At 40.4% G+C, this 60,948-nt stretch overlaps 1 protein-coding gene across 2 annotated transcripts; it reads right to left on the reverse strand.

The window, feature by feature from the left end:
- Positions 1 to 21,421: 21,421 nt before the first annotated feature.
- On the reverse strand, positions 21,422 to 58,402 carry usp25 (ubiquitin specific peptidase 25). 2 transcript variants are annotated; one of them, XM_066699556.1, is made up of 25 exons: positions 58,178 to 58,402; positions 54,171 to 54,248; positions 53,616 to 53,760; positions 52,446 to 52,569; positions 51,869 to 52,031; positions 50,127 to 50,213; positions 48,985 to 49,122; positions 47,869 to 47,945; positions 46,855 to 46,928; positions 45,780 to 45,928; positions 43,544 to 43,671; positions 43,216 to 43,311; positions 42,636 to 42,797; positions 42,135 to 42,346; positions 41,831 to 41,901; positions 41,358 to 41,586; positions 39,750 to 40,001; positions 39,154 to 39,293; positions 34,014 to 34,109; positions 32,041 to 32,219; positions 30,002 to 30,080; positions 29,226 to 29,305; positions 26,986 to 27,109; positions 23,549 to 23,744; positions 21,422 to 23,093 (listed from the first exon to the last, which is right to left on the reverse strand). In XM_066699556.1, the coding sequence occupies exons 1-25, from the start codon at positions 58,217 to 58,219 to the stop codon at positions 22,921 to 22,923; spliced, it is 3,294 nt and encodes a 1,097-aa protein (XP_066555653.1). In that variant the 5' UTR covers positions 58,220 to 58,402; the 3' UTR covers positions 21,422 to 22,920. The 2 variants fall into 2 exon arrangements, with proteins under 2 accessions (XP_066555653.1, XP_066555654.1); XM_066699557.1 differs by lacking the exon at positions 34,014 to 34,109 and having other exon boundaries at positions 58,178 to 58,400.
- Positions 58,403 to 60,948: the final 2,546 nt, after the last annotated feature.

Here is a 60,948-nt window from a genome sequence, read left to right on the forward strand (position 1 = left end):
CTCATCCTGACAACCACCAGCAGCGAAAATAACATCCTGCAGAGAGATCCAGTCTTCTCTGTCGGTATATTCCAACCCATACAATGACCCAGATTGCCCCATGCCGAACGCTCTTTGAAAAGGAGGTAAGAAGTCATGATGGAGATGATTCTCCTTTAAAACAGATTCTGGTTTTGTCGGTGAGGAGGACTGGCAGTTTACAGTGTTCTGTGTGACATGATCTATGATCCTTAGCCATTTTCAAACACGCTGGTGATTCTTCCCAGAGGTGCATAAAACAAAGCTCCTTTTGGACCTTGTACCAGCCTGTGAAGCCATGTGTGATCAATCTGCATAGTATCCGGTTACATTTTTAAAGGTCATTTATCATCTGGGTTGTGTTCGCAGTTTAAGTAAGATCATCTTCCAGGGACTGTGACTATTTCCCGCCCCCCCGCCAATAAAGCTACAGCAGTAATGAAAAACTAAAGGACTTACAGTGAACCTTGGATTTTATACAGCTTCTGTATTTATTAAACGACAGTGAAAGGAAATGCATAATAAAATCATGTTGCCTTTAAATACATTATAAAGAGATCTAAAGAAACTAAGCTACATCAATTAAGTTAGTATTATCTGTTAATTCAATGCCTCGGTTTAATAAAAAGACTGACCTATATAAGTATTTTTTTTTGCAAGCACTGTCTAAAGAGGCAATCATACAATCTGTAATATAATTAATAAACAATCGTACTAATGTTTCAAACAGTTTTGGGTGACACTAACTGTGTCACAAAAAATGTAATGTGCCAGTTCCACATAACAGTTATATTAATAAGGAACAAAAAATAATCATGCAAGACCTGTGACATTTTAAATACTCACAAATCTCACAGATTATCAGTTCTCATAAATTCATAATGAACAATGCTTGCCAAAATATTGTGTGTGGTGGGGGGTGAGCCTCGATGAAACTCTCCAGTCAGAAGCTTAATTGTCAAAAACAGAGGGGGAACACGGTCGTAGTTTGACAAACGGTCACAGAGCTGCCAAAATATTTTAATGGAAAAGCTTTTTAATGGGAGCTTTGATCGGGGTCAGGTGGCTGCTAATTCCACCAGAAATCAAACCATTTTTTGTTCAGATACTAATGATTACTGCAAGATGTTCAAGAAGGAATAGTAGTTTAATTTAAAGATCTTGACATCAGGATAAGCCTGATTAAAGCTACTGAGAAAATTGATGACTAGCAATCACAGCACATTGGTGGTTGAGAAAACCAGCACCTATTATACAGCATTGGTTTAATTGAAAGTGCTTTAGTTGGAGACAGGCAACTGTCATCATTCAAAGAGGCCCCTATGTGGAAAAAACACCCTCCAAAATCAGCCTTAAAGTCATTCACATTGCGCTATCACCATTATTTTAAAGGTTTCTTAAGGACAAGCTCATAAATACCTTCTATTCAAGCTATTTCCTCATACTGCCAAATTGCTCACAGGTTAGACATAAAATTGGATATGCCAAGAGTCTTGGCAAGGAAAACAATGCCTCTCAGTAATTTTACTACAATATGGGGGGAAGGGAAAAATCAAAATATAGCATGAGAGTCCATACAGGCAGTGGGGTTAGAAATGAATTACCATGTGGTTTTCAAATGACTATTGGAACTGCCTTTTGTAATGATTCCCACAACAAACAGTTTATATTGCAACCTAGGCTGCATCTGCATTGCATGTTTATATAGCTAATAGCATGTACTCTTGAGTTTTAGAAATGAATCCATTCCTTAGCCTGGCAGAAGTATCCCTCAGTAACAGTTCTCTCACTGGCTCACCAGTGACCAATCAAGTGCCTGGGAGTAGAATTTACAAGATGAGAGAAACTTCTTCTTCACTCTAGACTCATTAGGAGGACAGGCCCCCCCATGCACAATCACATGCATACACACACAAAAAAACGCACACTGACTCCAATGAAAGATATCCCTGGGACTCAGCTTTGTGCAATCCTCTGAAATATATTTTCTAAGCCCTGTCCAATCGTAGAACCATAGAAAGCCGAGCAGAAACAAAAGGCCATTGATGCCTTCTACAGTGAAAGTACGAGACAGAATGCGATATGAAAGTGATAATGCGGTGCATACAGGACAGCAAAGTGCTGCTTGGGAGAGTGAATATATTTTGTTATATGTATCACACAGAGTTACTTAGAAAATTAGATTGCAACAAATTGAACAAACCAGGTTACAGGAGACATTCAGTACAAATCATGACACGACCCCCATTTCAGGTTAAGGCATTTCAGTTCCCCACCACATGATGCATTATACATAATAACATTAATTACTTATTGGGTGATTGGCGTAGAAGAAGTAAACAATTCTGAAAGCACAGTGATAGCAGTATTTACACTGTAAAGTAATACAGTTTAAGATTAAGCACGAAACAGATATTAGTCCCCTGGCAATCATACAAGGAACTTTATGAGTTGATTCAGAACAATGAAAAAATATTTGGATATTAAAATACATATTTAACATATCACTAGAGTTCAAATAACACAAATGCTCTCACGGTCTTAATGAAGACACTCCCATTTTCTCCCTTTTACAATGCAATTATTGAGACAACAACGTAATGTTACAATGGTGGTAAGAATGTTTAACAATTTGCCTTCAGTAATTCTGAACCTAGCGAATGACATTTCATGGTAAGATGAATAAGACATTCTCATTCTCAGTTCCTGAGAAGAAACTGGAAGAAAAATGGCTGAGGACACAGATGACGAGATTTAAGCCAATTCTGTGGACACGCGCACAAAAAAACGATCCTTTTCAATGTGCATTTACAGTGAAAATGTACATTGCCAGAAAAGCAATTATTTGAGTGCATTTCAAACCTTTTCTCAGAAATTATGGGCTCCTTTATGACACACAGACATGCCATTCTAGAGTAAATTTGAACGTTACGTAGATTTCCAAAAAACTTAAAAAAGAGAAATGTTCAAACCATTAACTTCTCCTGAATTCGAAATCATCCTACATTTGTTCATGGTCTTGAAATCGATCTGATACAATCAAAGGAATACAATGAATACAAAGTGTGACACATGGAATACATTCTTCCTTGGCCATTTCACAGAAACACAAGAGTCTTGACTTGTTTCCTTGGGCGATTAATCTTCAACAAAGCCTTCTAAATTCTATGAAAAAAAAAACACGTCTCAAATGATAAAGTGGCATAAAACCATATGGCAAAACAACCAGGACATCTAACATTTGCCAGTATTACTGATTTTCATTTGAACATAATGGAGATTATAAAAATACACCAACTGTTAAAAAAACTTTTTTTTATAAGGCTTAGAAAATTCAGGTATGCACACCTTGGAATTATGACAGTGTACCCCACAATTCTGGCAGATGGAAGCCTTAGAAATCATTCAATATTGTCTTTACTTCCATTGGTTTCTAATCATATTACCAAAATCTCTTGGGGATCCTAGTAAATCTGGACAAAGAAAGTTATGGGCTTGTTTCTAGAAAGCCTGTTCATGCCCAAATGAGATCACTCCATGCGGCCAAATAGGCTGAATGAAAAGACAGATTTCTTCAAGTTCAAATATCGCCAGCTTATTAGGATTCAGGAAAACACTAATTAAATAAAAGGGGTGTCTGAGGATGATGCTTCTACAGACTGCCATAAAATGTCTATGGTTAATCAATAACACCAGCAGCCTCCAGAAAAGGTGCTGACTACAATGAAATACCTATGGGGTGACTGTCTTCACACATCACTGTTTCCAACATCTGAAAATTCAAAGTTGTTAAAGTGACTTCTGCCTCAACACAGCTGACAGTGTCAAGCAAATTAGTAACAAAAAAAACATTCATAAATTAAAATGACAAATACACAAGTGCATTTGCAGTACAGTGATGAACACATGGGTCTGCCCATTATTCCTCAGAAAGAATCAAATTGACTGGAGTTATTCATTAAAGATCTGACCCCGGAAGGCACTGCAAGCAGAGATAAAACAACAGGAAAGAAAGTCCTGGAACAGCCCTACGAGACTAGAAGATAACAGCACTATGAATACATGGCAACTAGAAGATGGTTATATTTAATTTGGTGACACTCAAATATTACGATCTATAATTGATTCTTAGACATTTCAAGTTTTCAGATATACTGATACATTGATCATGCCGTACAACTGCTATTTTAACCATTATTTATTTTCTACTGCTGAACTATTTTAAATACTCAAGCGAAAGGTAATGGAACAAAAGAGACCACAAGAGATTCATTTTCTCCTACATGCCATCCATAGGAGTATTTTTGTTTTTCTCTCCTCCGTGCCTAAAAGGTTTATTTATGTAAATGTTCACTTACTTTATTTTAGATCATGTAAACTGTTTACAGGTCTATATTTATTTTACTTTATTGTATTTATGTATTTTATTTTGCGGTACGTTTGCTGTATGTTTACCAGTCTGTAAAGCGCTCTGTGGCTACCCTGCGAAGGGCGCTATACAAATAAAAATTGATTGAGTGATTGATTGATTGAAACAGCATTGTTGTGAAAGTGAAACACGGACAATTTAGATCGATTAGAGCTGATCATTTCATAGCACAAAACCTCCTTCTGCCCAGATGTTTACATATAAAGAGACCTTGATTCTTGCATTAAGCCTCAGCTGCATGGAAATAAACAATCTAAAAGAGAATGTATCACAGCTTTTAAGATTCAGTTTATACTGTCCCACCTCAATTAAGACAACTGTCATCGCTTAAATACTAAATAGGTATCTTTCATCCTTCATTCCCACATCATAGGTCATTACCAATAGGTCATCCTCATCATCACATTCGCATTCACTGACATCAGTCTTTGGGAAGATCTAAACGAAAAAGGTGAATGATTGAGACTTTATTTTTTAAATGAATACCATCACATTTTCAAAGCACTTCAAAGTTTACAACTAATTGGAAAAGAAGCCAGTACATTTTTAGGCCATTCATAATCAACTTCAATAGCTTTACAGGCATCCAGAGAGACACAAAAAAGTTCTCTGTATGAGAGCAGTTCATTTTGGTGTCGTTTTTCCCCGGATCGGAGGCATATTCTAAGAATCGTGGTAGTACGCCAAAAGCACAAAATACCCTAAAATGGTTTGAGCGGGTTCCATTTTCAAGTTCAGCATTATTTTCAAGATTAGCGAATTCTCAGAAATCTTAATTTATGAGTTGGGGGAAGGGTCGACATCTTTGGCACACTCTGGCCTCGCAGATGTTATTCCTAAAAGGAGACTAGCCAATTTGCTTGTGTGAATAATAGCTAAATGTAGGCACCAAGCCAACAGCTCCTTTGGAGCAGAATGTATAGACCCACTCTAACACTGCAAGAGTGCCCCTGAAGGGTAATATATTATTACGCATGATTCAAATTACAGGATCTGCAGCAAGCAAACTCAACACTAAATCAGGACGGCCTCACACAGAATACTGATGAGCTGGTGATGGAATGTGACGTACGTTTCTTTATTTTCCCCCTTTCATATTAAAAGGGAAAAAACCCTACCTTCTCCTTTTCGTAAATGAAACAGCTAGCCGCTTGACTGCATCATTTGCACATCTGCAGTTTTTGGTTATAATTATAATATATGAATTGAAATAAATGTTTTTTTTTTCTACACATGAAACAACTACAAGGATAGTGTAAAAGGGACAGCAACAACAATAAAATGACTGCAGCCATCTCAGAATGAAACAGACAGACGTGCCCATAAGGAGGTAGTCATTAAACATAAAGAGTTAGTCCTAACATTAAATGACAGACATTAATTTTGCATCAAACATATCTCGATGCGGTTTTGTCCTCCATTTATTCACAGTAACTGAGAAGCTGCATCACTATCGCATCTCTTCAGACAAGTTCCCAAACTCTGCCATCCCAGCAAATTAATGCAAATCAGATATATTGTGTGGGGATGGAGGGAGGGAGCGTGAAGGAGGGAGGGTCGGGGTGGGGGGTTCTCAGCCAAGGTTAGAAATGACCTCACTGCTATTCATTAAAAAAATGACATCTTAGCTGAAATAGAAGAATAAAATATCAAACAGTCCTCCCTCGCCAGGCTGTGACAGACGTGCGCTAAAACAGCCGTGAGAAAACGATGAAACCAAACATTAACTCGGAGAGTGAATTTCAGCTTCGACAACGACGACAAAAAAAAAAAAAGGCGAGAGAAAGACAAAGCCCTGCTGTGGGATGTGAGCTGATGCAAAAGCAGCCGATTGACCATGGCTGGTGCCACCTTCACATTAATGCAACAGCAGAGACGATATCACAAAAACGAGACAGAGAGAGCGAGAGAGAGAGAGAGAGACGGAGAGGTGCATACAGAAAGCAAAGGGAAGAATCCGCAAAAAGGGATTCAAAATAATGAATTCATGTGAAAGTGAAAAGCCAGTGAAAAGCATTTATATTGTTCTGTAGCAATGCTTTGGTAAATCCAAATGGGAACGCATTCAAAGACTGGCAGCTACAGACTGTACAAACTAAAGAAACAGAGAGAGTGAGAGACAGAGTAGGAGAGAGAGAGGGAGAGACTGGGCTAAGAACAGTTTGCATAGCCATTTCGATTATGCTGGCAGAATAATTAATGGATGTAGCTAATCTCTGGGAAAAAAAAGCGATATGTTAAACAAAGTTCATTACCGCATGATGTAAATGAGTTTCTCACCAATGAAGTCACTGATTGGCTGGGAAGTGGAGCTGCTTTTTCGAACAGAGCACCCAGGCACGATTGGCTGCTAGTTCTCCTGGTAACTGGCTGCCCGGGCAGCCGCAGAATCAGACACCAGCTTGCCTCTTGTTGTCGTTTGAAGTGAATCTTGTTCAGCCCAGCTGCGTCTCCATAGCAGTGGCACCCTGAGAGAGGCTCCCTCCGGCTTCCCACCGCTCTTGTGTGCGAGGCAGCTGCTGCTGTGAAATACCAGCCCCTGGCATGGAGCCCAGACAACGTTCTTTTTCTGCACAACTTTCATCCATCTATAAAACAAAACAAAAAAAAGTAAAAAAAAAAAAAAAAAAAAAAAAAAAGGCAGTCTTTTTCATTAAATCGCCTGTTAAAAAGCATCATTAAGCGCTGGGTGAACTGCCACCAATTTGCGCATTAATTCTCCACCCCCCCCACCACCCATTTTTCAAGCACCAATCTACTTAGAAGGAAATTTTAAAAAAATCTAAAAAGACCAGTTTGTTGGCTGGTCAAAAAAGGCAGTCAGTCAAAAAGCTCTTCTTTGTACAGCTTTGGAGAAAGAAAGAAAAAAATCTTCCATTGTTTTTTTTTTTGGTGCTCTCTGAGGATCGCTAATGGGTGTGAACCGAGAATTTGCAAACTAATCGCCGATGTCTTAATTGCATCCGAGCCATTATTATTAGTAGTATTACTTTTTCTGTTCCAGACAAGGGGTCTTAATTAGCATTCTTGTTAACTTTGCGCAATGAGATGGGGCGTGATACGTGAGAAAAAAATCATCTGTATATCTTTTACAGTTCAGTAGTCTGACCCCCTCTTGGAATGAAAAGCAGTCATATCAACTTTACCAGACAATGGAGTACCTACAGGCTTTCCCCAGCTAACTCCTTTATAACCAGGCTGTATTATGTGCTGCACACAGTGGCCAATCGCTATGCAGCTCTCTGCAGCAATGACACAATAGGTGCATCGGCCATACTGTCTTGCCAGACCCTCGCAGTGGTTCAAGCTCATTTACTGTTCATTGCAATTCGCATATGCATTTAATAATCACTGTGAAATCACTGTCTGAGGTCCCGTTTACTTCAATTACATCAGCTTAATTGCTCTCGTGCTCCGGAAACCTACTGTACCAGGAAGTGCCTCTTTCCTTGCGCACGTCGCATAAATATGCATTAGCACGCCTGCTGATTTAAATATTAAAATGAGCCGTGCATTGCGAAACAGCTGCAAATTGCTTAAAAAATGTGCAGGATTCTAATGAGGGCTGTTCATTTTATCCTAAGTGCACTGATAGATGGGCATTTAAACACACACATGCACACACACAAATACACTGAAATGGAGAGGCAAATAAGACCCAGGGCGATATTTATTTTTCTCCCCCACCCCTGTCAGGAAGTATCAAATAATGAGAACATGTAAATTAATTTGCATGTGACCTCTCAGGAGGTTTGCCTTAGACTAACTAATTAAAAGCATGCAGCCCAGCAAATCAAAATAATGTCATACCAGCCGAGCTTCAACGTCGCACAATCGCATTGTCACTCTGGCTCTATCTAAAACTATACACTAAGCACTTCACATTATCCGTAATGATGCACTCGGCAAACACTGGGAATATCGTCTACAGCAGAACACCTCCATGCTAATTTGTGCGATTTTATGCGCATGGGATTTGCATCCTCAGCAGCAGAAACAATCACTGCTACCTCTGTTGCAGGGGGAGAACAGACAAGGTTGCTTAACTGAATATGCTTTGTGGGGAACAACAGGGAATGGGATTGTATAAAAAAGAAATCTAACAGTTGATTTCTTCATGAGAGCTGAACTATTTTCATCTTTAGATTCGTCGAGGGCTGCTTGGTGTTCTTAAAGGAACAGGATGTGTTTATTAAAGGTTACCTTGAGAGAACAACAGTGTTTTAATACCAGTTCCTGCTGCTTTCATTTGCCGATGAGAAACAATGACCCACTTATACCGTATACCTTGTCACCACGATACCAGGGAATCTTTATTGTAATTGTCACAGAAGCTAAACAGTCGGCTCAGAGTGCACGTCCACCACGCTGGCTGCACAAGCTTTGCCCTCATTAGAAAGCCTTCCACTAGACTGCTGTTGGAGCCACAGTGCTCCCCAGTACATTAAACTCCATTAAAATACAACAGTACACATCTCATTTTAATGCGCCCAGTCTGGCTCCCATGGATGTGGCTGGTGAATAAAAAGCAGGGTATTAATCACATTACACAAAAGATTCCTCTGTTCAATATCCCTGTAAATGTATCACAGCACTATTGAGACCAGATGCTCAGTTCTCCCTAACATGATTGGCCTTTTGCAGGGGGGCACACCAAGGACTAATGAGGTAGGCTGCAGCTTGATGCCATTTTTTTGCAATATCTTACACCGTCTGGGAACCTAATTTGTAACTCATATTCTTTCTATAGAAGAGATAATCATTGTGTTTGTTCTCAGTCTGACCCAGAGGGTACCTGAGATCCACACATCTGCAAGCACATCTGCACAGAGGATAGGTGACACAGCCCTTTGCCTCTGCACAGCAGGTAGGCTTCAATGCTTTCTATGGCAGCATAGGAAGATTTCTGAACACATACTACTGATACAATTCAATCTGCCTGCACTGGTAGGTCAAGTTTAATTTAAAATCTTGCAATAGAGCAATTTATTTCTTTTGTTTAATGTCACTCCTAATCTGGTACAACTGGATACATAATATTTTGTAAAATGTGTTTATAAATGAGTTTTATTTTAAGTCACAGATATGAATTTAAGGGCAGCCCACATGCATGCATTCGTCTGAGACTGTGTGGCTCTTGATAATACCAGACAGTAAAATATACAGATCCACAAATGTGAATACTTAAACAAAGTAATACATTGATACGTTATATGCTAAATACCATTAAGATGCAAATACAAACTGTTTAATATTTTAAAACACTATGAGACAACAACTAATATACACTCACCTAAAGGATTATTAGGAACACCATACTAATACTGTGTTTGACCCCCTTTCGCCTTCAGAACTGCCTTAATTCTACGTGGCATTGATTCAACAAGGTGCTGAAAGCATTCTTTAGAAATGTTGGCCCATATTGATAGGATAGCATCTTGCAGTTGATGGAGATTTGTGGGATGCACATCCAGGGCACGAAGCTCCCGTTCCACCACATCCCAAAGATGCTCTATTGGGTTGAGATCTGGTGACTGTGGGGGCCAGTTTAGTACAGTGAACTCATTGTCATGTTCAAGAAACCAATTTGAAATGATTCGACCTTTGTGACATGGTGCATTATCCTGCTGGAAGTAGCCATCAGAGGATGGGTACATGGTGGTCATAAAGGGATGGACATGGTCAGAAACAATGCTCAGGTAGGCCGTGGCATTTAAACGATGCCCAATTGGCACTAAGGGGCCTAAAGTGTGCCAAGAAAACATCCCCCACACCATTACACCACCACCACCAGCCTGCACAGTGGTAACAAGGCATGATGGATCCATGTTCTCATTCTGTTTACGCCAAATTCTGACTCTACCATCTGAATGTCTCAACAGAAATCGAGACTCATCAGACCAGGCAACATTTTTCCAGTCTTCAACTGTCCAATTTTGGTGAGCTTGTGCAAATTGTAGCCTCTTTTTCCTATTTGTAGTGGAGATGAGTGGTACCCGGTGGGGTCTTCTGCTGTTGTAGCCCATCCGCCTCAAGGTTGTACGTGTTGTGGCTTCACAAATGCTTTGCTGCATACCTCGGTTGTAACGAGTGGTTATTTCAGTCAAAGTTGCTCTTCTATCAGCTTGAATCAGTCGGCCCATTCTCCTCTGACCTCTAGCATCAACAAGGCATTTTCGCCCACAGGACTGCCGCATACTGGATGTTTTTCCCTTTTCACACCATTCTTTGTAAACCCTAGAAATGGTTGTGCGTGAAAATCCCAGTAACTGAGCAGATTGTGAAATACTCAGACCGGCCCGTCTGGCACCAACAACCATGCCACGCTCAAAATTGCTTAAGTCACCTTTCTTTCCCATTCAGACATTCAGTTTGGAGTTCAGGAGATTGTCTTGACCAGGACCACACCCCTAAATGCATTGAAGCAACTGCCATGTGATTGGTTGGTTAGATAATTGCATTAATGAGAAATTGAACAGGTGTTCCTAATAATCCTTTAGGTGAGTGTATTTCACTAGTACCTACATGTTCCAACACAAGAATACTATTAATAATGAACAATCTGTGTTTAACTATTATACTGCTAAACTCATTTCAGATGCAAAAACAGGGAACATTTACAGTCAGCTCAATCCCATAATCAATATTGTACAACTTTGCACATTGCAAAGCTGTTGAGTACGATACTTACAGTACATACTGTAAATGAATATCGGTGAATTACATTATCTGAACATACAATATGAAATGTTGACACTTTTTATGTGATAAACATTTACCATGCAACTCTAAGTAGAAGCAGAAAGCAAAGCACACATATCAAATTATCACACCCATATTAATATAATTGTAGATTTCCAAACGCGCCTGCTTTATCACTTCCTATTCTGTAGCAATACTCCTGCCTTAATTGTGAGTTAGATAACTGAATTTAATCTGAAGTTATTCTCAACAGATTTGCAGAATCTGATGTTGGGTGTTATCTGATGTCCAACCTGGCTATGACAGATCATGACAGATTGCTTTACAAGTGTCTGGGTGTATTTACTGGAGTGTAGCAGGTGATGGCTGGAAGCAGCCATGTTTAAAAGCTACAATCAGTCTCCTTTTTTGCTGCTGACCAATAAACAAAGCAAACAACAGAACACAATGAATGGCAATGCTTCAAAGGAACTTAACAATACTGAGAAATACTTATGGAAAGAAAAAGATAAAACAAGACTTGCACAAATTCATCTTCTCTGAATAAGGGGTTAGCAACTCAGGCTGCGGAGAGTCATACAGTCTTTTGTTCCCCTGCTTTCGAGGCACAGGGCTGGCTGGTGTCTTCTTCACGTGTGTGTGTTCTACACATTTCCCAGGTCCTGTCACAAGTGTGCTCTGGGCCTGTCTGGTGATGTCTGTGCTCAATGTCACTCTTTCAATTCTGAGAATGTGTTCTAATGCTGGCTGAAAGGATGTTTTGATATACTTGGTGGTGTGCAAAAGGATTCTTAAGAGGACTTTTAACACTGGGCTATACCAAATCAAAACTTTGACCCAGCCACGAACTCCAAAGTACAAATCTGTTCTCTTTTGTGGCTTAATTTTTTGTTAGAATCCTTTATTTATAAATCAAGAAGTGAAAGGGTACTACTTTGTAATTTTCATTTGGTTTAGCCCTTAGTGTAACATTATTTTCTTTCCCTGAAGACTTCCTTGGCCTTACATTTTGAAGCTGACATTTTTCACAATTTGCAAAAAAGAAATCTGATACAATAAATATGTATCACTCATAAAGAATGTCACTGCATATGTGAAAAGTGCAATGTAAAATATCAAGAAGTGGTACAGGATACAAATGTCAGCTTCAATTGCTACACAGGTGTTGCGTCATTCAATCAACAAGATGTGCGAGCAATTAATACAGAACGGCATGTTTAATCTAACATACTTAAAAAATATTTCAACACAATTTAATTAAAAATTGAAACTGTCCATGTTAATAAACTTAAATGAAGAAGTATTTTCTACGGTGCTCGGTAAAGAAAGTCCTTTCGATTTAGTCTTCAAAGGAAATTTATTTTCCTCCCTTGACCAGAAAAATTAACACAATGCACAGTGGAGATAGAATGGCTCTTCAAATGAAGCATTGAGCCACTTGTACACAGGTCAGCTTCTGAGAGGTATTTGAAGTCAATAACAATTGGTCCTTTTCTCATGTTTCAATTTCTTACGAGTTTAGTCGTGGCTTCGAATTCTTTCAATAAAAGCGACATATCTGGGGGTCAGGCTGCTTCATTCTCGATACAAGGACATTTTGAATAGGTACATCAAATGAACTGACTGAAGTGCGAGCTGCTATAGGAAGGTTACATATCTTTAATCAGGAAAAGTGACGAAAAAAATTGTAGGCTACACCATTTCAATATAAAACTCATCTTTGTGTTAGTTTACATGATAGATGACTTTGCTCTGTATAAAAAGAGTGTCTGTTTTAAATGTGAAGTTTAATCTGCCCTATGCAATGCTGGATTTGCATTAGAACGCCTTAAACAGAACAGTAAACCCTGTCTGTGACCATTCAGCACTTCAGAGTTGAACACTGCCCGTCCGTACTTGGATGCCCTGATTTCCTTACTCACACCAGACCGCAGGAGTCCTCAGCAAGATGAAGTAGGCACAAAGGGAGGTCTTCAAAGAGGCTCGGGCTCCCACGAGAACCAAACTGTAGGGAGAGGAAATATATGTCAGATGTGACACTGCAGAGAATAAACCCAACTAAAACAAGACAACTGTGTGAAAATGCATACAATGCACCTCTGTACTAAGGCTAATGAGCTCCAATCTTGTGCATTACTCTTTGGTACAAGGATATCTGCTGCTAGTGCCTTTCCTGAGAACAGAGAATATATATTTTGCATAAAATGTGTGTTTACAAAAATTGGACTGTAACAATAATGCATTGGATAAACAGATGGTTTTAATACATGACGCAATGGAACAGATATATAAATCTTCCTCAATTAAGGGTATTTCTGAATCCAGATTAATAGTACACTGCTTATATAACTGGCCATGTTCTGCAGATAAAACTTGATTACCCCATATTGTCAGGCAATTCATAGACTTGGCTGTTTGTCCAGTGCCTTAAACTCTGGACACCCATTATTCATAAGATAAAATAAAAATCACACCATATCTGTCTTCTCTCTTGAAGTACTTCTCTCTTAATCTCTGCTATTAAAATAAACAAATATAAATTCAAAATACTTTGATGATCTTCACTGACAACCAAAAGAACAACATGCTACAGTAATTCATACAATATGTCGCAACAGTATTATGTGCATGGTGGAGATAGTGAATTATGGAGAGGATATATGTATCCCAGCATATACTATGTGACTCTCAACGTATGATTTGAGTAGTTCACCAGTTATGTAGTAGTAGATTTCAACAAAAAGACTTAAGTCTGCTCTGCTCTCCGTGGTTTGAAAGCTGTGTCAAACAGCGATCCATAACACAGTGCGATAATCGGTCAGGCAGGGTCACAGGCCAATGAGATTGCCCACGCATGTCGTTTGTGATGGGTTTTACTAGGACAGTGATATTACCAGGCCTTTGCTAACTTACAGTAAATGGTAAAGGAATAGCCTTGGGGTTTTCATGATTGCTACTGAGCTTTATAAAGCACAGGCCTTGCTTGGGCTTGAAAAAACCCTGCACATTACCTGCACAAGTAGAAGGAGATGCTGACACGGTTTCACATGTCATTCTTGCAATTTGTGACACTGTTTGAGGAGGGAGACCTGGCTTCTTTACAGAGGGGTTAACCTCCAGCATTTTTCCAATTCAGTGTTGTTTTAAACTGTGCTATCAATGGTACCTGTTGTACCTGATCATATGCAGTGAATATACAGATAAAGGATATCCCCCCCAGTGTCCAGTATAGGAAATAATTACTACACTAGGTGGATTTTTAATGTAAGTGGACAAATCAGAAACAAACTAAAACATTAGGGGCTATTGAGCAATCACACTTATAGCCACTGCAAACAATAACACTGAACAGTAGGAAGAAAACGATCCATACAGAATTAGTGATCAGACTGACATAGTAGACTGTGGCACATAAGCTGGAATTGACCATTCCTGATTGGACACCTTCAAATATAGTAATCAAGGCTGAAGCACCTATGGGAATTAATTAGACAAAGGAATTCATTTTAAAATGGGCTGTTGCATCCAGAAAACACAGTGAATGCAAGCTACATGTCACCTGGAAGAGATTCCTCATCCCCCTGCCCGCCTCAGCCCACAGCTGTGCTACAGAAGCTGACCTAAGCGACAGGATTTCTGCCAAACGCACAGCAAGACAAAAGTCTCATTATTGGGAGTCCTTGTTCTTTCACTGCCATTGTATAAGTGTAGGTTGTGGGCCATATGAGCATAGGAGATGAAACAATTGTGTGGTTTGGCAATTACAGCATGGCAGTTCATGCCATACGCAGACCACACTTCAGAAAGTCAAAGCAGCAGAGGGCCCGGCTGCAACAGCATGTTGAAATCAAGAGGAGCAAACATCATTACTTAATCATATGCCCTACACAGAATTAATCATCCCCCCAAAGAAAAGAAAACATACTTCCTGATAAACAAATGTATAATACATGCATCTCTATAGTTCAATGCTATTCACAAGCATTTATAATACAGCATGTATTTCACCTCAAATGTTTTCCAGTTTCCATGAAGGTGACACTCAACAAAAAACAAACAAACAGAAGCTACATATGTGTAGACATTGAGTGTTTTCTGCAGAGACAGACTGCTTGGCTGCTCAACCAAGGGCTAAGAAAACCCCTCAGTCAGACACATGATGTCAGCTGGCATTTGCAAAGCCATTTACTGCAAAACTTCATCGTGTCTCAACAGACACAAACAAAACAGGTCAGTTACCTCTAACACTTCTTGCTTTCTGAGAAACTGGGAGTTTTTAACTGGGAAAGGACTCAATGCTAAATAATGGTACAATCAATGTGATTTCTGCCTGTATATGTACAAGATGTACATATATTCTTATTTCTTAATCTCTGCTTAAGTAAATAAGAATAATACCACAAAGTAGTCATACAGATGACTTTTAGTTACAATTATTTTGGCGTGTGTCCACATTAAGTGGACATCAGAATTAAGTAGAATCACATTTTCCTATACAAAGAAACTTCAAGCCATGTGATGGATTTGTTTTTCCAGCAGGATTCTGGTTTGACATCTTGTCATGTTTTGATACTCACTGTATTAATGTGACAAAAAGAAAATGTCACAACATCCATCACTACAGTGTACCTTCTCTTGGAAATCCTTATACTGCCTCCCATGGGCTTGTGCCCCCAAGATTCAGACCGATCAGGTACTGTCTGTTCAATCACTCTGTACCTCAACTTTCAAGTCCCAGAATCAATTAGTCTTTTTTGGTCATAGTGGCCACAAATATATGTACATGTTAAATACAACCTAATAAATGCTGAATAATGCTACAGATAATTAATTAATTAGTTAATTAAGATAGTCATACACAGCACTGCTGTCACAATCTCAAAAATACATTAGAGGGATCATAAAAAATACATCAAAAATTAAATGTGTATTTGTGGGGCCAATTTACAAGACTCAGGTATACTTTCATCAGAAATCTGGTGACATCAAACCTTAATATCATGTAAACTTATCTTTATAAGAAGAAATGCTGCTTTAAAGAGCATTGGGCTAAGATTATTAGATCAGAATGAGCTACTGTATACAATTAATTATTTAAAAATAAATGAAACTATTGATTCACTATACAAGGTAATGCTACTCTTAGTACACTATACATAATGGGTACTTATTTCAATCTATTTGATTTAAGCTCCATGACACTGAAAACTGTTTGCAATGTATTATAAACTGGATGAACGGGTTTGATTCATCTTTATTTTTTATTTGATCAGTTAGAGCCTTGAAGGTAAGTAATTAATAAATGCATGAATACACATACATAAGCATGCAGTGATGGAGAATGTACACTCCTAGTGTATTTGCAATGTGTTTTCGTTGCAGTGCTGCAGGAACAGTGTCAGCCAAGATCCTGAATTCTGACACCATCACAGATCTCTCCGCATTACCTATTCAACTCACACGAGCAGAGAGTCTGCAATCAATATTTTTTAATAGAGTTCAGAGACCTCTTCAGGGCTCCTATGAAGACCACTTACTAAATTTGCCTTAAAGAAATTATATTCACCCAAAGAAATATTAACTGAATTTCGCACAGGAAAAACAATCCCCAACCCCCACTGCACCATCCATAAGAAACGAATACTGCAAAATAATTATTTTCTAGATATCATTTTCGATATAGACAAAAACATACCCTCAAATGTCACATAAAAAAAAACAAGGAGACTTCCATTCTGTTAATTAGTTTTCACTAGATTGTGCCACATATAGCGACTTCACTCCTTACATACAGACGAGTGCGGCGATCCTGCCCACCTACTCACATTTATCCTCTGGCTTCAGACATTATAGGTATCAGTGAAGTAATGTACACTAGTTACAAGAATGGGGATGGCAAAACCAGTTCATTGATCAATACAAAGGAAACTTCAGGGACTATTGTTTGCCATAAAAAGTACTCAATCTGCCCTGTCTCAAAATGTGTGAAATCAAAAACTGAAACCATCTCAAATACATATCACCATCACAATCAGCCCATATCCACCCACTGCTGGATGAAGGCTCCCCAAGATGTTTCCTCTTGCTTCAATCTACAGCTTCTCTTTTCCATGTCACGCCTGCAAAGTTTCATCTCCCATCTTTTATGTGGTTGTCTTTTTGGTCTTTTTCCATCTCTTGGGATGCATTTAATAAGCTCCTTTACTCTTTGATCTGTGTTTCTTGCAGTGTGTCCAGCCCATTGCCATTTTGCACATTTGAACTCTGTCAATGATGTCCCAGTTTGGTTTGGTTTTGGATCCATTCATTTCTTTTTCTCTCTCTTGTTTGTGTTTTCTTCTGAAAATGATTAGTCTATGCCGGTAACCTAAACCTTTTAAGCTGAAAATCAAGGACAATTGATGTATAAGCTCCACCAGGGTAACACAAGTTAAGATGAAGACACATGTGAGGACAGTGTAACCAGGAAACCATGCAATATCTGTATAGCTGTCCCAGAGTTCAGTTTTATCAGTACAAAATAAACAAGATTATTTCTCCTACTTCACTGTATGCACTCGGAGGACACTTTTCCTCAATGCCATTACTAGATTAGGCATATTTTTCCTGTCATCCAGCCCACAACAGAAGTATCTGACACTGTTTTCCTGTGTCACACAGCAGGTATTGTTACCAATTCCCTTGGCAGAGACACCCAGCTCAATATCTCTAGCAGACATATCGTCCTAGCTAGGCATTAAATCAGTATAACATATGCAGCACACTGTACCTATAACGAAGAACATGAATTCATATTTAAAAGACAACCAAAATGTCAGGGAAGCAGGTCACCATGATGTTAAGTATGGGAAGAACATCTTTAACAAAAAAAAGTGTGCAATGTATTTAACTGCCCACCTCCAGTCTTTAGACATTATTCAGGCTGTTTAGATATGCAAGGGCTTGTGTGTACTATACTAATGCCAACTACACGAACTTGTGAAATGCACGATCCCGTTAAAGTTTTTTATTGTGCAAAAATCAGCCGTGGATATGCAATGCACTGATCAATACCTGCATCCATCGCCACCACCTGCTGCCCTGCCGGGGTACTGCTGCGCATGCGTCAACACCGACGAGCGACAATGTGTTTTGGTTGTTGTTGAAAGTATAATTATATATATATATATATATATATATATATATATATATATATATATATATATATATATATATATATATAATGCAGAAAACGATTATGCAATCTTTTGTTGCGCTGCAAAAACCAGAACAATCAAATCAAACTGCGTCTTCAAAGCACCAGGACTTCTATGTAGCGTGTGTGTTTTATTAATTGCAATACACAGAAGACTTGAATGTGTCACTAACAACTGAGCAAATGTGACAGATAAACTTGTGTTCAAACAAATTTGGACATTTTTTTACTCACCGTTATTTGTTGTTGCTGCGTCAACTTGCTCGTTGCCACTTTTCCGGTGTATTGCGCATGCGCAGTTTCAAACTACTGTGAACAATAATTGAAATAATCGTTTAATCATTGTCTTCGTTATGTACGACTGACTTGCAATTTGGCTTCATAAAACAGTCTGCAATGAAAAAAATTCACTTGAAAATACATTTCAATTAATATCACAATGTACGTAGCTCTATTTTCAATTGGCAAAATGTGCATGATGTAAATGTAAGTAGATGCAAATAATGTACCTTTTAATGTAATAAAGCAAGCATAGCGAAAAGTCACGAATGAGCCATTTTCCTTCTACTGCGCTTGCGCAATCCATCCGGCGATGCAGGATTCCAGGGGATGCCAAATATTTCATAACATCCCGGGATGCGGCATTGTGCAACGTCACGTCGGTTCATTATCTTCAATAATAATCGTAATATTAATAATAATCATTTATTCGAATATCGCCTGCTTTCAGAAATCGATAACACTGACCCGAAGAAGATTAAAACCATAAGGTTAACATGGCAGCGACCTGCATCCCCAGCACCTCCGCCACCAAATACCAACCCTGTGACGTCATTTAAATAAGGTAGACCCATGTTTGCATATAATTACAGTATGTTTGTTTTCCAGGTGACTTACAATATACCTGAACATATTCCTCTATTTTCACAGACATATTTTTGAGATCTTTCTCCAAACTACTTAATTCCTGCTTTATTTATAAGAGAAGATAGTGCAAATTTGTTTTTATTTTTTCATCTTGTAATTCCCAGACTAGCTCCCCCCCCCCCACACACACACAGTCTCAGCCACTGTAAAATTACTGTTTGTTAATGGATAATTTATCATCTATCTGTAACCTTCTTTTCAAGACTGTGCCAACAAAAGCAACGGGAGATTCACGCTTCAGTTCAGCTCCTGGGCATTGTTAAAAAATCATATCAACAGAAAAACCTACCACACAATAAAAAGCTAATATAAAAGAGGATCCTGAGGTACTTTGAACAGAATAACTTAAAATCGACAATGACAATGACCCTGGGCAATGACAGTGAGAAACCACACCACACCTTTATTCCTCCTTTGGAAAGAAAATTAAATTAAACAATAGATTTTTGTTTTAGGTTTTAGTTTCTTAGGCCACACATTCTGTCCTGACCTAATTTGGCCTGTGATGAATGTCAGTGGTTCTCAGGCTGTTGCTCGAGCAGGTTCACGCAAGAGGCTGACATAACCGTGGTTGATCTGGCAGATTCAACACTCGTAAAACAGGGCATTTGTGCTTTGATGAACAATTACATCTGACCCCAAATAAACACACTGTACTGAGGCCGGAGACATGAGAGCAAACACTCGGTGACATATTCATGAATGTCACTGTCACGCCAGGTTAACACCGTTATTTTTCTCCTTTTTTTCCTAACGAGGAAACCAAATGCAAAGAAGTGGGGCCAGGTCATTGTAGAGTGCTAATGTAAGTTCACAAAAGTCAATTAGATGCTTAATTGTACTCTTGGGTACCATTGGTTTCTTTTTTAGGCATATTAAGCATATTTAATTATCATAAACAAACCAATATCAGCTCCAGAAGCATTATGTCATGAACTGCAAACGGTTCAATTAATGGGGAATTGTGGGCTGTGCTGAATTTAGGCTTGAGGTTGAGACTAGACTCATACTACGGTGATGGTCGATAGCCATATACTACTACTTGGCTATGTTTTGCACCATAATGAAGACCATAATGGCCTTCAGTGTGTAAGTGTTCTTATGATCATATACTAAGTTGAAAAGCAAGATCCCACCCCCTGCGCAGTGGTCCAGGACATCACACCAGCCCAGGACACTTTACTCACTTTTCTATCCACATTTAAACTTAAGCCATCAACAATTACAGAAAAAATAATTATGGGAAAGGTCATGGCATTAGTTAGCTACAATGAAGGGCTGCATTCAAAAGACAGTCCATCTTTTCGATTTGGCCCCCAGTTTGGAATAAGCCATTTAAAAGTCAGAAGCTTATCTTTGTTTTGAAACGGACCTGTGCTTTCCTGAAGTCTTTAGACGTTCTTCATGCGTATTGAGTAGATTGCGAAGAGAGTTCCGAGGTTAAAGTTAAGGAGCTTGGCTCCTGCCTGGTTTAGCTACACAGAAACACCACACAGGCAGGTCTGAGTGAAAGAATACTTACATGCACCTTTAATTGGCTCCAGTTTTCTTTTAAACAGTTTCAGTGTTCCTAGAAATGCGATGCACTGGGGGGTAACTCCAGTTGAGGAGACCGATTACATCAATGACTTCAGAGAATTCAAAATGTTTTCGTTGGACCGAATTTGAGGCAGGCTCAAAAGACGTTTTAGCCTGGGTCATTCCCAACAAAGAACAAGAGTATCAAAAATGACTCTCTCCACACGTTGTGAACTCTTTTGTCAGGGGAACATGAATTACCCCCAAACTGTATCAGTTTCTACGGTTACATATAAGTAGTGCATGATTAATACCACATGTTCTGGTATAGACCCGGTTCTGGTTTAAGAACAAATTTAAATGGGCGTTTGCATATCTGTGTATTCTACAAGCAGTTTAAATGGCAAATATTTAACTGTTCAATTATTAAACAGTAATTTGCTCCCCCCTACCCCACATATTACAGTATACTGGGCTTAGGAAACAAAACACTGGGTGCAAACATTTTTTTTTTTTTGATTTTCAGCAGGGAAAAATGACTTCAGTGTTCACAGTGACAATTATAATAATAAAAGTTCTTTGTCAGCTACAGAATGGATAAACACAGAAAGGGCTTCTGATTGACACAGCCAGACATTTTACATTCCTTTATTGAAGCGACAAAAGGGTTTATAGATATTACCTGATATTGAGCTGTTCTTTCTCCACCACATATCTCCTGCTAATAAACACCAAGTGGCTCAAGAGAACAAACATTGTAATTCTCTTAATTATCCTACAAAGCTTTTCTCAACCAGGAGCCAATCTTTTGGTTTGCTTCCCTCTCCACTAATATCCTTTTAATTAAAACCAAGAGGTTTGCTGGACAGGGATTGAGCGGCTGCTTTCTTGGCAGTAAGGGAGGAACAATCGATACAAAGCTACACTTGAACGCTGGGATGGATAATAAATATATAAATTAAAGGAATGGAGAAAGAAACAAGCTCAATAAAGCAGGGAACTTTGTGACAAAGGAGCAAAGGGCAAAAGTGTTCTAGGGTTTTTAAAGAGAAAAAAATGTTGTTCAACTGAAGTCTAATCAATGACAAATCTAAATTGTGAACTGAAAATTCTTGCTTTTCAAAAAGGTGAGAACACGTGTTGCAGTCTCTGAAGGAATTAAAGCATTTTCAAAAGGACAAAAACCATCTTGAGGTTCACATTTTCCTTCTTAACCTTGGCTTCGTTCTGAAGGATGTCTCAGCATTTCCCCTCATTAGTGATTGTCTCCACAGCCCAATATTTTCAGTCAGATGAACAACATAAAAAGAAAAAATATGAATTCACCATGACATGAACCTTAAAGGAATCTGAATATGTACAATAGCCAATGCTAGACCAGAAAAACACTGATCATTATTTCAATCTCTAGATTTCTGAAGATTCTAATCCTAAATTAAGAAAACCTGGGCTTTTTCCAATTGCAAATGCAGAAATAATTTCACCAGCTGTCCGAGTGATGGGTATGTTTCAGAAGTGAAAGAAAGATTAAAAAATAAAAATAAATAAATATAAACAAATTACTATAGTGGCCAAAAGAGCCATAAATAAAACTTTATTCTTTCAGTTCATTCACAAGCCAAAGAATGCTATGGCTAACCACCACTTAACACTTTTCATTCAGATGTAGTCATCAGGTCAGGAAGGACCAATCTAGATATAAAGCCATTGATAAACCGTGTGTTTTTTGCATTTTAAATAAAAACATGATAATACTGTAACAGATGAGTGGCAGAGCAACAGCCTCTTCCTTTCTCGGTTGTGCAGAAAGAAAGGACAAAAATAAAAACCCAAACAAAACCAAAAAAACCCTTCAACCCATTTAAACAAAGCAGGAGCAGCATGCGCTGGACTTCGATCATTGCCGTCTCGTCATAATCTTGTTCAGTCCTGTCCCTCCGTTGCAGTTGCTTTTAAAAACAATACCTGTAGTAATAATATATATATTTTTATAATAATAAACCTATAGCAGCAAAAAAAACAAATTAAAACAGGAAAAAAAAAAAAAACTGAAAAGCAACTCCTGGTTAAAGGAAGGCGTGGGTTAAAAGAGGTCCGTGGAGAAGTGTACAGGGCAGGCGGGCAGGATTGCTCATCTCCCGTCGGCAGGTATCCGGCTCAGGGAGGCCATGGCGCGGCTGAAGCGCTCGCACAGTTCGAGGGTGGAGTAGGAGGGCAGCTTCGGGGGCTCCCGGAAGCTCCTGATCTCGGTGGAGCAGTCCAGCAGCTTGGGGAGGAAGTCGGTGAGCTTCTCCTGTAGACGGGCTGGAGAGGACAGGAGAGGCTCACTGTGCCGCCAGGAAACCAACAACACTTCCACACTAATTTACTCTTTATTTCCAAACTTTTTTGAAGGGTTTTTGGTTTTCTGGTCTTGGCAAAGTGGAAAGGCATGAGGGGATAAGGACTTTATTTTTTTTAATTCAAAGGCTGACCTACGACCTGCAGTTGAAAGCATAATCTTTTGACAGCATTGGACACATACATTACTGTGTGTATATAGATGATGGATGCAAACACGCACGCGCACACACACGCACGCACCTCTAGCCAGACAGAACGTGATACAATATAATGCAAATTTGAATATAACACGGTAAAGCAAAAATGGAAAGCGGAAACAAAGCAGAGAGCATTTACAGCATTTTCAAACGTACCCTCCAATCTCCATTAGATAGAAACAGTCTTGTCTGCAAGTTTTCAAGTTGATTTTAACTTACACTCCATCTCCTGGCCCAGGTAGGAGCACCAACGGTTCCTCATGTCTTCCACGGCCACCATGTCCTTCTCCTCCATCTCGTCCACCAGCAGCAGTGGGATGCAGGGCACCACCAGCTCGTTCATGATGCTCAGGCCGCTGATCACCTCCTGGTCGTCCCCGGACTCGAACAGCGCAGCCGCGTGCTCGTTCAGCTTCTGCAAGGCCGGACACAGGAGCTCTGAAACAACTAATGCTGCACAGCTAAAGTAAGGCAGCAGCTACACGGATGTCATGTGAGTTACATGCTAAACTGCTGCTCAGGGTCAGGGCCGTATCTTTTAAAAGCTCATGTAACCCCCCTTTAAAACAAATAAAATGAAATCATATAAATAAAATCCCACTACAGATTCAATAACTATTATTTATAGATTATAGAATTTCTTCCCCATTTTCTTTACTACTACATATTGCTTTATGAGACATGAAATGCTGGTATAAAGTGACAACTACTTCTCAAACAAGAAAGTATTGGTGCTTCTTATAAATTCCTTCTCTCAACAGACCATAAATGCTATGGGCCATACACACCCGGTATAGTACTGTGCACTAAATGTTAGCATTAATCTTGCACCACAAATCAAGTATAAATAGAGCAGGTTGTGGTTTACACCAAAAATTTCATTTTCTGTAATTATTTCTGAGATGGAACATTGATTAATAAAACATGTAAATCACTTTGCTGGCATTTTTGTTTTCATATAAACATCTCAATTCAATAACAACTGTCATGACAAAATCGTCATTCACACGAATCAGCAAAAGCCTTAATCCATCTCACTATGTTTTCAGACACCATCCTGGCTTTTGGGAATTTGGAAGCCAAGCTTGTAAAACACGCTATACATAAACGTTGTGCTTATCATGAATGTTATCTGGACAAGTATAAATTAGAATAAGAATGTGTTCTAAATAGACTAGAGCGTGTATACACGCCGAGATACATTTTCAGTAAAATAAACCAGTGACCAAAAACTCCCTTATTTGTAGAATCCAAACTGCAACTTAAAAAGCAGGAGCAAGAGAGACAGTATTGGATGCACAGACACACACAGTATATGATATGAGTGAGAGAGTGTGTAGATAAACAACATGGGGTATATATACAGTTAGATCCATAAATATTTGTACAGTGAAACAATTGGCTCTGTACGCCACCTCAATGGATTTGAAAGGAAACAATCAAGATGTGCTTTAAGTGTAGACTTTCATCTTTAATTTGAGGGCAGTTACATCCAAATTGGGTGAGTGGTGTAGGAATTACACCCATTTTTATGTTTGGTCCCCCCAATTTTAGGGGCTCAAATGTATTTGGACAAACTAACAATCATGTAGTTCCTGCTTGTTCTTGTGGCGTTTTGCCTTCAGCAAGTGAAATGCTGCTCAGTTGGATTCAGGTCAGGTGAGTCACTTGGCCATTGCAGAAACTCCACTTCTTCGACTTAAAAAAGTCTTGGGTTGCTTTCACAGTGTGCTTCGGGTCATTGTCCATCTGCACTTTGAAGCGCCATTCAATGAGTTTTGAAACATTTGGCTGAATCGAGCAGATAATATAGCCCTACACACTTCAGAATTCATCCTGCTGCTTTTGTCAGCAGTCACATCATCAGTAAATACAAGCAACCAGTTCCCTTGTCAGCCATACATTTCCATGCCATAACATGCTTCACAGATGAGGTGGGATGCTTCAGATCATGAGCAGTTCCTTCCCTTCTCCATATTCTTCTCTTCCCATCATTCTGGTACAAGTTGATCTTTGTCTCATCTGTCCATAGGATGTTGTTCCAGAACTGTACAGGGTTCTTTAGATGTTTTTTGGCAAACTCTAATCTGGTCTTCCTGTTTCCTGTTCACATCTTGTGGTAAACCCTGTGTCTTTACTCTGGTGAAGTCTTTCTTCTCTTGATTGTTGATTTTGACACAGATACACCTACCTCCTGGAGGATGTTCTTGATCTGGCCAACTGTTGGGAAGGGATTTTTCTTCACCAGGGAAAGAATTCTACTGTCATACACCACAGTTGTTTTCTGTGGTCTTTTCATGTTCCTGAGCTCACCAGTGCGTTCTTTCTTTTCAAGAATGTACCAAAATAGTTGATTTGGCCACACCTAATGTTTTTGCTATCGCTCTGATTGGTTTGTTTTGATTTCCAAGGCAAAACTGAATGCAAAACACCCAAGAACAAGCAGGAACTAAAGACAGCTGCAGTGCAGGCTGGCAGAGCATCACCAGGGATGAAACCCAGCATCTGCTGATGTCTAAGGGTTCCAGACTTCAGGCAGTCATTGACTGCAAAGGATTTGCAACCAAGTATTGAAACTCACAATTTAATTCATGATTATGCTAGTTTGTCCAAATACTTTTGAGCCCCTAAAATTGTGGGGACCACATATAAAAATGGGTGTAATTCCTACACCGTTCACCCAATTTGGATGTAACTACCCTGAAATTAAAGATGAAAGTCTACACTTAAAGCACATATTGATTGTTTCCTTTCAATTGTGGTGGCGTACAGAGCCAAAATGATGAAAATTGTGTCCTTGTCCAAATATTTATGGACCACACTGTATATAAAATGACTACGCTGACCAAATTCTGGGTAACATCACACAGTTGTGGGACAGTCAATGGCAATAAAAAAAAATGCATGAAAAAAGACTGGGATGGTTCCCCCTGGTCTTAGTGGTGCCATTTTTGTTCAGAGGCCAGGGATAAGTGGGTAAATTGAACAGGGAGTCAATTTACCACATACATTTGACTTTGTCACCAGAAAAAAAATGCAATGCAATGGCCTTCACTTATCCTGCCACTGGCATCAGTCCAAAGCACAAAAAGTAGCACAACCACACTGAAGGGAAGCACAGGACTAAATGGCAATGATGTGAGCCAGGACTGGGGTCTACTTAGTAAAAGACCTCTGACAACATGCCTCCAGGTGCCAGCTGACACCGCCTCTCTCGCCCTCCTGGAGCTCTTGATTTTAAGAGCACTCTGCTGTCAGGTTTGTTCATCGTTCATATGCACTTGATTCACAAGCAGAAGGCAGTTAATGAACTGTGACCTGCGAGTCCCCTTACCTTCCAGCACAGCTCAGCCCAGGAGCACTCTGCCCAGTCTCGGTCACCTCACCTTCAATGCGATTGTAAGTACTTCCTCCAGCCCAAGCTAATGTCATTGTCCCTCACCGGTTATTAGCGTTCAATTCAGAAGTGCTATATCCCACTATATTCTATGTTGTGTAGTTCACAGTTCACACAAGAAGCACCAAAACATAACCGCAGCTCTTCGGATGCTAAATCCGGGACGGGTCAGAACCCTACTGCCCGTATAAAATAGATGGTCCCAGGCTGGCACTCTTACAGTTATCACTTTCATGTACCTCCCAGAGGCCTCACTCACCAGAAGACACTCTCTCCTGTAGTGTGCGATCAGCTCATCGTCATGCCCGCGGTAGGGACCTTTGGATAACAGCTCCTTGTTGTACTGATAGGAGTAGATCAGGTACATCAAGGCTTCCACATAGCTAGAAAGAGGATAAAAAACAGGTCTTGCATGTTATACAGTTGTTTGAATTTTATAGTATAAAAAGTAGTTTTGTTTAGTGATCTATTTTATTTTGAATGCACACTTGTTTTCATAAAATTTGCCCCCATTTGGGGATATGCTGTTAAAATGGTAAATTGTGCAAAGCCCTTTTTCTTTTTCCATAACATCCCCTCCGCACATTAAACCGAGCGAAACGAGCTCTCGCCACCTACTTGTCAACTCGACTAATGAAAAGCTGAAGTAGCGTGTCTGGCACTAGATACCCGAGTGACCACAGGTGGAGGAATAAAATGAAAAACAAAACTGCAAGAAGAATCAACACTTGTGAAACCATAGCAATATCACACAGAAAGGATAACTTCAGACCTCTGGGTATCCAACGGTAACACTGATGGCTAATGGAAATCAAATGAAATCTTGGATTGGCCTCAGGTAACTATAGCGGGTGGAAATGTGCACTAAGGACCAGTAACACTTGGCAAGCAGCACTTGGCACAAGGAACATCCTGGGGCAGATTATCAAGGCCTCTCCTCCACAGGGCTCACACCGGCTCCTGCTGCGAAAGGGAAATCTAATTTGTAATATTACAGAACAGATAACAGCCAACTTGGAGAGTGAGTCTGAAGGGAGACAAGGGGGCCTGAGGTGACGGCTATTGATCTGCAGCACTGAGTGATTTGATTTTTATTGCATAAAAAGTGTGCAAACTAGACAGTGGAGCCCAGTCCTTGGTGACACTGTCCTTCAGGAGGAGCAGCATGAGGGCATGTTCATGGAGAGAAGCGGGATCAGCACAGCCTGCATGTGACAGACAAGCGATGCTTCTCCGTAGCCCGTTCTTACTAGCTGGCACACCCTTTGCAATGTATGCACACACACCAGTCAGTCTGCTTCCATTTGCATAACAGAAATCAAGCTTATTATTTGCCTAGATGATATTAAAAAAATAATATAAACAGTTTACACCCAAGAAGGCAGAGCGCAGGGATGTTATGTATGCATGCATAGACACAGATACACACACACACACACACACACACACACCTAGATCTATGCACAGCATTTCTAAACTGTTTAGACACAAAGGCACAACATCACCTTGAGTGTTTCACATATAACGGTTTAAAAAGCTCTTCTGGGAAGCGGGAATCAATTCCAAGTCCCACTGAACCTCACAGGAAGGAAGTTTGCACTCCTGTTTAGACAGAGACAAACCCTGCTACCCACGAGTGGAGAGTATTATTACAATGTGATAACGGGGCCTGCTGTGCAGATAATTTGGATTTCCTCTGGGTAGGAAGGCTGCTAACACCTATAAATGATTGCCAATTCATGTATAATTCCATACGTGAATTAAAACAATTGACCACATGGAATACTGTCAGTCCCTAAATGCAGATACAGCCCTTTTCCTAAACACCCTCTCTATCACTATGTGCGGGTCGAGGAAGCCGATGGGATTTCCTCAGCTCTAACAATAGAATCAAATTTATTAGTAATGTTGATTTTAAAATAAAACAAAAATACAGCATTTCCAAAAGCATTAAACAATGGAACATTTCATTAAAAACAGCTTCCACAGATCATCCAGTTAAATCTGTTTAGAAAACAGTCCTTTTCCTTCAGGGCAGGATCTCACAAGGTTTCGGTTTAGAAACTACTGGAGTTCAATATGTTCACAAAAGATCTCAAAGATAATGCTGCCATCTGCAGGTCATTGGGGGAATGACAGCTGAAACTCTGCTTAGCATCCAAGTTCACATACCTTTCCACCAGACTTAGGACAGTGAATTTAAAGTGTACTGTAGTTTATTAATACAAAAAATACCTACATAATCTCCATATCAGAGGTCTCTAATCAGATACTTCTAATCTTTAATAAGGAACAATCTGGTATCAATTCAGATATTGCTTGATTTAATGAACTACCAAATACAGAATAACTAAAGCAAACAGATGATAGTGCAACTAGTAAAGGATTTGTTTCAGTGAGCTACATAAGCAATACATCTATTCCCTTAGCAACGTATAGCACTCAAATAAAACTGAACAAAAGCCAGTGTTTATTCTCATCTCAACTTTATCAGCTCACCTCCTCTTCTGAAACAGCTCCAGGCCAATCATGAGATAAATAGTCGTTTCCCGAAAGTTGCGGTAGTCTTGGTGCCACATCTGCAAAGACACGACATCCTAGTTACAAGCCAACCTGAAATCCCTCTCCTCACAGCCAACGGAGGCTGCTGTAGAAACAGCAACACTGACAACTAATACAGACAACTCGCAGCGCTGTTTCTATTGATTGATGAGCTTAAAGTTAAGACACTATCATAAGAACTTTGGTCTTCGTAGGCAGAGGAAGCAACCCAGCATTTTTCAAACAAAGGCAACACCACTTGCAGCTTGGCCTTTGGTACCCTCCTATAGTAATCTGTAGTGAGACCAAGTCATCGTTTTAGAAAGTGAATTGTTACGCAAAAAATGCTGGTTAATAAATGGCTGCAGATTAATTTCTTGTACCTAAAATGGCAGGTCATATTACCAGCTAATGAGAGCTAGGTTAAAGTAAATGCCCAATAGCATTAATGAATAAGAAAAATAAGATCTACAAATGGTGAGCATCAATACTCCACATGAATGCATGACGTTTATGCAATACTGCAATAAACCCATAATGCCATAAGAGACAATACAAAGCAATACATGCACAGGTTTATATATGTTTTTAAGGCTTTTAAGATCAGATAGTAATTGTGGCTGTGTGTGTTCTCCCATTCTTTTGTGAGGTAGGCAGGGAAACTTAATAGTCTTTTAAGGTGTTTACAGCAAAACATTGTGTGCCTACTTTAATAAGACTGAAAAAATGCTGACCTCATATTCTTCCATATTTACTTCATCAGGCTTTATAAGCTCTAGTTTTGCACGTGCAACTTTCATGATGTTTTTACATCTGCAAGAGAAAAGAAATAAACATGAGAACTGGAGCATTGAAAATATGAACAAATGCTTAAGGTTGAAGCACAGCCCTTAAGCTTTATTTTGGGAATATGAATCATACACTGCTACAGAAAACACAATTAAGCAGGTTGCCTGGAGGTCCTCGGTTTGGAAAAACACCCAAATCGGTGACACTATAAAGTCCTTAAAATAGCAGAATGAACATTTTATTTACATAAATAAATGTGGATAAAGTTAAAGAGCGATTGATCAGAGAGAATTAAAAACAGATCATTCATAATCAATTCCAGCCCTGGTGTTCTTTCTAAGGAAGATGTGTTCACAAAGCCAATCACTGCCAAACAGCTGATATTTGATAATTCTCTTTGGAGGTTCAAAAGTTGTGGTGTGAAGTTTTAAAACAATCCTCTCAGAAAAGTTATAATTTCCTAGTTTCTCCACCCTTCAGGGTCTCTCCAAATCTAGTTTAGTAGGTGATAGTTATTTTATTGCCCCCATTGAAGTAAACTTGTTATTGTATTTTGAAAAGTTTAGTATGCATGTTGTACAACAGTAGCAATTTCAATTGAATATCATCAGCATAACATAGGGGAATGCATTCAAGTATTTCAGTTGCTGTGTTGTTGTGCTTCCGACTCAGAAATGACAACTGACAATGGTACTGATTGTTGAGCTCAATAAATCAGGTAACTTCTGACCTTCACCAAACTGCATGCTGTGGAAGGAACACTAATCAGTCTGGTAGACTAATGGTATGCGACAGGTAGCCAGCACAAGCAAAATAATAGGTCACTAATGCTTACAGGAACAGAAATTAAAGTAACTATATACATCCCAGGGGGTTACTTTAATTGTCCTAAATTGTGCTTTGTATTCCTTATATTGAGATAATTTTCCAGTACAACTGGTCTACACAGGATTATAAATGTGATAAAAGTGCACCCAGGAGTGCAATACAGTGGAAATGACGGAGTTCAGCCCCTGAGCTGGCCTGATGATGAATCGACAGACAGGCAAACGCGTCAGGACCTGGGCATACATTTCCTTTGGGCAGACAATTTGCTCCACAAATCTTACAACATGCCTCTGAATCAACCAGCAATTTGAACTTCCTCTTAACTCGTGTAAGCCATCTCTAGACACGTCCACTCGTACAAAATATGGCAGGTGCTCCTGGTTAACATGTTAACAGGCAGTGAAACACCATTAAGTATGGATTATGAAACCAGAAAACAGTATCGCACAACCTGCCAATGAAAACATGTAAAAATTTAGATTTCCTGAAAATGTGGGTGAAGGAAAAAAGGTTGCGTTATAAAACCTGAAAAAATACAAACGTTGCCAAACCGATAAACAAGCAAATTAAGTGGTGAAATAGGACAGTGCTTCACAACCTTTTCAAGCCTAAGACGCACATACTTTATATAATATGTTTTATGCAAACTCTCCAGCATGTGCAGCCCATTACAAACTTTAACATGGAATTTGCTGTCAGGGAGAAACCTGAGCTTGTCCTAATGTACAGGGTTGAGTAATTCAGGTAGGAATACTTAATTTTCTCAAGCTCATTTTCCACAATTCAGTGGCACACAGGAAAACTTGATAATGGTATTTTTTTATGAGGGGGCTGTAACCCATTGATTAAATATAGCGGTGTTAGCAGAAGGCTTTTTCATTCTAACACTAATGCCGATATTGTTTCAGTTAGGTAGTTCATGTATTGCTGTAAAACAATTGTGCACAGATCCTTAACTTCAAATATCTTGCAGCAAAGCAAGCTTTGTTTAATTGTAAAGAACTCAGTTAAGTAGAGGCCTGCTCATTTTAATTGATGATATTAACGTGCACCATTTCTGTGGTATGCCCGTCTATGTTGAATGGCACACTGGTGTGCCACAGTACGCTGGTTGAGAACTCTCCTGGAGGAATGGACTAGTTCCAAATGGTCATACCGCTCATCGAAGCCCAAGTTGCGGTCTGCAAACTGCTTGAGCAGGGTGCGCTCCATGATCTTCTTGGGGGCCTGGTTCTGGATGAAGTACACGATGATATGCTGCAGCCGGTAGTCATTCTCGGGGGCCGTGTCCTCCTGAGCGAACCGCAACAGCCGCGCATACTCCAGCTTGATAGCCTGCAGAGCAGAAAACAGCCTCAACATCCTGGCTCTCTCACTGCCACGGCAGGGTTAGAAACAGCTGTGTGGCTGTGGCCAGTCCTGCCTTGTTAAAACACTCCTGTTGATCTCTGATAGCAGAGAAGCCATGTATGTTACAATGTGTCCACGGGTGAACTTTTGTCGTCTCAATCTCATCCTACAATTACATGAATGGGCATTTTAGCAAAGCATTTGAGTTTAATTTCAGAAGCAGTTAGAACTGCTTCTGCACCTTTCAATCTGTACATAAATAGGAGGCTATGGAATCCTGATCATAATTCTTGAAAATGTTCATGCATGTTACTTGTATGCATTTCTGCATTTTATTTAATAATTTAAATTGTCCAACTTTAGGCACTGCACAGTGACAGTGAAGTCCCATGTCTGTGACACATGTAACTCTTTCACTGCTGCTATACAGATTGTTAAACAAATGGTTCACAGAGCATGAGCACCAGGCAGCAGTGGACAGATGTGCTACATATGGTGGGTAATTATGAACACAGAGTGCTGTCACACATCTGGGACATTCAGTCAGTACAGGCTCCTACACACAGGAGCCCGTTGGAACATTAAACTAGAAGCAACCAAGTGGCCTGTATAGCTCTCGTAACAGCAAATCTTCTCAATGTTAACTGGACAGATGTATAAACGCTTTCATGATGTATTAAAAAAAAAAAAAAAAAGCAGTCACTCGTGCATTTCTCCATGCGATGCACAAAATAAAACATAACAATAATAATTTACCAGTCAGTCAAGAGGTTCTGGACAATCCCACCTGATCTTGATCTTAATGATCCAGTCACAATAAAGGAGGATCAATCCTATACAAGCTTACTACCAGTAAGTATCCGACCAGTATAGCAAACTCACTGCACCCACCTGCCCAGAGGTACAACCAAGGGCTTTCAGTAGAGAGCCTGCCACGGTCATTAAGACCTTGTTGGAGTACAGCACAGGACAAAATGTCAATTAAAAAAATAAATTCTGCTGGAGTAAAGCCTTGAGAAATACATATCCCATACACTAATGTATTGTAGAATTTCCAGCAATTATGAGCACCATTGAGATTCCCTAAGCTTCATTGTTGTTTTCCTAAGTGACAGCTCTATTAATGAACTCAGCAAACGATAAAGCAAGCTTAACAAAAGTCACCAAAAATTGAATATAAATCTATACCAAAACATATGTATAAGATGTACCTTTCATACGCATTACAAATTCTTACAACATGCAACTCCAGTTCTACAGATTGTCCATAATTTCACACAATCAGTAATTAATAGGAAGCAGATGGTGCACAGACCAAAAACTGTCAAGGTGCGATGAAGTAAAATACAAATGCAACAAGCAGAACAGACTCCAGCACACTTCCATAGCAGGCGTGGGTTGCTTTGCACGCATTTTGTGGTGGTTGTTGTCTTGGATGGATTGACTGATTGACAGACATTTGAGTCTTCAAATGCTCGAGCATAAAATCATCATGAACACTCAAAGGGAACAGACAAAGGTAATCAGCTTTTCCATATCCGTCTTCATCAGATGTCAGACGGGGTTTTGTTGTTTTTTAAAATGAAGATTTTTTTTTTTTTTTTTTTTTATTCCATACACAAGAATTATTAAAAGAGAAAAGGAAGCATAAAAATTTAACAGAAAAAAGAGAAAGAAAAATTATAAATGAGCACATGCCAAAGCAAGCAGACAGACATCGTAAGCATGCGAAAGAATACAGAGACATGGCAAGAAAATGAAAGAGGTAATGAGATGTACCTTGAAGAAGGCAGCTTCAGGACCACACCTGTCATACACACTCCTGGCTTTGCCAATGGCCATTATGATACCCTGCATGGTTGGGGTGAGCATTGCCTGACCAAGGAGGGAAGTGTGTTACAACATCACCGTGGTTACACTTCTTCTCATTCATCAGATACTGAATTGACCATGCTGTTCCTGGTCCTCAGAAAGCACACACAGCTCAACACACAGCTCCCCAGTGTAGCCCGCAGCTCACAGGAGCTCGGACAGGTGCACTGCGTTGAGCGCCAGGGAGGAGGGGAGGCTAAACAAGCGCAAAAGCCAGTCTGCTGTGTGCACAGGGAGCGTCAGATCTATGACTGCTTTTTGTTCCCCTACTCTTAAAACTGTTTAAATTCTATTAATTCTATCTAGGAGTAAACTCTTCCAATACCTTACTACACAATTGTAAAACTCATTTAACCCAGCCACCCCTGAATACAATAAGTAGGCACTCTGGGTTTCAGGTTTAATAAGGATAGATATGATCAATCTGTGGAAAGAATGTTCTGTCTGACTCTCAGCTCAGCTGTTTAGATTGTATAAGGATGTACAGCAGCCTCTGGTGGTGCATCAGAGAATTAAAAAGTTGGCATGCCAGTGCCCCAAAATACCAAGAGCACCAAGAGCATGTGGAATTAATTTCCTGACCTATAATGTTGTTCAAAATGCCGGCTGGCTGGTTTAGAAGAATACCAGGGAAAGATACTGGCAACAAACACTTGCCTTCTGGTTGCAAGCAACTGCAGATGATGTGGAAAAGCTTCTTGCAGTTTACACCAAGGGCACAATTAATACAGATATTTGCACCACATAATTATTAAATACTAAATATCATTATTAAAACAAAATTATATCCCTCCACAGAAACCACTATTTAAATTATCTTGACTGTGGGACATCTCCAATACTCTGCAGTGTATCATTATGTGTGTAGGATTATGGCTGCATATGAAGCCGCTTTTGCAAAATGAGGTAAAATTTGTTGCATATGTACTTTGGAGAGAAGGGGTAATGAAACTACCCCAATTCATGACCTATTAGAGAGACAGAGTCATTAGACACTGACACAGAGGGAGGAAGCGAGAGGCTGGTGACAAATACAGAAATGAAGGCTATAAATACATATGCAGGAAACTGACCACAGATTTTGGTGAGGTTGTACAGACTGAGCTGAAGTAAAAGATATACCTGCATGTTAGTTTGTGGCAGTTCATTTAGACTTCCTTAATTTTCTGGAGCAACACCAGGAATAAAAAAAAAATGTTGCTACATGAAAAGCACCAAAATCATCAAGTCCGATCACACTTTTCTAAGTAAGCCAGACAACTCTACATAATAAAGAATAAAATGTTTTATTTCTTGTATTAATTACCCTCATATTAATGAGTTGAGACTGAAGGCAAGGCTTCTGATAGCAGAATGCTGGTTATACCAGTTTTAAATGAATAAATACTGTACACCCTTATGCAAATAAAGGCCTGATGTTAGCTCTGGATGTGAGATGCTATGACTTAGTTTCAAATCGGCTGCTTACTATCTTATTCCTGGCAGGAACATACCTGGCTAAAGTTTAACCTCATTTCAGCACGAGCCGCTTAGTGAAAAATGCCTTTAAAAGAGGGGAACAAAAAATACCCATTGTAGGTATTCAGAGTATCTTTCAAATTTCAGATTTGTCTCTCTCAAAATGTGTGTAAGGGCCTACTAAGGTTTGGATGCAGTGGTTAGAGAGACACTATAGACAGACAGACAGTGTACATCTCCATGGTGGAGCACGCCCTGCAGGGAATGCAGATAATCTCATCCGTAACTTCAGGCACTCAAGTCATGAGATCTGTAGGAAACTAAAAGAAACCGCAGATGCAGGTATCCTTTTCACTCTTCTTCAGTGTGATAACATTCCCTTTCCAGTCCGGATTCAAGCATCAGACAAGGCTGACATACAGCTTGTGTGCCCCTTGAGTTGCCAGCTGGACAGAGGCGAATCAAATAAGAAATAAAACAAATAAGAACATTGTTTCAAATCCAATCTGTGCTCACTAGGCAAGTATGTTATCATATCCCAAGAAAACAGAAGAAACTACTGTGAAGTGCGATTCTGTGATTTATGAGGGCACCGCATCTATGAAGTGCGAAACAGTTTTACAATATTAAAATTCATTGTGGACTTCATATTAACTGTGGACTATTAAAACACATCCGTTAGAAGGTTAGATTGTAGAGGCTGTACAGAACAAATGATGAAAATAATATATATCTAATTCTCTACCAAAGCTAATGACTGCTACTGTGAGAGAGAGAGAGAAAAATACAAGAATTGTTAGAAGAATAAATTTAGCGATTACCTGAAATTGACTTTTTCCACACTATCCTAAAGATTTAATTTAATGCTCAGTTCCTGTATAAGTATACCGCAGTTTATAATCTTAACATTCGCGGCACACTACGCCTGCAGAAACAAGACCCTGAGGTACCACTTGCTTGTTCTTATGCATCTGAAACATATTAGTAAGTAGACTTTAAAATGATCACAGTAGGATACAAGTTAACTACAAGACGGTTAATTTTATAGTTTGTTTTTCAGCTTTAGCATGTGTCCGTGTAATATATATTTTTAAGAGCTTCCTCTGCCCATTAATTGTCACTGTTTGAGGGTCCCCTGAGCCACGCACGTACGATAAGATAAAGAGTGCATTTACACGTTGTCATTTTGCATTCAGGCTACCGGAGCTGGACCTCAACTCGAGAGGAACTGGAAATGGGGTATAAGACAAACTGAAGGAGAGAGAAGCTTAAAATGTCCCTTTCTTTGTCTTTCTTGTGGTTTTAAATTTCGGTTCTTTCAGTTTTCTGCAGAGGGTGGTGGTACCTCGTCATCGTACCCCCCCTCCTCCGACTCGATGACGAAGGTCCCCACGTGAGGGATGGCCACCTCTATCACACGCTGCGAGGGAGGGGGCGGGGTGGGGGCCTCGCTAGCAGGCTGCAGAGACAGAGAGAGAGAGAGGCAAGGCCCAGGAGGAGGGTGAACGGGAAACGAAGCAGGGGCTGCACTGGAAAGAGAGGGGTGTAAGCCACAGCAGGGTCAGAAAGGCAGCTGCACAGATAGAGTATAGTAAGGGGGATTGCTGTAACATAATTTATTCAAAGCAGAGGTGTGGGGGGAAAAAACAAACCTTGTTTTGCAAAACCAACCTTAGGTTTCCCTATCACTCATAACGAATGGGTATATGGATGGCATTTTCTTAATTTTTGAGTCAGTCACTAAGCAGTGCTCAGAATGCAGTGCGTGTGCCTGATTGGGAAGGTGGTCGTACAAAGTTACACTTTAATAAATGGTGTGAGAAGTGGAAGAAAGTGCCGATAGCCTAACTGACTTGTGCAGAAGAAAAGGAAAACTATAATGCGTTATGAAATAGCACTGATGGCAATGGAATAGCACTGTATTAGTAAGAAACACCACATGGGGACATACACTGTAAAGGGTGTCAAGAAAGGCAGGAGCCTTAGCATGAAGGGTTTATTCACAGTTATAGTTCAGAATAAATAATTGTAATATTTTCTACAGGTTAAGCTATTTAATGGTTATCCCTGTATGAACTGTAGGTATGGATGTTTAAAGTAAAAAATCACAGGGTTTCCCACAGCTATACTTTAGCCAGCCTGACCAAAATTCAGTGCCACCTGGCCAAACAAGTTTGTGAACGACGAAAGAAAAAACAAAAACAGTTTTGAAATGCAAGCGCTTTAGCTCTCCCTCCCCCATGGTCAACGATTTGTCAGCACCCCCAACCCCCTGATGCTTCAGACATTTCTGGGGGAAACCCCAATCAAAAAAAATAATAATAATAATGGAAATGAGTATTTATGGCCTGACGTGTCCAATTAGGGTGTTTTTAGAGTATTATTTTGCATAATGTAATGTAGCTACATTTTGCAATAAATTTGGTCTGTATGGACCTAACTCCAGTTTTCAGTGTTGAATAAGATTGGAGTTTAAAAGGAAACAAAATGGTGCAGGTAACCTAATGAAGTAATACCATGTTAAGTCTCTGCAATGCTGTATCACAATTTGGAACAAAGATTAGTACAAATTGGTGAATTTATGGAATTTGTCAGTACAGTAGCTGAACAGATAATTTAAACAATTTAAACAAATCTTGTTACATAGTAAGTTTAATTTGCAGAATTGGTATCCAAATGAAAAAACATCCCTGGAATAGGGAACTGGGGCACCAGAGATCTTCACATGTTCTAGAAAATCTCTTTATAAGGTTTCTTTCATAACTTCACAAAAGGATGCTTCATTTAAAATAAACTGTGACAGACCTTTCTTTTGACCATGGGGAAGCTCTTTTGTTGTTGTTGTTCTTTTCCAAAACCAGACCCCGTCCCCAACATAATGAATAAATATAAAAACACTAAGAATATAATGGGAACTAAATAATGTAAGACCTTCTATTTGCCTACCTTAGCTTCCAGAAAACATCCATATTTTAAAACCTTAACTAACAATCTATCCCTTGCCAGCTGGCAGTTTAAACTCCAATGCCCCACAAGATGTCTGCCCTGACCCTCACTCTCCACCACTATGTGCTACAGTGGGCCTCGTTGAACACTCTCTGGGCAGCGCCTGCCTCTTCTGGGTAGTGTGTGTAATAAACCAGGCTCTCTCATACTGAAACCGCAACAAAATTACAAGGTAAGCGTTCCAACACAAAAAGCACATGGAAATGGATGGAAGTGAAGTGCTCTCACAGACAAGTGAATCTGCGGAGGTGGAGACAAAATAATGGTGTACAACATGGATCACATCAAATACATAAAAGAATAAACTGGGTTTAGATATTGGTCGCTCCCAAGCAGACATAATGTATTTGAAATGAAGCAATATATAATATGACAACACTGCATGATAGTATTGTGCATAAAACAGAATCGTTTAGTTTCCACACCTTCACTTACACGTGGTGTGATTGTTAGTGCGGAGTGTGAATCCTGTGGCTCAACACTGCTGTTGCACCCTGAGCTAAGGCAAAGGTTTGTCTTTTTTTGTATCTTAATGGAGATTAACGATTTCCCAAGCCTCTGTTTTAAAGGAAGCTGCTCTTACTGCGCTCAACAGGGCCTCGGTGCTCATCCCCTCGTGCTCGGCTGCAGCCCTCGAGATGGCTCTCTCCGTGTCCTCCTGCAAGTGCTTCGAATCATCGGTGGGCGAGGGCTGCTCCATGTACTCGGGGTCCTGAGGAAGGGCTGGGAGCACGAGACACCGCAGGGTCATTGATTAGGATCATTCATTATCACCATCAGCCACAGCTCACTTGGCATTGACCTTAAACAGTACTTACACCCTGCGCACACACCATGAAGCAGCGTTCCCCACCAACCCCATCCCATCAATTTAATATGTTGTTACTTCAAAAAGATGAAAATAAGAATTTTAAAAATTGCTGCTTGCTTTAAAAACTAACTTACTAATTAAAAGGAACAAGAATATATTTGGTGAACAAAAGAGCCAGATGGGAAAATTAAGATTAAAGATGAAGATGGTATAAAATTAAATATATATATATACATATAAAAAAAATGCACATTTTCGATGTATTCTCCTCAGATTTTTACTTTGTTTCAGAAAGAGATAATCACCACCCCCAGTGCTGTTGGCTCGCTCCCCCACAAACACACCTGTGGTGTCCTCGTGTGACATACCTGTGGGTTCTGGCGGACTGGGCTCCTGCGACGCTGCCTGTTGCGTTACAGCTGCTGCTGCTGCCGATGCCGCTGCTGCCGCCGCCGCCATCGCCGCCAGCTTGTCCTGCTGTGCTTTGCGAATCTGCTGGGCATCCCACTCCTCCATCTCCTTCTCAAACAACTGATTGTCTTCTTTCACGTATTCCTTCAAATCCGGGGGAAGCTTGTCAAATCCACTCAGCATCTGGCCCGTCTCCTTGTCAAACTCCTCTGCAGGGTCAAGAGCACAGGTGTCCATTTAGCTCAGTGACCAACAGAGACGGGCAAGATTTAACTCTCTGCGAGAGCAACCTGAGAGCCTCTCCTCATAGGCGTACCCCAAGGCTCTGTCCTGTTCTCTCTCTACACTCCCTCCCTGGGCCCCCTCTTCACATCCCATGGTTTCTCCTACCACTTCTATGCTGATGATGCCCAAATCTTCCTGTCTTTTCCCTCTTCTGACCCTCTCATCCACTCTCGCAACTCTTCCTGTTTGTCTACTATCTCCGCCTGGATGCACTCGCACCACCTCAAGCTCAAGGTCTCCAAATCGGATCTCCTGTTTTCCCCCACTCTTCTTCACCTTCTGCTGATCTCTCCATCTCGATCCCCTTGGAATCCACCAAACTCTCTCCTTTTTCTTCCACTAAAAGTCTAGGAGTCACCCTCGATCCTGCGCTCTCCTACAGCCAGCACATCACCATGCTGACAAGCACCTGTAGATTCTTCCCGAATCCGTCCCTTCCTCACTGACTACTCAACTCAGCTGCTCGTCCAGTCACTGGTCCTCTCCCGCCTGGACTACTGCAACTCCCTCCTGGCTGGCCTGCCTGCAACTACTAACCACCGCTCCAGCTCATCCAGAACTCTGCGGCTCGTCTGGTATTCTCTCTGCCCTGATTCGCACACACTACTCTCTCCATACATCCCCTCCAGACCACTGCACTCTTCTGGTGCCAAAAGACTAACTCTGCCTCCTCTCCCCTTCCTCCAGAGCCACTCTTTCTCTTCCCTGGCCCCTAAATGGTGGAATGACCTTCTCACTGAAGTCAAAACAGCAGAATCCTTGACCTCCTTCCGGTGCTTACTCAAGACATCTTTTCAGACAGTACTTGTAATATTAGTCCTTTTAATCCCCTGAAAGATATCCCTTCACTGCATTTTATCATGCTTCTTGCGTTACTAATACTCGTATTATTGATTGATTTCCCCCTTGCTCCCTTTCCCGTAGCCCTTGACTGAACTTAGCTTTTACTTTCCAGGATGTATGACCTCATTTACTGTACTTACCTGTGTAAATTGGAAGTTGTAAAATGTATTCTACTTCGAATGTAAATTTGAATTTGTAATGTTTGAGGCCGTGTACTGAACTGTAGCTTTGCACTTTGTATTGCACTTATGTCATTAGTCACCTTGGATAAGGGCGTCTGCCAAGAAATAAAAAAAAAAAAAATAATAATAATAATAATAATAATAATAATAATAATAAAACGAGTTAGAATGTCTTGAATGAATGACTTGTGTGTTCGTTAAAGAGTTTAAATGTTTTACTTTTATTTCTTAAATCAACAACTCACTGTACCGTACCTTCGATCAGAAAGGGCTTCTTGTCATTGATGTACATTAGGCAGTAGGCACTGGCGTTCCTGTAGCCCCCAAAAGAGTCCCGCACCAGCTCTTCCCACGAGGACTTAGTGACGGAGATGTCGTTGTACTTCATCCACCGCCGGTGGTGAGGGTTGTAGATGTAGGCCCAGTAGTGTCCTGCGTTGGCCTGGCCCTCGTGCACCAGGACCGCGTGTAACCGGTAAGGAACCTAAAACACAGTACAGGGTTACTTGACTCCAACCATCCATAACCTTTGACATAACCTTGCAGTTGTATATAGTGAAAATGCCAACTTCAGGGCATTTCAATCCTAGGTTTAACATTCACCTTGACCTCAAACACAATTGTCAAAATGATCATGTTTGGCAAGGCGATTTTGCACAGATGGCCAAACGTGATCATTTTGACGACTGTGTTTGAGGTCCAGGTGAATGTTAAATGTTGGTACTCACTTGCATCATAGACTTGTCCGAGTACATCAGCTCGATCGTGCGGTGTAACCTCGTGATGCTGCCCTGCAGGTCTACGGATGAAGAGAATTGTTACATCCAAACAATTTGTTTGAGACAAACCGAACACAATCCCTGCTCTACTGTATTATATATGAAAAACTGTGGCTGCAAAACAGCTCCTGACCAGCAGACATTCAAGAGAGGCAGGTCAGAGGTTTTTCCTTTATAATAAAGTGATTAGAGACAGAGAGTCCTGGCTCTTTCTCACAGCACCGAGTTGCGCTAGACCTCAGGAGACTCGTACCCCTGGTGTCGTTCTCCACCTCGCTCCTCCAGCGGTGCAGACAGCCCTCCAGCACCCGCAGCTCTTCCTCAGTGATGTGGCGTGGTGCAGGGTGCATGGGCAGGTCGGGGGGGATGCGGGACTGGGTAAAGGGCTTGTGAATGGGCGCCCTCTGCTGGGAGGGAGGAGTCGTGGGCGACTCAGGGGAACAGGATGGGCCTTGCTCTGCGCTGCTTCAGGTTCCAGAAAAATTGAAAGAGACATCGTGAGCAGATCATCAAGGTAAGGATGACAAAAGATATATATGTAGAGAGGACAGTAACAGTAGAGGAATGATAATATCAGTGACCGGTCGGATCAAATGCACATGACATCTTTGACCAAAATATTGATCTATCAGAGCTTTTACACAAAATACGCTGTTTGTTTGGCCTTTCGGATAGAGTCTTTTTACAAAAGTGTGGCAAATTTTGGAGGAAAGCGAAAAATGTCATGTGACTTAACACAAGAAACAATGCATGCCTTGGTGCTGGCTGTGACGCTGTCGTGCCACCAGGGGGCGCTGCAGTGTCAATGTCTTCCACAGGCGAGGTACAGACAGGCTTGCTGGAGGCGAACTCCATGGCATACTGCAGGACATCAGCGAGAGGAAAGCGCTTGGGACCAGAGCCGTAACTCAGATACCTGGAGAGAAAACAACAGCTTGGAAATGTGTCTGAGGGCAGGCAGAAGCAGAAGCAGTCTCACCGCCAAGAATGATCTTGCGTGGCGCTGACCTTGGCGTTGACTAAGATTTAGTGCGGAATTGGGAAAAGGGAAGACTACAGACAATGCAGAAATAGGAGTCAAACTCAGAGCTGGCTGCGCTTCCAATTACACTAAAAAAACAGATCAGATCGAACAGGCTTAATTTCCTTCCCTGCTTGCATCAAAATCACTGCACAAAGGGCTGGGAGATAAGAAGCTTAAAGTCTCATGAGGACCCGTTAAAATTTGACTTTCAAAGTTGTTAGAACGGAGAAGTGCAGCCCTCGAAAGCGGTGCAGATGCAGGCGGCTGGGTTTGCAGCTGGCGTTCAGCAGGATTACTGAACAGCACGTACCTCTCCAACCGCTGCTGTAACACTGTCAGATGTTCTTTTAGCCTACGGATTTCTTCACGTTTGATTCTGGTTATATCTCTGTTCTTGTCCATGTACCTAATGTGAAAATAAAAAATAAAATAGTCATTAGATAGTTTTCTTTTTTACAAGCAAGATGAACATTTTTACAATATGCGTTGAGGTCAGCGATCTATCAGTGTAAAGTGTTACACCTTCAGCATCTCCTACATACAGATGTCATGTTTTGAAGGAAATGGATCCAAAATTAAAAGGATATCAAATTCAATATCTAACGTATATATTAAATTTAAACAAGTTCATAACCCACCTATCCATATAGAGCATTGAGGGAAACTCCAGTTTGTTGTGTATCTTCTCAGGCCTTCCCAGAGCTTGATTGAACTCAAATCTGGACAGTTCAAATGTCAAGACGGGTGGAAGCTCAGTAAACCAGTGCTAGAGGGGAGAAGATTGTGTGATATTAAACTACATAATACATACACAGTGGGGGAAAAAAGTATTTGATCCCCTGCTGATTTTGTACGTTTGCCCACTGACAAAGAAATGATCAGTCTATAATTTTAATGGTAGGTGTATTTTAACAGTGAGAGACAGAATAACAACAAAAAAATCCAGAAAAACGCATTTCAAAAAAGTTATACATTGATTTGCATGTTAATGAGGGAAATAAGTATTTGACCCCTTCGACTTAGTACTTGGTGGCAAAACCCTTGTTGGCAATCACAGAGGTCAGACATTTCTTGTAGTTGGCCACCAGGTTTGCACACATCTCAGGAGGGATTTTGTCCCACTCCTCTTTGCAGATCCTCTCCAAGTCATTAAGGTTTCGAGGCTGACGTTTGGCAACTCGAACCTTCAGCTCCCTCCACAGATTTTCTATGGGATTAAGGTCTGGAGACTGGCTAGGCCACTCCAGGACCTTAAGGTGCTTCTTCTTGAGCCACTCCTTTGTTGCCTTGGCTGTGTGTTTCGGGTCATTGTCATGCTGGAATACCCATCCACGACCCATTTTCAATGCCCTGGCTGAGGGTAGGAGGTTCTCACCCAAGATCTGACGGTACATGGCCCCGTCCATCGTCCCTTTGATGCGGTGCAGTTGTCCTGTCCCCTTAGCAGAAAAACACCCCCAAAGCATAATGTTTCCACCTCCATGTTTGACGGTGGGGATGGTGTTCTTGGGGTCATTCCTCCTCCTCCAAACACGGCGAGTTGAGTTGATGCTAAAGAGCTCGATTTTGGTCTCATCTGACCACGACACTTTCACCCAGTTTCCTCTGAATCATTCAGATGTTCATTGGCAAACTTCAGACGGGCCTGTACATGTGCTTTCTTGAGCAGGGGGACCTTGCGGGCGCTGCAGGATTTCAGTCCTTCACGGCGTAGTGTTACCAATTGTTTTCTTGGTGACTATGGTCCCAGCTGCCTTGAGATCATTAACAAGATCCTCCCGTGTAGTTCTGGGCTGATTCCTCACCGTTCTCATGATCATTGAAACTCCACGAGGTGAGATCTTGCATGGAGCCCCAGACCGAGGGAGACTGACAGTTATTTTGTGTTTCTTCCATTTGCGAATAATCGCACCAACTGTTGTCACCTTCTCACCAAGCTGCTTGGCGATGGTCTTGTTGCCCATTCCAGCCTTGTGTAGGTCTACAATCTTGTCCCTGACATCCTTGGACAGCTCTTTGGTCTTGGCCATGGTGGAGAGTTTGGAATGTGATTGATTGATTGCTTCTGTGGACAGGTGTCTTTTATACAGGTAACGAGCTGAGATTAGGAGAGTCCCTTTAAGAGAGTGCTCCTAATCTCAGCTCGTTACCTGTATAAAAGACACCTGGGAGCCAGAAATCTTGCTGATTGATATGGGATCAAATACTTATTTCCCTCATTAACATGCAAATCAATTTATAACTTTTTTGAAATGCATTTTTCTGGATTTTGTTGTTGTTATTCTGTCTCTCACTGTTAAAATACACCTACCATTAAAATTATAGACTGATCATTTCTTTGTCAGTGGGCAAACGAACAAAATCAGCAGGGGATCAAATACTTTTTTCCCTCACTGTACATCAAATCAATATTTTAAAACTGAAGCCATAGCACATGTTGGAAAGCTAGCTAGCATATAAAGCATGCACTGTGGTATAATTAAATTAATCAAAATTAGTGGGGCGATCAAGTATCCCAAGTCCTGGTCTTTCACCATGAATTAAAATTAAAAGCATTTGGTTAGAAAACAAGAGATACAGTAGACAATAACAAATGTGCTCCAGATTTTCCATTTGCTACTCTGGCAAAGCCAAACTCAAAAACATTGAGACTATTTCCTGTTAAGGAGATCATAGCTACATTGACTATATTGATGTGCAAATCGTGACAATTTGCATTTCTGCCGCTTCATCCTATGATTTTTCAGTAATGCATCTTACTAAATGTAAATTCGTATTAAAATGTATGTTTTCCTCATTTTATTATTTTTTAAGTTGAAAAGAACTGGACAACAACAAAAAAAAAGCTCAGAGGCCTGTGGTCTGAGCACTGACCTCCTGACCGGATTTGGCAGAGTTCTCTGAATGCAAGGACTCGATCTCTCCCTCGATCATGGCTGCCTCCAGGCACTCGTGCAGATCTTTGAAGCCATTGACCTGCAGAGGGTACTGACCAAACATCTCTGTGTTCTCAAACTTCTTCCCTAGCAGGAAACACACACACACACTCGTCAGCTGCTGCACAGGGAGGAGCACGCCCTACAAATCATGACAGTCTTAATTATTGAATGGTCTTACATTTTTATATCTGGAACTCAATGATGGATCTCTCGGCATCTTCAAAACAATTAACATTTTGGCCCCAGATTATCAATTGTTCTTAAACATGTTTGAGAGCACGTCTACTGACTTAGTGTCTGTAACTTACTAAACCATTTTACAATGAAGAAACATTATTTTATTTATTTTTAGTACGTAGACCATACATTAGGGCAGACTGGACTGGCTGGCTAAAGCGTGTGGAGGAATTTCTAAAGAAACGTCTTTAACTGGGTCAGATGTGCGACAGGGAGGGGGGAGGTATTTACATGACAAAGCAAAAAGGACAATTAAGTGTCCTCAGGGCACAAGGCCAAAGCCCCAGAGAGGAACTGCATCAAGGCACTAATTGAAACATCATTCGGCAGGCTGAGCACAAAGCTGCCAGGCCACAGAGTGGGGAATGGAGAGGGCAGTATTCAAAGGGGAATGCAGACCATCTCTTACCAGAGGATGGAAATTTATTCACTGTGGAATGCATAGGCAATCACAGCTAACCCCACCCCCCTCCCCATCATCTACACTCAACTGCAGCTGAGGGTTACTGTACTACTTGTACAACTGCCACCCTGGGCCGCCCTGGACTTAAGCACTTAAGCTTTATATTTTGCAGTGCTGCTGCCACCACACAGTGATTTTCATAGGAAATAATCACAGTAAAGTCGATCAGAGATTAAGCCTTCAGAGATCAATACAGGCCTCAGGACCAAGGGGATTGTATAGCTCATTTACACAAGGTCACGTTTCATTACAAGAACAAAATAATTTTCGGCGGTTTTGTGCTGAAGATTTCTGTACACATTTCCCTCACCTTCAAGGACACCCACTGCCTGGAAGCGGCCATAGAAAAGCTCCACCATTGGGTTCTTTGGCTTCTCTCCTTCTCTGCAAGTAAAGAAACAAACAAGTTAATGCATCAATTAAATGAACACTTAAAGTACAGAGGTATAAGGAGTATTATGTAAAATATGGAACACAAACACAAAAAGGGGCTTGGTAATATGTGGCAAACCTTGGCAACAATCTGGTTGATGCCACATTTGTGCCAAGTGCAAAAAGCTTCTATTTACTGGCATTTACTTTTTGCAGATACAAAAATAAAGTCAAGAACAAGGGACTGGTTTGTGATTACATTACTCAGCCCTCAGGGAAGCTAAACCTATGAAATCCATAACTATACGGACTGCCTTCATCAAGACACAGTTATACTTTACATCTAGTCTCTTCTGCATTACAGAGCAAACACCACAATTGACATACTGGGACATGAGCACACCTGTATATGGATCTTAAGTGTGTTAATGAGTGATATCTGAAGAAATACACCAAACACTAATTTAATCTTACCTTGTTCTGCTTTCCCCACATAAGCATGGAAAAGGATCATTTTAACCACAACATTTAGAGAGAATATTAAAGTTGATTTCAGTGTACTGCACACCCATTATTCATTAATGTATTCATGGAAACATGAAAATATGCAGTGCAAAACAATGAAACAGGAACTTTCTTTCCAGTTAGCTTTAAATATGATCTATTAAAGCAATTTAAACTTGTAGAGACACATTTAACAATGATGATATATGTATACTTAAAACTGAATGTAGTGATTGTTTAACTAGTACAAATATATTATGAACAGATCTGGGACAATGCAAAAAATGCTGTAGATAATATACAAATATATATCAATTTCATGATATTTTCCTTAGAAAGCTACACTTGCATGCAAGTATATTCTTGCCACTCTATGTTAGTATTTAAGGTAAATTGGTACATCTGCAAGCACAGTAGAAGAACAAGTCTGATATTCAATCTGGTTTACCTCTCCTCCTCTGCTTTCATCTGAAAGGCATCTTCCAGCCAGTCCAACAGCTTGTGTGTAAACTCACTCACATCCTGCTGTTGGAAGAGTATTTTCTTGTTTATAGCTGCACTTGTACAAAGCTACGCAAATCAAAGTACTAAACATTGCACAATCCAGCATAAACAATAAGCAAAATAAAAATAAATTATATTCAGTGAAGCGTTGAAGATTAATTCCATGTGACTGTGAGATGGAGCCTTACTGAGGAAGTGTGAAGGGGAAAGCAAGCTTTTATTGTAGTGGAGTAAAAGACACGACGATGCTAGGCAGGGTACTTGTAAGAAATTCCAAAAAAAATCCGACAATCTACTGTACACAACAGAAAGAGTTCAAACAGTGAATTTAAACTGCAACCCTCAGGGTGATGAATATTCAGGGTTATTCAGTGAGGTCTACAGCACTTTCGGTAACATGCACTCAAAAGAACATGAAATCCTGCGTCAGCAAATCTGGCCCAGACCTGCACTGCCATGCCAGAAACATAAAGAAGAGAAATGAAAAACAAAACCGCAGCGGGGCCTTTGCGGTCGACCAGATGAATACTGCACATATAATAGCCAAACACCTTGGCAGGGGATAAAAGAGGGAAGTGAAATAAATTAAATAGACACAGAAGGACAGTAGGCAATGTTTTATGTTTTGAGAAATAGAATACTAGGCTTAATCCTGAAAAGCAGGCAGTAACAGCATCTGTAAAACTACGGGTAACCGAGTCCATAAAGCAACTCATACAGAATGTCATTATATGAATTACTAAAATGAAATAAACAAGATGCAGCACAAGAGTCTTGCTTTAGGCTATTAAACACACCTCTACCTGACAGATGGATCATGTGTGGCGCCAATGTCAAGATCAATACTGTAGGAGGCGGACACTTCAGAAGAAACTACAGGCCTACAAGACTTACAAGCCTCTTATTGTCTGAAACATGGTCCAAGATTGTGGTAACATAAAGCTGTCACTATTTCTGGGGAGTTGGTGAAAATGTTACAACACCGGGTTATGAAACCCACCAGAGTCGACATCAGAAGGACACGTTCTGGATTTTATGCAGAATGACAGGAAGTTCTTACCTGTTGCGAGTCAGTAGACTTGAAGGCATCCTTCAGGATTTCCACGGCCCGGGAGGGGTCCACGTATTTTCGTTTGGATCCCACCATAAGCGAGAAGAGATGCCTCAGTTCCCGCATGAAGGGTAAATTACTGTGCTCCTAGGTGTCCCAAACACAGGGTGCATTAAGAGGATTTGAATCATGAAGAACACATCAAGGGAGAAATCCGTTCCACGTTGAGTAAACGTGCCTCGATAGCATTGTGAACGGGGACTATGCAAACCGCACACCTCCCTCAACCAGTTGATTTGTTTCATATAGATTACCTTTTATCCCTGGCCTGCTTTATAATGGTGGATGGAACTGGGCCGAAACATTGGTTTATTCCTTTGAAATAAAAATACAATAAGAAGAACAAATTGTAGTACTTAATCATTAGCTCTTTGGGTGGAAGGAATGGCTTTTCAAAGCTAACATTGTATTTTTAAAAGGCCTGAAAACAATGAAGGAAGTCCTCCCACTAAACACTGTCAGAACCAACCATCCTGCCAGGTGTTGTGTGTGATGCATGTCTCCTGAACAACATTACATAAAAGTTGAACACCACTGAAGCAGGAGGTCAAGGGTCCAGAGACTCTCGAGGCTTAGCTCAGATTAGATGGACATTGGCACCAAGTCCTCTAGGGTGGGACAGAGGACAAGGAAATGGATAGAAATGAGTGAGTGGATGAAAATAAGCTGTTCGTTATGACAGATCCCACAGAACAGGAGGCTGCCACCATCAGTAATGTGAGACTACAGAACACTGGTGCTTTAGGACTCTGAAGTTTTTTTGAAGTATTAACCCCTGATTTGAAATAACATGTGGCCTACAAATCCATAGCAAATACATCAAAAAATGAATTTGTTAATGAAACCATAATATGCAGAGAGCGTGGGGAGCTATGATCTATTGTTTTTTCTTATTGGCAAACGGACAGTAGCCCAGTGTCTGGATACTTGAAAAGACAACTGAACAGCCACTGTTCAAATCTTCTTCTCCAAGTTTGTTCCACATGCTCTCCTGGAAGATATCAAGCTGATGTATCCATTTTAAAACACAAAACTGGGCCAGTGGATTAAATTTATGATCATGAACACACTTCTTGCAGAGGCCCACTTACTTTCTGATTGCGAGGCAAGTCCTGTGCACAGGCCGGGGGGGCGTAGTGCAGGACCAGGCGCTGAAACTCCAGCAGGTTGAACAGAGACTGAAACAGACAACGATGGATTTATTATAGTTTGCCGCAGCAGAACTGCGGCTTTCTTTTTCCTGGACTTTCACCACACAGCTCTTTTGAATGTCATTTCTTGTCGTAAAGGCACAGGTAATGACAGCACCAATATATTATTATACGCCTAAATAGGTGTGTAATTCTATCAAGTCCATAGCAATCATTATTGCAGATATGGTATAACAGTGAAATGTACACGGGAACTATAGACAAACCCAAGTAATGATGACAACACAGTACAAATTTTCTCGTCCTTGAAAGCCAGTTGAGGTCTTTAGTTTGAATAATCAGATTTGGATTTTTACAAAGGGAATCCAGATCCATATTGTTTTAAACACATTATTAAAAAAATATATATATACCAAAGAGACTGGAAACAATATTAAGTCAGTCCTCCCTGAAAGGCTTGAGGACACACGTGCGGACACCGATGCTGTCACGATCCCTAACCCAAACTCAGCCAGCCAAAACCTTTTCCCTGTCACAGGATTGACATGACAAGTCTTTCAAATACTACAGGTTATTTGGTATCTGCTGAAATTCAAACAAAATATAGGCAGAATGCATCATACTTTAGTCAAAATTGATTAAAGTCAGCGCTGCTTTGGCTTTTTTCATTAGAAAGTAAACAAAAAACAAAACTAAACCTGCAGAATTCCTTCACATCAAACACACATTACAGAGCAATTATGTTTAACACTTAACAAGACTCAACAAATACAAAGGTAAGCGCCAAGGTTCAATTCAGAATATATTCAGGTCTTCATATTTTAACCACAGAACAAGAAGGCCGTGTTGAACCTATGAAAGCACACAAGGCAGTGCTCCTAGATGGTAAATGGGCACTGTGTCCTTAAAAGAATTGAATTACACGCTGTTTGCAAACAGCATGTGACTGTGTATCTTGGGTTTCTGTGGTCCTTGGACACATGTCAGCAATTCTGTTTGTTTTCTAACTGTAGATGCTTCAAGGTAGGGGTTTGAAAAATGATTAGGCCTGGCTTCGAACAAGAAGGCAGTAACAGATTTATGGCAAAGGTAAGACTGGGCTCTGCCGATATTAAAGACCGTCTGAATCTGACCAGGTATGCCCATCCTCCTGATTTGGAAAGTCCCTTCTCTGGCACAGTAAGGGAACTAATATTATTTCAGACTAGTGAAAACAAACCCAGTAACCTTTAGACCTTTAATATTTGGTACAAGTAGCCAAAGCACCGCCTGACCAACTGCATGACCTAAGGGTAATGCAATGTGGTCCAATATCAACCAAAACTTTGTTGTGGTTTGGTTTAATTGGAGTAAATTGGTATTTTGTTTTAGATTATATATATCTATAATATTATGAGCTGTAAATCTATACAAGCAATCAAAGGGAGAAGTAGTAAAACCTGCTGTTTAGATGTAATCATATCTGCCACTGCTACCATTACCTCATATTCAGATCAGTAACATAAACCACATTCCTGTGCTTGAGCCACCTGCCAGAGAAGTGACAGCCCAGAAAAATAAAGTGCTCGTCTGAGGGATGCCATCCCTGAAAGGCATGTCCTTCGATTGAAGTCTGCTACTTTGTGTGTTTACGTTTCTGTTTATCTTGACGCGGTGTCCCCAGAATGCACTGCAACTCTCACCTGAATGACCGCACTGAACCAGCAGGTGTTCCCAACATTCTTCAGCCCCACCGGGCAGTTCTCCTGCCTCTTCCTATCGTGGGGGTTTGGCGAATCACTCCATGCCTCTGTGTGCGTTCGCTTCAAGCTGGCCTTGTTTTCCGCTATGCTTGCCTCTAGCACTCTGAAAAGTATGCATTTTTCTTGATCACAACCTGTCTTCATAACCTTTTCTTCTGCTCAAGTGACAAACATTAAATCAGACATCATTCCATTAAAATATTTAACCAGTAACATTTTGAAAAGGTTCGCGTGGATCTTATTTTTTCGTAATTAAAATCTTGCTTCTGCAGCTTGGAATGCTTTTTACATGTTTAATGCACATTGAAATATATTAGAAAACACAGATACCTTGATAGAGGTATATATACTTTGCCAACAGATTTTCAGTGGAATGCAGAAGTCACCAAGGACTCACTGGAGCCCTGCAAAGGAAGCTACTATAGAGAGCCCATGTTTCAAGAGCCCTGCTTTGTGCAATAGCAGGCTGTGTATCAACAGTCAGTGCGAGTCTCGGCAGGGCTCTCGGCTCTCTCACCTGCTGATGGCCTGCTCCTCGTCTGTGATGCCCGTCTCCCTGAAGGCCCTGTTAGACTCCTCCAGGCTCAGAGCGATGGCTCTCTGAAGGTCATCCTTGTCATCTCCAGTCAGATCGATCACATCTGAAACAATAATCAAGCACACACAGACATTACCTAAAGACAGAGATAAAGTATTTCAAAGCTACGTGCAACAGAGTGTAAACAGATTACACCTAGTGGGAAAAAACACATCATATAGTACACAACACTGTGACAGTAAGTGCTTTACTAAAGCCACATGACAATCTCTTTTCTGTCAAGGATTCCACGGCAGCTTTAAGCGAAAACATCTAAGATTTCAGTCCACTATCCCAGAATATTATTTAACACTGCTTACAGCATGCAAGAGACCAGTCTCTGAGATGACTGAATGAATCACGCAGCATTGTGCGACACAACCCTCATTAATACCTCCATACTGCAACTGGGGCTCTTCTTTTGTGCTAGGATTATCCAGGTCATTTAGTGTACGTATACTATATGCATTCATGCTCACTGTGTTTGTGCAAAGTGGATAGAAAGGCTGGAAGAATTAATCACAGCTCAGCTCCATCTTAAGGAAACCATTAAATATTAAGGATGCTGATCTCGAAAGGTCTGGAAAAGGTCTGCTTTTGTCGAGTTAAAAATTCATGAGATATGATGAAAACAAATGGGGCTGAACGAAAGAAGTACAACCGTAGTAACCATTCGAGTTATGCTTTATACTGTGCATCAATGGTTTAGTGATCAGACTTAATGCCCTATAATCAGAATGCAAGCACAGTTTGAAGTTAATGAAGAACAAACAAAAATTATAGGAAAGTTAATTTAAAGTAAAAAAATTAAGGCTATAAAACAATTTATATGGCAGTGCTGGGAGTCAATTTCAAACTCAAACTGTTTTAGTATCTGAAATAGCCTTGCCTTCAAACATGTAAATCCACAATTAAAAAACAATTATTCTACTCCAATTCTGTTATAAACAAATCATTACACTCCCAAGTGGGGTTGTCTATTGCAGTGTGTGGACGGCACCATTCAGATGCTTTTTTTTTTTTTTTTTTCACATGGCACAAATGCTGAACTCTCTTTGGAGCCAATCCAAGCCCTGGCTTCACAATCATAGAGAAGATTTAAATACCTACTTGTGTCAGCCTGGCTGCCCACACTGATGTATCTGTCATTTCCAATCTGTGCAGTTTGGTAGTAAGTGGCTTCATCCTGCTGGGGGACCTTGGCATTTTTTTCTGTCAGAAAGGCAACTGCTTCTGCAAGATCCCCATTACTGACCTTTAAAAGAGACACACACACACACACACACACAAAAAAAAAAAACGTTAGCCTCAAGGTCTCTGCCTCCAGTCCCTCTGCAAAGCCTGAAAGTATTAGATTGCAAATGCTAGATGAAGCAACACCTTGTTATTCCTGGGCTGGGAAACCTCTAATAGTATTGAATGATGGGGTCGGTTTTTAAGCAATTATGTTAGTAATGAATTAGTAGGGGGGCTAGTAGGAGTGGGCTCTTTAAACCAGACATGAGTAATTGAGCTGAATTACGAATTAAATGGAAGCCAATTGCCCTAATTTCGTCAGCAGGTTTAGGAGGTGGCTTCCTTAACAAACATTAAAAAAATGGAGAGACTCCCGGGGTGAGGTGCACATCACCAGAGCAGGACTGAAGTGATTACGGGAGGCTGTACCTGCAGAGCCTGCTGTAAGAGCTGTACATCTGTGGTTCCGGTAACCTCTCTGAGCTGGTTCAGTAGTGTTTGCTGGTGCTGCAGAGAAAACACAGACAGAAATGAAAACAACAAATCCCTTGGGCTTCTCCTTTGCACCATCAGGTGATGATGAAATCCATCTTTTGGAGTTTCTAAAAGTTTTAAAGACAGCTGCATGGCACAACAGTCATACTAAGAGAATGCTTTCACCCAAGCCAAGTAGGGAGCTGGGTTCAGCCGATACCAGAGGCGATGTAGGCTAGAGAGATTGTAGATAAGAGTCAGTGAGGTCTGACGATCATCGTGGCAAATCTACAATCATGTTTTGGATTTTATTCTCATTATCATTCTGTTGCCTATAGGCTATCTGCCTAAAAAGCTACATATCACTGGTGTTCATTTTCTTTTGTTTATTGAATTTGTCTGATGTTGACATGCTCTTGTGGCCCAGTTTGGCCAGTCTGGAATCACATAAAATAAAAATAGAATGAGGAACCTATTAAGGAAACATAGGCATACAAGAAATCAGTATAATAACAGTGGAAAAAAGGATATGTGCATCTCACTATTTTTGCAACAACTATGTAATTTAAATATTAAATCGTATGAAAGATTAACTTACAACACCTTCCCCGATTCTCTTTAATAGACCAGAGAAAAACAAAGCTTAAATTCTCTGAATACCAAAGAATTTTAAGAAAGGGGAAGCTGACAGTTCTCTTAACCATAGAACAAATAGTGTGCTTCATATTCAGTAATGTTTAGTGAGGAACACTGTCAAATCAGGAACAAGACGTGTTGCCATTAATTCATCGCCTATGTACACCGCATCCTGGATACAGAACTGAAGAATAAACACATTACATTTTATAGATCTGAAAAGAACCGGAGACTGGGTGACACAGATTAAATGGCGCACACAAATACAGGCCAGGCAAATATATTTCCAATGTGGTTTAAATTGTAACAGTCATGAACAAGCCGAGAATAAGTCGACTTGTCAACTTATGCGTCATCTCACACAGTTTGCTGGAAGCGGTGGTGCTTGCTGCACAAAACTGTAACCAACACTCAAAACGTGTAAGATTGCTCTGATATCCTGCTGTCATCCACAGTAGCTCCTCTTGCCAAACAGACAGTGCCAGTGGCCTACAGAGCTCAGCTCCTGCTGATCACTAACTGCAGCTGACAGCACAGTAAATGAAGAGCAGCGTCCCCATTCACGAGTGGTCACGCCTTTATCCCACCATAAACTAAACATGCTTTCAAGAATTCTTCATCACTCACACCATACTCACCAGGTACAGTTTAAACAGCAGTCTCAAATCCCAGAACACATAAATACTTCTGTAATGATATCAGTGATCTTCTAGTAGTCATGGAAACTCAACCATAACCAAAGCAGCCGACTCTGCCCTTACTGGCTTACAGTGAAACTAAATCAATGTTATTGAGTTACTATTGCAAAACAAAAAGTAATTGCTAAGCTACATTTATTTTGAAACTAAGATTAAAGTGTTATTGTTTTTTCATGCACTTTTAAGTAATGTATTTAAATAATTTGTATGGTGTACTGTAATTCAATTTTCCATAAAATGTAAATAACGTTTCAAAAATGTAAACACTTCAGAACACAACACTGATTTTGTGAAAATGATATTCTAAAGAAATTTGATCTGCTAAAACTTTTACTTTAAAATCAAACTTTTCAGAGTAAGTTCAAAATGTTCAGAGTAAAGCAGATCATAGTGATATACAGGTAGAATTCATATAGTCTAACTGCAGATGCCTTGTACATGTGTACACTGGTCTGTCTCTTGATTTGTTCAACAGATAAACAGAAGACGACCCTAATATATGCCATTGTGTGAAAATGGACACTCAAGACTATTCTTAGTCTTTTGCTGCTTCAGTTCCAATTTAAACAAATGCTCTCATATTCAATACATCATTCTTACTTCCCTTTATAGCTAAAATATGCAAACTGAGCAAGCAATGCACATAACATGGGGGGTGGGGGTGGGGTGGTGGACCATGTCAGACCAACTGCATTTTGTGTGATATTTGAAAAACAGCCTACATCTTAAAGCTTTTTTGCATAAAGCAAAAGGTTATGTGTATTACTTTTTCAATTTGTTAGATTTTATTATGATTTGATTAATTTGCATTTAAATTAAAAAAATATTTTGTTTGCATTTTCAACTACCTCTACAATAACAATTTAATGTATTACTACACATAATCTGTGTCCTCTGTGTGCATTTAATTCAAGCAAGTGCTGTGAAAGACTCACATAGAAGACAATGTACAGACATCAGTTTAATGTGACAAGTTGTAGCCTATATGATAAAGCCTCCATAGAAGACGACATAAATACTGCTGTTCTACCAAGTATAGATACAAACCAAAGTACAGGAAGATTGTAAGATTGACAGTTAGCACCACAGGGCTTCTCATTTGTTGTTCTCAGGGCCCTACCACTTTGTCCTCTTACTGCAAATTAGCCCTTAATTGCTTAAGTGAACCCTTAATCAATCTACTACTTTGTTTACTGTGGCTTGTTTTGAAGGGTTGTAGCTCCTAAAATGCTTCAGATTTCAAGTTATTAATGTAAACCGGTAGTTTTGACTTCTACATATGAGAACAAATAAGTATACATAGCAATAGTATCTACCCTGTTCCTTTCATTTGACAGGATGAAATGATTACAAACAGGAGTCAATTTTAGCAGTGCCATAGCCAGTACTGTACTGTGGCTACTGTGCGCACTACGTTAGCTAGTAAAGAGCCTTCAGTTATATAGCGGGTAATTCACTGATTATATTTAATTGTACAGCACACAACTGAATGACACCAGCAATTATGATTATTATATATTAGTCAGATCTGCAGAATCCTCTGACAGACGTAAACACTAATAACCGATTCCAGTCGTTTACTGCTCATGTCGGAAGAGAAAGGGAAAGTAGGAACCAGAAAACCTCCCCAAGTGCTCTCTAAAACAGGATACTACATAATCCACAACAACACGGGAGACCGGGGTGGTTATGTAACTAATTGCCCAGTCGTTCATTGACAGTCGCAGTTAAATGCCTAGTGGTTTCCGCATGCTACCACTACACTTTGCTACAACAACAACAACTCCAAACCCACTACAAAGCTTGTTGACAACAAAACGTAGCCGATTGCTATTTAGTAACACGTAATTGCGAAGTAACACACCCATGCGACTGTCCACGCAGGAAACAAACACTGGACCCACAGCATAGAAATGCATGCATTATCCGAAATCACAGTGTTTTTGTCTTCTATTTTAAAGCTCTGAACTAGATCGGCCTAACAAAACACAAGCCAGTCACTTCTCGACACTACGGTCTGCATGCTGCCTCTGTGAACTAGACTACGGGCTATGCAGTTAGTCCACAACACAAAGACCATTGTTAACACGTTACAAAACATACAGAATAATGTAATTGAAGGACAAACGAAACCACACCGATGCCACGGCCTGCGCTCTGTGCCAGTGTCGTGTGCGGAGACGTGCAGCGCCGAATAAATCGCAGCACCGGCGCTATGTGGGAAGTTTCACAGGTGAACAAAACTGGCATGTTGAAAATGCAAAATCCTTTTAACCTCGTCGCTGAATGATTCGTCATTGTTGTGGCAACGGCAAACACATCTTAAATTAGCCTGAAAACTAGTCAAACGGACATAAAAAAACAAACAAAACGTAAATGTGTTGAATCCCATACACCAAATACCACCCCTCCCCCTACCCCTACCCCTACCCCTACAATAAAACCTGCCGTGGTTTTCCATTAATGAGCTTATTTGCGAAGGAGACTGTCAAACATGCACTGGAGAAGTGAAAGGCGACGATGCAAAGCCCGGGACTCGATTGGAAAGCACGCCGAGGACCGCTTGCCCGTGTCGGCAGAGTGCCGCAGCCTCTCCCCCTGTGCAAACAGCGGGCGAGTCATCCCTACCTTCTGGGAGTGCTGCTGGAGGACATTCTGCTCCACGGTCATGGCCGAATTAAAACCAAAATAAAACAAAACCAAAAAAAAGAAGGTGGCAATAAAACGAAATAAAAGAGTTAAGATGTCCCCCTGTTTATCAGTGCACTAACCGGAGCCATGGGAAAGGCAGGGGGAAAAAAAAGTCAATCTATTCCATCAACACAATATCTTCTCCGTTTTCCATTAGTTAGGCCTTGACAGGCTGCAATGACGTCAGAGTCCCTCACACCCACCAACATGGCGTCACTCAATACATTCGAATAGTGCTTGCGTATCTTTATTTTCCCTGTATAGTAAAGTTTGTAATTATATTTCGATCTGTTACAATGCGTCTCTTGTACTAGTTTAGTATGCCAATTTAAAGTTTGAATAACCTAAAAGTGTTTGAAGATACACAGCTGGTTTATATAGTAAACAATGTGTAGTAGCTCAGGATTGGTCAGGATAGACCAATCTCAGTGTTCTTCAAAAAGGATATTTGGGCATGGAAATAAATAAATACAGTCATAGTAGTCCAGTTGGATTTTATTCTAATAGCAGGTGAACACAAACTAGTTGGGAGCACTTGTATTAGAATGTCAGCTTTTTGTCTGCTTGACGCGGGCAATTCTGTCAAATGGTCATTAGAGATTAAAGGGAATATATGCCATGCTGGTTTTAAAGATCAAAAATAACAATATTCCACAAATACTGCAGTTGTAATAGTGATGAGGCTTAAATGACTTCTTTGTGTGACCCAGAGGGGCATGGAAGGGCTGCACATCTCATCTTGAGACCCCTAGCAAAAGTGTTTATTTTAGGAGAGTGCCTTTCACTGGTCTGTCCCACAGCCACTGCTTGTTTCTCCATCACAGGCAATCCTGCTTTGAGGCTTGGAGCACTGCAGCACAGATGTACCCAGCCTGTCAGCCAATTCATTAATAAGGACAGAAAGGAGAGGTAAATGGGACAGATTTAAAGAAAACACACAGACTGAAAATTGAAGTGAACTGAGAATTAAAATTATATATGAAGGGACAAACTGTTGTGACTGAATGTAGTATGAATGTGTCTTTACATGTGAGATTAACCTAATTTGTTTATATTTTATCTGTGCCTTAACTGAGGGTAACACATTACAATAAGAAATTGATAAACCATTTAATATATAAATCTCTTAATTTACATAAAAATGTAATGTTTAACAACTATGTGTGTTGAAATATTTAAAAAGGCAATAGTGTCACCCGGAATCTTTGTAATCAGGACTAGGTTATGAAAAGGACAGGCTAAGAACGGGAAGTCTATTTCTCATTCGAATTCAGAATCAGTTGTTTTAGATTTCAGGAAACAGGATTTGTAAGCTGTGGAAATGCAAATTGTGTGGGATGGAGGCTGTAGCACTTTTACAGTTATTGTGAGTTGTGGAGTGGGCTGGAAGATGTGGTAAATTGGTCGTTATAAGATGTGGTGTGACCTGGTGGGTGAGTACAGTACTTGCGTGGGAGGGGGGTTACAGTATGGTAGTTGCTGGGAGATGAGATGTGGGCTGGATGCAGAAGCAATAGTGGTTGTTTGATAGGATTTGGCCTGCAAGTTAGTAGAAAGATACAATATGACGGCTGTTGAGATTTATTGGGGATTTCAGGGCATTCATGCAATCCAGGGTAGCAGCCCAAGGCTACAGAAGTATAAGACCTCTTCTTAAAGAGTGCAGGCTGATCACATTTTCCTTTGATAATAAATGAGTGTAGTGTCTGTTCCCTGGACAGGTAAACAATGACAAGTGATGAATTGGTACCTGGCCAAGTTTATCATCAGCTCTAATAAAACCTTACCTGTGGGGAGCCATCCTTGCCGTTGGTAAACTCAGAGGAGAACTGAGAGTATTGGAGAATAGCCGCCATCTCCGCTTGTATGAAACAAGGCAATAAAACACAAATACACATTAAAAGGGCTCTGTTGTAAAACTCGACTAGTCCTACATATATTATTCAATCAATCAAATGCACAAACCAGGAACAACATCACTATATTAGTAACAAAATAGAGACCCATCCCCAAAATAAGAAATTTTTCAAACGAGAGGAGGCCATTCGACCCATCGTGCTCATTTGGTGTCCATTAATAACTAAGTGATGCAAGGATCCTATCCAGTCTATTTTTGAATGTTCCCAAATGTTCAGCTTCAGCCACATCGCTGGGGAGTTTGTTCCAGATTGTGATGACTCGCTGTGTGAAGAAATGTCTCCTGTTTTCCATCTTGAATGCCAATTTCCATTTGTGTCCCCGGGTGCGTGAGTCCCTGCTGATCTGGAAAAGCTCCCCTGGTTTGATGTGGTCGATGCCTTTCATGATTTTGAAGACTTGAATCAAGTCCCCACCTAGTCTCCTCTGTTCCAGGGTGAAAAGGTTCAGTTCCCTCAGTCTCTCAGTAGGACTTTCCCTTCAGACCTGGAATAAGTCTGGTTGCTCTCCTCTGAACTGCCTCTAGAGCAGCGATATCTTTCTTGAAGTGTGGAGCCCAGAACTGTCCACAGTATCCAGATGAGCTCTAACTAGTGCATTGTACAGTCTGAACATCACTGCCCTTGTTCTCAATTCTACACTTTTGACAATATACCCTAGCAGTCTGTTTGCCTTTTTTATTGCTTCCCCACATTGTTTGGATGGAGAAAGTGAGGAGTCCACATAGACTCCTAGGTCTTTCTCATGCGTTACTTTATCTATTTCTATTCCTCCCATAGTGTAATTATAGT

Source organism: Amia ocellicauda, chromosome 3 (genome assembly GCF_036373705.1).
Source record: "Amia ocellicauda isolate fAmiCal2 chromosome 3, fAmiCal2.hap1, whole genome shotgun sequence".
In the NCBI taxonomy this organism is placed as follows: domain Eukaryota; kingdom Metazoa; phylum Chordata; class Actinopteri; order Amiiformes; family Amiidae; genus Amia; species Amia ocellicauda.

Excerpts from the sequence above, each read along its gene's own strand:
- usp25 (XM_066699556.1), bottom strand. The coding sequence starts at position 58,219 with ATGACCGTGGAGCAGAATGTCCTCCAGCAGCACTCCCAGAAG. Across the intron at positions 40,002-41,357 it reads GAAGCCCTTTCTGATCGAAG|AGGAGTTTGACAAGGAGACG; the intron begins GTACGGTACAGT and ends TTGACCCTGCAG. Across the intron at positions 30,081-32,040 it reads AACTTGGGCTTCGATGAGCG|ATGTAAAAACATCATGAAAG; the intron begins GTATGACCATTT and ends TTTCTCTTGCAG.